This window comes from Meriones unguiculatus, chromosome 2 (genome assembly GCF_030254825.1).
Source record: "Meriones unguiculatus strain TT.TT164.6M chromosome 2, Bangor_MerUng_6.1, whole genome shotgun sequence".
NCBI lineage: Eukaryota > Metazoa > Chordata > Mammalia > Rodentia > Muridae > Meriones > Meriones unguiculatus.
In genome coordinates this window covers 90,570,051-90,642,139 of record NC_083350.1, presented here as the reverse complement: position 1 = coordinate 90,642,139, position 72,089 = coordinate 90,570,051, and the positions used below count along the sequence as shown (strand labels likewise).

Sequence of the window (72,089 nt, the reverse complement as noted above, 5' to 3'; positions counted from 1 at the left end):
AAACATCCTATTCTCTGCAAGTGCTATAATTAACTTTGGTGCTAAAATGAATGGGAAGGAATTAATGAGCAATGCAAATGGTGGAGCTAGGGTTTTACCAAGGTCATGCATGACTCAAGGTTACTGTTCAGGAGATGCTTCACTGCCATAGTTTCTGCTCTGAATCAAATCAAGAATAGATCTATCATTCTATCATTTTTTTTTAATGCGTAGCTGTTTGAGCAATGAAAGTCAGGTAATATTTTAGGAGAAATACAGAGACAATGAGTTGTTTCTTATATGTTGGTATGGATTTGTAACCAAAGAACACGGGAAGTGGGAAAGCATTGAGTTCACTGTATGGCTATTCATGAAAAGATAATAACAGATCAAATTAGACAGTGGGAGGTGCCTTGTTAGGTGAATTTATTGCTTCCATCTTTGGTAACCTGGTGAATGGTCTGAAAGCCTTCTGTTTTCAGAAATTTAAAGGATATTTATTTCTGTGAATTTTAATTTGGTGGTTAATTTTTAAATATTTTCTTATAAATAACAAGTTTTTTTACAAATAAAGTCTATAATTTTATGTTTACTAATATATATTTATAAAATATTTATAAATGAACATTTAATTTTCTTCTGATTAACAGTTTAAACATTCATTTCTGACATAGTCATATTACTATAATTAAAACATAGTGTTTTAATTATAATGTCATGAATATTTTATATATTTCTCATTTTCCAATACTTTAGATACTGTACTATATTCTGTTATAAATTTCCGTTATCACATTTGACTTTTAGAATAAGTTTTTAGGCTAGATAGAGTGATGCCTTGATACACTAACACATTTAGAGTTATGCCATTATTATCCAAGGTGTGTTTTAAAAGCATTTCATCACTGAAACAGTGTCATTGAAATTAAATATATTGTAAAATGTGATGATATAAATATATTTTCTTTTGACTGATTCACTCTTTATCTCAGTTTAAATGTGCAGATATTGTTTAAATAACATGGACCTCATTATTCACAAATTTCTTTTAAAATATTGTTTGCAGAATATGATGGTAACAATTATGAATTTGGCTGACTGTACTAGCATAAGTTTATTATAACAGGATATGGCGGTGAAGGCAGGAACATCAGGAGTTGAATGTCATCCAAGTCTATATGGTGAATTTGAGCCCAACCTGGGCAACATTAAATTTTTCCAACCCCCACTAAAATAAGAACTGACCACTTGCTTTTATAAACCAGAAGGCACGAGATATGGTAGTCAATTCAATTACAAAATCTCTATCACATAAAAGTATTTTTTACTTACTTTAAAATGTATTTATTTTACTTATTTGTTGAGAATTTCATACCTATAAACAATGTTTAATAATCACATCCACCCTTTCATCTTCTTCCACAACTCTCTCATAATAGAAAATGGACTTTGATGATGCAGCCAACCTTGATGGGACCTGATAGGCTAGGGTCAGATAGAAGGGGAGGAGGTCCTCCCTTATCAGGAGACTAGGGAAAGGGAATAAGTGAAAAGGAAGGGAGGGTATGTGGGACTGGCAGGAGGCGAGGGAGGGGCTGCAGTGATAATACAAAGTGAATAAATTGTAATAAAAAATAAGTAACATTTTGAAAAAGAAATTTTCTATTTAATATTTACTTACTTTAATTTTAGACTAAGAAAAATAAAACAGAATAGGAGGCAAGAGAAAGTCAATGACATAGATTGACTTGATATGGCCATGCAGCTTTAATGTGCATGCATTTCTCATGATAATGAAGAAAATAATGGAAACATTTGTCTCATTTACATAAAATATTTTTTCATACTTAGATTAATTTTCCAATATTGTCCTTTTGTTAAATAATTCATCTTAGGTTACAACTTATGTTTGGGTCAGATATAATCTGTATTATATAAAGTCATAACCCTTCTGATCATAAACCATGATTAGAGTGAAGTTTCCACTGTGGATATTTTAACACAAATTTTGAAATTTCCCTTACTGTAAAAATGATGGTATCATTTTGTTTGGTGCAAATAGGCATCCCAACTAGAACAGAAAAAAAATGTTAAGATTTACTTAACATCGGGTCTTGTTTTTCTTGGCGCCCCTAGGAACTCCATTAATGTTGGTTTTCTTTGTCCAACAAGGCTGTCTGAAATAGAACTCACTGTGAGTGGGTTTGAGGGCCTTAACACTAACATTGATTATTAAAAACAGTAGAAAACATATTATTCATTGAAGCAATCATGTCTTATTACACCCTATAAAAGTATTTTATTTTGTAAATAAATATAAAGTTCTTATTATCATTAGCTACATAAAGGCAGATTAAATCTAAAATTCTCTGCTCTGTGTCATTCTCTGAGACGAAATGTTCTCAATATTTGACATTTCCTTCTATGCTCTTGTTTTCCATTATAATTTTTATGTTACTTTTGACAAAAGAAACTTAAAAATCCTTCCTAGTAAATCCCTTTACACAAATGGAACCTAAGGCTTATAGAATTTTAGGAACCATAAAGTACCCAGAACTATGCCATTGAAAACTCAAAGATTTAGATCTGACTGTAAATCTCAAGACTTAGAAGTTTTCCTCTAATTTCTATTTTCAGCATTGTAAGAAATCCTGGGTTTCATTCTGATGTTTTATTCATGGACTAAGTCCTGTGATTTCCTTAATCCATTGTAATTCTTCATCCATCTTTATCTGGCCCTGCATGACAGCTGGTAAATTATGTAGGGACAATCTTAGTCTATCTTAAATGATTGCTGCCTGATCTGGTGACTTAGAGTTTATTTTATTTTATTTTTTATTTTTTTAATTGTAGCATCTTTATTTTTATTTTTATTTCATTTATTTTTTTTTCAATGCAGTTTATTCAGGAACCTTGAACAATCCTCGGACCCTGGGGAAAGCCAGCCCACAGCTTAAATAGCCTCTGGGTAGCCAACCCAGGCGTGCCACGGGGGCAATGCAGATAGGTCCACATACATGGAAGCAAGCCAGATCCTTGGCCCTAGCCAAATGTGGAGTTGTTCATGACAGAGAGCACTCACCATCGGGAAGGTGGAAGGCGGAAACCAGCTCCATCTTTAAGGCATAGCATTCCGCAGCTCTCTACAGTTCCCCCTTTTTGTTTTAGACGCATCAGGCAAGAGTAGAGGTCTGAGCTCTGATATTAGAAATAAATTGGGACTTTGTACCGATGTTCATTTAGGTGTCATCCACCCAAAGAGCATCAGACCCGTCCGATACCTTTTTCTCAGAGCGGGACCTGGGGCATCAACCCGCATGCAACCAGACATGCTCTTCTCTGGGTCCAAAGCGGCTGACCCTGAGTGCAGTGCTTAGCCTCGCATCCTGAACGTAACATTTTAGCTTTTTATGGTATCCAACCATGCTTGGGGAGAATGTCCTGCTTCAATGGCTGTAAAGGCCTGAATGATCGAGGCTGCATGACACTGTTGTGAGGCTCTAATCTTGCATATATACCACAGGCAAACCAAGGAGACCTATAGTTTATTTTTATTAATGTTTTCTTAGGTTTAGCTTCTGAGGAGATAAAGAGTTCATATTTCAGAAACCAGTGAGAAACCTTTCTTAGACCACCATGAAAATGTTTGTTTTAAATTAAATATATGCAATGCCATATCACCGATTTGTTAACAAGACAGTCTTTTATTCTTATTACATGACAAACATTAAAAAAACTCATGTTTTTTCTCTCAGTTCAAATACATTATTTTGAATTATGCATTTGTAACAATAATTATAAATAACTAATTTATAACAAAATAAAATATTATAATAACAATATAGCAATATGTGTATATATACTGTTTTATATATACATATATGTTCATATAACATAATATATATATATACATATATATGATATATACTATTACATTATATATATTCATGAATGCTAGGCAGGTACTCTACCAAATGAACTACATCGACAGAGCCAACACAGTGACTTTCATTAAGGTTGTCTACAGGAATATATAAACCTTAGTAGTGGTTCTGAAGAAAATGTCATTACTCTCCCAGCAACTATTGCACACAAATTTTTGTTTATTAAGTTGTTTCTGCTGTTAATACGAGATAACACTGATATCATTAAATTATATTTTGAAATTAAAAAGTAGCTATATGACGTTCCCTTCCCTTTTCTCCTTTCAATTCTTCCCATATAACCCTTTGTTCTTTCTTAAATTTATTGCCTCTAATTATTTAATTGTTATTTTACATACGTGCACACACACACACACTCCTAAATATATAAATACAACCTGATCAGCCAATATAATGTTACTTGTATGTATATGATTTCAGGCCTGATTATTTAGTATTAGAAAACCAATGGTGGGGGGGTCCTTTCTTGGGGGGATATTTTTTCCACTCTCAGCATTCCTTATTTGTTTATAGTTTTTGTCTAGGGTTGAAGCCCCATGAAAGATCTGTTAGTGTGTCTCTTGGTGTCATCCTTGGCCTTGTTCAGATCTTGTTTGATGGTCATGTTGATAATATTTTATGGTGTAACTTCTTTGATATTATCTAGAGATACATTCTGACAGAAAACTTCCAGTTCCATCAACTCTTACAGTCTCTCATTCTCTTAGGCCTCCTCAACCAGAGAGAAATCATGCTGATCAGATACCAACTCAAATGTTTAAGGCTAGTGAAATAGTGGATCTTGGAGGAGGATCTACAACCAGTACTTTCCTAACTACATTCCTAATATTTGTCCTTATACCCATAGATAAGTACAGGTTTCATCCCTCTTCAAAGAATGTCTTCTTGCAATAGATAAAGATCTTTGCAGAAAGCCATAAATAAACTGTGAAGTTGACATTATTTGGAATATTTAACTACATGGTTCTTGGAAACTTTCTGTGGGTAAAGCAGGTGGCATTAAAAATGAATCAGTTTTTCCAAGATTTGTCCTGGTATTCACCCTGAGTGATATTTTGATATGTTCAGTTTTAAACTTATTGAAGAATTGGCAGGTAAGCTGTTTATGAATGTTTTTTAAAGCAAGTCCATATAAATTACAAACCATACATTTCAAAGAATTATGGTTTTTTTTTCCAGAAAGGTTGTATTGTCTAAATAATTGGCAAATAATTGAGTCTCAAGGGTCTAAATTATATTTGACAAGATTTTTTTCCTAATCAGCTATGTGTTGCTCCTAGTTTTCACTGATTCTGATTCTTAATCACTTTCTCTCTAATCTTTAACAATAACCTTATTAAGACAAGAGCCAAATAAGATTCTTTAAACTTTATGGAGAGTGGAAGGTAGCAACTATTCTAAGGTTCTTACTGAGAGAAATAAATCTCCAACTTCAAACTGATGAAATTGTCTCAGGAGATATTTTGTGTGTTCAAGCCAGTTTCTCTAAAAAATTTCAAGGCTAATCATCTTTTATAGTTATGCCTAGAGTTTGACATCAACCTGTTTAGTGATAACTTTAGTATAATAAAATAAAAATAACTTTTGCTTTATGCTGGTGCCTAGGAGGATGAGTCCTAATAGTGGTTATTTTCTATTGTTCTTTTACACTACTTTCATTTAGCTATCATGAAAACAACATGATTTAAAAGATAAGACTCTCCCCAGCAGTGTATCAAAGAGTATGTTGAGGCTCATAGCCAAACTTTGGGCAGAATGCAGGGAATCTTACGAAAGAAAGGGGAGATAGTAAGACCTGGAGGGGACAGGAGCTCTACAAGGAGAGCAACAAAACCAAAATATCTGGGCACAGAGGCCTTTTCTGAGATTGATACTACAACTAAGGACCATGCATGGAGATAACCTAGAACCCCTGCCATGATGTAGCCCATGGCAGCTCAGTCTCCAAATGGGTGCCCTAGTAAGGGACTGTCTCTGACATGAACTCAGTGGCTAGCTCTTTGATCACCTCCCCCTGATGGGGGAACAGCCTTACCAGGCCACAGAGGATAACAATGCAGCCAGTCCTTATGAGACCTGATAGTGTAGGTCTCACTATCAGAAGATTGAAGGGGAGGAGGACCTCCTTTATCAGTGGACTCAGAGAGGGGCATGGGAGGAGATGAGAGAGGGAGAGTGGGATTGGGAGGGAATGAGGAAGAGGGCTACAACAGGGATAAAAAGTGAATAATCCATAATGAATGTTAAAAAAAGAAAATGATAATTTTTATAAAAGAAAAAAATTCTGCTCGCATCTTAAAATGTTGAGTTAAATGTGATTTTCAACACTTTCAACTGATGTGACATGGTAAGTGCTATGCATTTCCCACAGAATTCCCTGTTCCAGGATGAATAGATTAGTTTATTTGAAATTTTAATACATTTTGTGCATTTAAATAAACTTACCAAGTGGCCAGGATTTTCAACTGAACCCAAAGCACATTTTGCCTTTTTATTAATATTATAGACAAGGTAATGTGAAATAGAGTTATCACAAACTACTTATAATGAAGTTGGCATGCATGATAAACAAACCTGACCTTTCGCTAATATTTAGAATATGATTTCAAAATGCCTTTTGATGTTTCACTCCAAAAAAATCTATAGATTGATAAAAGCTGGCTATTCAAAAAACTATTTTTCTTATATAGACAGCGAGAGGTTTAAATAACCACCATTCAAAATGCAGCTGTTTTAAAGCACTAAGATTTTACCTCTACCATAATTCTATAGGTTAAACAACTATACTCTTCCAAAATCTCTAATATTCTGTTTTCAATTACAATGAAAAGCCTCTTTTCTCATTATTGCAGATTTTCATGAACATATTTGACATTTACCATCTCCTTGAGCATCATGCAAAACCACAGCTTTGTCAGTGAGTTCATACTGCTGGGGCTTTATCAGAACCCAAAAGTTGAGAAAATACTATTTGTTGTATTTTCATTGGTCTATATTGCAACTCTGGGGGGCAACATGATAATTGTGGTGACCATAATCTATAGCCCTGCTCCCCCATGTACTTTTTGGCATTTCTGTCCTTATTGGATGCATGTACTTCTACTGTCACAACCAAGATGATTGTAGACTTCTTCTATGAAAGGAAGACCATTTCCTTAGAATGTTGTATGACACAGTTGTTTACTAGCCACTTCTTTGCAGGAGTTGAGGTGATTGTTCTGACAGCTATGGCCCATGACCGCTATGTGGCCATTTGCAAGCCCCTTCACTACTCTTCTATCATGACCCGGAGGCTCTGTGGCACTCTTGTAGGGGTGGCCTGGACAGGATTCTTACATTCTATCACACAAGTCATCTTCACTTTGCAATTGCCCTTCTGTGGACCCAGTTTTATTGATCATTTTATATGTGACTTATTCCCATTACTGCAGCTTGCCTGCACTGACACACACATTTTTGTCATTTTGGTGTTTGCAAACAGTAGGTCTTTCTGCATCATTATCTTCTCCTGGTTGATTGTCTCCTACGGTGTCATCCTCTTCTAAGAGGACATAGTTCTGAAGGATGAAGTAAAGCTCTCTCAACCTGTTCTCATATTACTGTTATGATTTTGTTCTTTGTCCCATGCATGTTCATATATGCATGGCCATCATCTGCCTTTTCCTTTGAGAAAAACACACTCATATTTGCCTCTGTCCTGACACCGTTGCTCAATCCTATAGTTTACACATTCAGGAATAAAGAAATGAAGAATGCTATCAGAAAAATGTGTAGAAGACTGATAGTGGCTTCTGATAAATTTTAAAACAGTAGTACACTTCCTACACTGGGGAGATAGTTCCTTGGGAAAGAGAACTCTCTGTACAAATAGGAAATCCTGTATCCCAGCACACATGTCGGAAGTCATGTACAGCAGGAAACCTTTTACCCAGTGCTACTGAAGAAGAAATAGGTGTCTTTCAAAGGCCCAAAGGACTACTCATCTAGTAGAGAAACAGTGTGCTCAAGGTTCAGTGGTGACTTGTCTAAAAAAAAATTGGTATAGGACTATAAATTGATACAAGCCCTCTTCTTTATATTTATGTGCACAGGCATAAAACCTTTCACCCCACAGGCACACAAATGTTTATATTACCCACACATACACACAGAGACACAAATACAAAGAAACAGAAAAGTACACATAGAAAAGAATGTAAACAATTGAGAAGCACTATTTACTTAAATAAACTCTCAGTAATTTACTCGTTATACAGAAATGAATGACGCCATTTAATAGAGAGTGTATCAACTGATTAATAAATTTTGAAAATTAATGCCTGCACAATTTTATGTTCATCTAAATCTACTAAAATTATGCAATTTCTCCTCCCTGTCCCTTTACAATTCCACTGATTGGGGAGGACCTCTTCCCTTTTCATCTGACCCAATTTTATCAGGTATCTTCAGGAATGGCTGCAAAGGCCTTCTCTGTGGCCTAGCAGGACTGCTCATCTCTTGGGCTTTTAAAAAATTGTTGAAGACATAGAAGAGGAGGCTGGGAAGTTAAGAATACTTGCTGCTCTTCCATAAGACCTAGATTCAATTTTCAGTTCTCATGTGGTAATTTGCACCTGTTTCCATTCCAGTTTTCTCATTCTCTTCCAGCTTCCACAGGGTAGTCACCCATGTGGTACACAAACATACATGCAAGTAAAATAACCATACATATTTAGAACGTGGTTGACAATTATAAATGTGTATTTGACATTAGAAAACTACTGAAATAAATTTAAGAAAAAAAGATTTTTAAGAAACATCATAAGGCATGAAAACCTACAAATACAGAGAAAGGTTGAGAAATAAAACCCAAACTTTATTTATGCCCATATAATTTGACTTTATTTTTGAGGTGAATCTATTCATTTGCAGGAGAAATTTTTACTTCTTGACTCTCATGACAAAGTATTGCTAGAGGAGCCAGAATTTCTCTTGGGTGAAATTACTATCCCAATCTAATAAGCTTTGTGAGTCAGTTTAGTATGAAAATACTCACAAGCATCTTCTGTTCCAGCATAACTAATGACAGGTGTCAAGCATCATGTTGCTGATATTAGCAGGAATAAGATAGTAATGAAGTATGCTCACATCACCTACTCTTTACATATGGAATAGAACCAAAAGGAATGAGGTTTGAAATAAGCTTTAAAAAGAATAATACATGTCAATTTATTTTATAATCACTATATCTAAAGAAATACAAAGATCTTTTGATTTTATAAGTGCTGGGAAAATATACATGAAATTGCATGATTTCCAAATGGAAAGTTAATGAAAACTTAGGACTGGGGTTAAAACTATCTTGACAACTTGTGTGAATCACATTAGACCAAACAGGCAACTAGGGCATGTTTGGAGATTTGCCCAACTCTCTTTATCTTTCATGTGTCTGTCATGACTTTTTGATGACTCTTCTCTACACACAGAAGTATCTGAAGTTGAGTTGTTCAGTTGCCCCTAAGGATTACCCTGAAATGTGTTGATCTAACATCATTTGCTCAATAGTTTTATCAAGCTATGGATCTAATGTTTGAAGGGAAGCATGTTATTCTGACTACAATGGAGTAACCAACACAGACTAATTTTGTGCCACTACATTGTATTCAAACATTATTTTTGATACTTTAATTCTTTTTTTTTTCAGAAAATGTTTTATTTATTTTTTTTAATTTTATTTTTTTCTTATCAGTTACATTTTAATAACTCTGTATCCCAGCCATGTCCTGCTCCCTCATTCCCTCCCAATCCCACCCTCCTTCTCTCATCTCCACCGTGCCCCTTTCCAAGTCCACTGATGGGGAGGGGACCTCCTCCCCATTCATCCGATTCTGTTTTATCAGGTATCTTCAGGACTGGCTGTGAAGCCCTCCTCTGTGACCTAACAGGACTGCTCCTCCCTTGGGGGGGTGGGGAGGTCAAATAGACAGTCATTGAGTTCCTGTATGGGAAACCAATTGGTTACTGAGTTACCACAGGCTACATCTGAGCAGAGGTTCTATGTTATATCCATACATGGACCTTGGTTGAATGTCAGTCTCAGAAAAGACCTTGTGCCCAGATATATTTGGTCCTTGTGGAGCTCCTATTCTTTCCCCATCAGACGAACTCCCCTTCTTTCATATGATTCCCTGTACTCTGCCGAATGTTTGGTCATGAGCCTTTGTATCTGCTTTGAAAACACTGCTAGTTAGAGACTTTCAGATGCTCTTAGGAGACTCCTGTCATACATACAATGCACATCCCATCTGTCTTTCTAAACAAGGATTGATCATCTTACCCCATGTCTGCTCACTTGATTATCTTTTTTAGGTGTGTAGATTTCATTATGTTTATCACAGCTTATAGGTCTATAGTGAGTATATACTGTGTTTGTCTTTCTCCTTCTGGGATATTTCACTCAGAATGATCTTTTCTGGATCCCACCATTTGCCCACAAATTTCATGATTTCCTCCTTTTTGATTGTTGAGTAGTATTCCATTGAGTAAAAATACTACAATTTCTGTACCCATTCCTCAGTTGACGGACATCTGGGTTGTTTCAAGGTTCTGGCTATTACAAATAAAGCTGCTATAAACATGGTTAAGCAAGTATCCCTTTTGTGTACTTGAGCAAAGTTTGGATATATACTTAGCAGTGGTATAGCTGGGTCTTCAAGAAGCACTACTCCTAATGGTCTGAGAAAGCGCCAGATAGATTTCCAGAGTGGTTGTACCAGTTTACATTCCCACCAGCAGTGGAGGAGGGTTGCCCTTTCTCCACAACCTCTCCAGCATGTGTTGTCACTTGAGTTTTAGATCTTGGCCATTCTGATGGGTGAAATCTCAGGGTCATTTTGATTTGCATTTCCCTGATTGCTAATGAGACTGAGCATTTCTTTAAGTGTTTCTCTGCCATTCGATATTTCTCTGTTGAGAATTCTCTGTTTAGCTCTGTTCCTCATTTTTTAATTGGATTACTTGGTTTGCTGCTTTTCAGCTTCTTTAGTTTTGTATATACAGGATATTAGTCCTCTGTCAGATAAAGGGTTAGTGAAAATTCTTTCCCAATCTGTAGGCAGTTGTTTTGTTTTGATGACAATGTCCTTTGCTTTACAGAAGCTTTTCAGTTTCATGAGGTCCCATTTATTGATCGTTGCTCTTAGAGCCTGTGCTGTTGGTGTTCTGTTCAAGAAGTTGTCTCCTATGCCAATGAGTTCTAGGCTGTTCCCCAATTTTTTATCGAACAGATTTAGAGTATCTGGTTTTATGTTGAGGTCTTTGATCCACTTGGACTTTAGTTTTGTACAGGGTGAGAAATATGGCTCTATTTTCATTCTTCTGCATGTAGACATCCAGTTGGACCAGCACCATTTGTTGAAGATGCTGTCTTTTTTCTATTCAAAGGTTTTGGCTTCTTTGTCAAAAATCAAGTATTCATAGGTGTGTGGGTTTATTTCTGGGTCTTCTATGCAGTTCTATTGATCCTCCTTTCTGTTTTTATGCCAATGCCATGCAGTTTTTATTACTATTGCTCTGTAGTACAACTTGAAATCGGGGATAGAGATACCTCCAGATGATCTGTTGTTGTGCAGGATTGTTTTGGAGTTTATGGGTTTTCTGTTTCTCCATATGAAGCTAAGAATCTTTTCTTCAAGGTCTGTAACGAATTGAGTTGGTATTTTGATGGGAATTGCATTGAATCTGTAGATTGCTTTTGGCAGGATGGCCATTTTCACAATATTAATCCTACCAATCCATGAGCACGGGAGATCTTTCTATCTTCTGATATCTTCTTCACTTCCTTTCTTCAGAGACTTGACGTTTTTCTCAAACAGGTCTTTCACTTGCTTGGTTAGTGTCACCCCAAGTTACTTTATGTTATTAGTGACTATTGTGAAGGGTGTTGTTTCCCTAATTTCTTTCTCGGCCCTTTTGTCTTTGGTATACAGGAGGGCTTCTGATTTTTTTGAGTTTATACTGCCACTTTGCTGAAGGTGTTTATCAGCTGGAGGAGTTCTCTGGTTGAATTTTTGGGGACGCTTATGTATACTATCATATCATCTGCAAATAGTGACACTTTGACCTCTTCCTTTCCGATTTGTATCCCCTTGATCTCTTTAGTTGTCATATTGCTCTGGCTAGGACTTCAAGTACTATGTTGAAGAGGTATGGAGAGAGTGGGCAGCCTTGTCTTGTCCCTGATTTCAGTGGGATTGATTTAGGTTTCTCTCCATTGAGTTTGATGTTGGCTATAGGCTTGCTGTATATTGCCTTTACTATGTTTAGATATGTGCCTTGTATCCCTGATCTCTCCAAGACTTTAAACATGAATTCGTGTTGGACTTTGTCAAATTCTTTTTCAGCATCTAAGGAGAAGATCATGTGGTTTTTCTCCTTCAGTTTGTTAATGTGGTAGATTATGTTGATGGATTTCTGTATGTTGAAACACCCTTGCATGCCTGGGATAAAGCTTATTTGGTCATGGTGGATGATATCTTGGATGTGTTCTTGGATTCGGTTTGCAAGTATTTTATTGAGTATTTTTGCATCAATATTCATAAGAGACGTAGGTCTGAAGTTTTCTTTTTTGTTGGGTCTTTGTGTGGTTTAGGTATCAGGGTGACTGTCGCTTCATAGAATGAGTTTGGTAACGTACCTTCTGTTTCTATTTTGTGGAATAGTTTGAGGAGAATTGGTGTTAGCACTTCTTTGAAGGTCTGGTAGAATTCCACACTGAAACCATCTGGCCCAGGGCTTTTTATGGAGGGGAGACGGTGGATGACTGCTTCAATTTCCTTGGTAGACATATTGCTATTCAGTCTTTCTACCTGATCTTGACTTAATGTTGGAAGATGGAATCTATCAAGAAAATTGTCCATTTCATTTAGGTTTTCAAATTTTGTGGCATATAGGTTTTTGTAGTATGACCTAATGATTGTTTGAATTTCCTCAGTGTCTGTAGTTATGTCACCCTTTTCATTTCTGCTTTTGCTGATTTGGATAGATTCTCTCTGCTTTTTAGTTAGTTTGGCTAAGGGTTTGTCTATCTTGTTGATTTTCTCAAAGATTTGTTTCATTGATTCTTTGGACAGTTTTATTTTTTCTAATTGATTGATTTCAGCCCTGAGTTTGATTATTTCCAGCCTTCTGCTCCTCTTGGGTGTATCTGCTTCTTTTTTTTTCTAGGATTTTTAGTTGGGCCATTAAGTTGTTTGTATGTGATGTTATGAATTTCTTCTTACAGGCACTTAGTGCTATAAATTTTCCTCTGAGCACTGCTTTCAATGTGTCCCATAAATTTGGGTATGTTGTGCCTTCATTTTCATTGAATTCTAGGAAGTCTTTAATTTCTTTCTTTATTTCTTCCTTAACCCAGCTGTCTTTGAGTAACAAGTTGTTCAGTTTTCATGTGCATGTAGTCTTTTTGTTATTTCTATTGTTGTTGAGGTCCAGCTTTAGTCCATGGTGGTCAGATAGAATACAAGGGATTATTTCGATCTTTTTGTATCTGTTGAGGCTTGCTTTATGACCCACTATATGCTCTATTTTGGAGAAGGTTCCATGCGGTGCTGAAAAGAAGGAATACTCTTTTGAGTTTGGATGAAAAGATCTGTTGACATCTATTAGGTCCATTTGATTTAGGGACTCTGTAAGTGTTTTTATTTCCCTATTTGTTTTCTGCCTAGTTGATCTGTCCCTTGGTGAGAGTGGAGTATTGAAGTCTCCCACTATTAAGGTATTAGGATCAATGTGTGATTTAAGCTTTAATATTGTTTCATTTACGAATGTAGGTGCTCTTGTATTTGGGGTGTAGATTATCAAAATTCTGATGTCCTCTTGGTGGATTTTTCCTTTGATAAGAATATAGTTTACCTCCTTATCTTTTTTGATTAACTTGGGTTAAAAGACTACTTTATTAGATATTAGGATGGCTACTCCAGCTTGTTTTCTGGAACCATTTCCTTGAAAATCATTTTTCCAGCACTTAACTCTGAGGTAGTGTTTATCTTTGTTGCATAGGTGTGTTTCTTGGATGCAACAGAATGTTGGATCCTGTTTCCGCAACCATTATGTTAGTCTGTGTCTTTTTATTGGGGAGTTGAGTCCATTTATGTTGATAGATACTAGTGACCAACAATTGTTACTTACTTTTGATGTGGGGTTGGTGGTGTCACTGAGTTTCATTGCTTGTATTCTTTTTTTTGTGTGTGTGTGTGTGTGTGTGGTTATCTATTTCTTCAGTTTCCTTAGATGTAATTGTTTTCTTTGGTTTGGAGTTTCCCTTCTAGTAACTTCTGTAGAGCTGGGTTACTATGTAGATATTGTTTAAATTTGGTTTTGTCATGGAATATTTTGAATTCTCCATCTATGTTGATTGAAAGTTTTGCTGAGTATAGTAGTCTGGGTTGGAATCTTTGGACTATATGATTTCTTTCCAGACCCTTCTGGCTTTCATAGATTCTGTTGAGAAATCTGGTGTGATTCTGATAGGTCTACCTTCATATGTTATTTGGCCTTTTTCCCTTGCTGCTTTTAGAATTTTTTCTTTGTTCTGTAGGTTCAGTGTTTTGACTATGATGTGACATGAAGAATTTCTTTTCTGGTCTAGTCTACTTGGTGTTCTGTAGGCCTCTTGTATGTTTATGGCCATCTCCTTCTTTACATTGGGAAAGTTTTCTTCTATAATTTTCTTGAAAATATTTTCCTGACCTTTGAGCCTGATGTCTTCTTTTTCTTCTACTCCTATTTTTCTTAGATTTTGTCTTTTCATGGTGTCCTTGATTTCTTGGATGTTTTGTGTTTGGAACTTTTCTGATTTTATTTTTTCTTTGAGAGAAGTGTCAATTTCCACATGTGTATCTTTGGCTCCTGAGATTCTTTCTTCCATCTCTTGTATTCTGTTGGTGATGCTTACCTTTGTAGTTCCTGATCTTTTCTCTGTGTTTTCCAACTCCTGGTTTTTCTCTATTTGTGTTTTCTTTATTGATTCTAATTCTGTTTTCATGTCTTCCACCATTTCCTTCATCTGTTTGAATGTAGGTCCTGCTTTTCAATGACAGCTTCTATTTTTTTGTCCATTGCCTCTCTGTGTATCACTAATTGTGTCTACTTCTTTGGCTATAATTGCCTGTATTTCTATGAGAGCTTTATTTATTTCTTCTTTATTTGCCTTAATTTGTGTGGACATTTCTTTGAGAGCTTTGTTCATTTTTTCTTTGTTTGCCTCAATTTTTATGGTCATTTCTCTGAGAGCTTTATTTTTTCCTCTCTGTTCGTCTTATAACCAAACATTTCTTTGGTTATTTCTCTGAAGGCTTTGTTCATTTCATCTTTATGGGTCTCTAATAGCTGGAGAAACATAGTTTTGAGGTTGTTTTCTTGTATATCTAGTGAATTGAAGTGTCCATTGTTTTGTGGGGTTGCTGGTGAGGTCATTATGTCCTGATTTTTGTTGAGTGTGTTTTTATGTCTGCCTCTAGCCATCTGGTTATTTATAACCCTCACTGTTTGTTCCTCGAGTTTGTAGTTTGGGCTATGATCGTCTCTTTCTGTTTTCAGGACTGTTTTTTTCAGGAAGATGAGAGAGGTTCACTGGTTTGGGAGTGTGCATTGTGGTTTCAGTTTTGCGTAAGTAAGGAATGTGATGCTGGTGCTATTAGCATGTGCTTTTAGCGGGCGCAGTGAGCATGCACAGATTCTCTGACTATTGCAGTGGCTGGCAGGCCACTATTATACAGTTCTGCCTGAGTTCCTGGGATGGTTTGCTTGGATTACACTGATGGACCCATAAGACAGAGGCTTCAACGTTGGGGTTGCTATCCCAAGAATCCCTATGATGCCCACTCTAGGGGTGTGGGTGGCAGGGGTCTCGTCTGGTTGCTTCTGTGGAGAGACCCTGGGTCTGGGGCAAACTCTCCCTAGAAGGCTCACTCACTCTCTTGCAGGACCAGTTGGAATGCAAGGTTCCCCTTGCTCTCTACTCTCTGATTTGGTCCTGCTGCAGAGAGTGCACGGGTAGGCTAACAGTCAGCTATGTGGCACGGTGGCAGCAGGACTCAGTGTCCACCTTTCCTGTGTGCTGCCTCTCTGTCCTTTCCCTCTTCCAGGAGGGGTTATGTTGACTGGTCCCAGGGTAGCGCGGGAAAGAGTTAGGTTGAGTGTTTTCAATCCCAGATCCCGGGCCCAGATCTCTCTGCCAGAAGCAGCTTGGTGGTAGAACCTATGTTTGCTGATCCTGAGAGAGTACCAGGTAGGATTGAGTGTCCTCAGATCCAGAGCTTGGGTTTCCCTGCCAGGGGCGCCTGGGTGAGCTGGAGAGGGGGTGCTGTGTCCTGTGGCAGGCTGCCTCTCTGTCCTTCCCCTCTGACCTTCCTTTCCACTAGGGAAAGCTTATGGTGGTGCTCTCAGGGGAGTGCCAGAAGCGGTTGGGACTTCTCAGTCCTGATCCTGAACTGGGGTTTCTCTGCCATGGGTCGGGGGCCACCAGTGTTAGGACTTGGTGCTAGACCTTATTGTGCTGGACCTGGAAGAATCTCAGGACATGTTGAATGACCATAGTCCCAGATCCCGAGCTGAAGGTTGTTTGCTAGGAGCAGCTGTCAGCACTCGGTTCTGGGCGCTGTGAAGCTGCTGTGCACCTCTCTATCCCTCTGCTCTGGTTCTGGTTCTAGGGGGAGTGCCTGAAAGGATTGGGTTTTCTGAGCGCAGATCTTGTTTTTTTTTTTTTTTTTTTTTGGTGGGAGCTGCAGCTCTGGCTGTGGCTGGGGTACAGACAGTGTTGTCTGTGGCAGATTCTGCTGGAAGCCTCCTGCCTCCTCCGAAGAGGGAGTAGGGTTTTGGGTGCTGGGAAGTTCCTGGGGATCACCTTTCAGGGTGTCTCCTCCAGGAGGAGTCTGCTGTGACATGATTCTAGATGCATTCAGATCATGGTTAGTTTCTTTCTTCTTAGAAGTCTAGATAACTCTGTTCTGGGTTGATCAGCCCCTTCACTTACCAATTTCCGCATTGTGGGTCCTCTCTCCTTCAGCTAAGCTGCACACAAGCCACCGCCATTGGAAGACCTCGGTACTTTAATTCTTAATATCTCGTTGTGGACTCTAGAGATGATATAACAGTTAAAATATAAAATTCAGTTTTAAGCTAAGAAAAGCTACATACTTGCTTTTATTCACACTAACGTTAAGATTAGAATTTACTGAGATTCTCTTAAAAGCTGTAGCTCAGTTTCTTTTCTATTTTCTTTGTTGATTTTGTTTTGGCATGGTAAAATTCATTAAAATAGTTTACTTTTGAGGCACTATAAATTACATTACTACTTTATGGGTTTATTTTAGCAATTATAGTAACTTTTTAATTTATTTTTGATATGTAATTTATTTTTATTAAGTTATGCTTAAACAGTTTCATACATGTAAATAATGTATTGTAGTGATGTCTTCACCCAGCAGCTCTAGTCTCCCTCCTACCCTTATCACTCCTCTAAATATAGTCCCTTTCCCAGATCCTTAATTTTAGTTTTTCATTTTTTAATTAAATTTTTACTTTTTATTATTAGTTACAGTTTATTAACTTGGTATCCCAGCTGTAGCCTGCTCCCTCAATCCCACCCTCCTTCCCTCATCTTCTCCCTGCTGATTTCCAAGTCCATTGATAGGGGAGGTCCACCTCCCCTTCCATTTTACCCTAGCTTATCAGATTTCTTCAGGGCTGGCTGCAATGTCTTCCTCTGTGGCCTAGCAAGGCTGCTCCTCCCTCAGGGGGAGGGGTCAAAGAGCCAGCCATTGAGTTCATGTCATAAATAGTCTCTGTTCTCCTTACTAGGGTACCACATAGATACTGAGACTCATAACCAAACCTTCCATAGAGTGCAGGGAATCATATGAAAGAAGGGGGAGTTCGTATGACCAGGAGAGGACAGGAGCTCCACAAGGACCAAATATATCAGGACACAGGGGTCTTTTCTGAGACTGTTTCTCCAACCAAGGACCGTGTATGGATATAACCTAGAACCCCTGCTCAGATATAGCCCATGGTAGCTCAGAAACTTTTTAAAGATTTAGGTTTTTGTTTCTGTTTGTTTTGAAACAGGGTCTTACTATGTAATTCTAATGGGCCTCGAATTCATATGTATCTGCAAGCCTTTGCAGCTGCAGTGCAGAGAGTTAAAGTGTGACTCAACATAACTGGCCATATTTGAATATTTTTTTGTAAATATATTGTTAGTAGTAAAAGAGAGAAAAATGGAGTCCAAGATGATGGTGACCAGCGTGCACTGTATCTGAGGAGCACAGCATCTGAAACTCTGAAATTGATGAATGGAGGGACAGCTGAAGCAGAACACCAATATTGAGGCTTCCTGGGTGAGCGGGGACACCCTTGAACTGGGCCAATTTGGATCCACGTCACCCACAGACATCTCTGGGGCCTGACAGTGGCCAATATTTGACACCCTTGCACTTCCCCTCACTTCAAGCTGTCTCCTTCTGCACAGAGGAGACATCAGTGGTTTCCCCAAGCATGAGCCTCCTTGCTGGGTGACTGAGAAAGCAGAGGCAGCTGCCACAAGTATGGCTTTCCACGCCCAGTGGTAAAATAGTAGGCCCAAATCTGAGAATAGAGAACAGGAGGAATCCCTGAGCCTGACAATTAGCCTGTGAGCAAGTGAGTGCACCTTCAAGTGAGTGCATGCAGAGTTCCAGGTCCGGGGTCACACTACACTAGCAGACAGACATCAGATCCCTCCTACCCACATCCCTACTGTGAGTAACACAGAGATATTTGGGACAGCTTTCTCAACATTGAAGCCCCTGTTCTGTGGGTCTCCCAGTGGAGTCCAGGCAAACAATTCCTGAAGCCCAGACAGATCTGAATACCAGGAGGATATTATAACAGGCCTGTAGGCCACTGAGATATTCAGGGCACCAGTGCATGCACATTGTGCTCTCAAACAGCACCAGCACCACATCCTGGTCTTAAGCTCCACCCTCCTAGGTATCTATATGCTCTGTCTGTCAAGGCACATTTCCACACACACTCCCATGCTTTCACACATGCACCTGTGACCTTCCTCCCTTAGCTGTAGCTAAAATACCAACATCCACTCTCGAACCCGTGCATATTTCTCATCTTCCTGAAGAATACTCCAGACACCAGAGACAGAAGTAACCAGTCTGATGTACAGACATCAAGAACAAACAGCCAAGTTTATGGATAAGCAGATGGCTCCTCCTCCTCCTCTCCCTCCCCATCCTCCTCCTCCTCTTCCTCCTCCTCCTCTGCTTCATCCTGATGGGGCAACCCAGCCAGCCCACAGAGGAAGAAGATCCAGGCAGTCCTGATGGGACCTAATGGGTTTGGATCAAACAACAGAGGTGGTCTTCCTTTATCAGTGGACTAGGGGAGAGGAATAGAGGAGGAAGAAAGAAGAAAGGTGGGGCTGGAGAAAATGAGGTAGAGAGCTACAATCATGTCACAAATTGAATAAATTGTAAATAATAATAATGTAAATTTTTTTAAAAAGAGAGATCATTTCCTTCAGATGAATAATCAGAAGAAAGTTTCTGGTTTCCACTAACTATTTAGAAATTTAACTTGTGGTTGAAGTATCATAAACACTCAGGCAATTACAAAAGTGCACAAACAAATGTCTCTGAAACTCCTGGGGCCTGAAATTGTCCAAACCTTTGGAAAACTAAGAATCAGCCTCACAGATCAATAGCCTAACCTATTTTAAATTCCACTGCCAATTACAAAAGAATTTTAGTTTCTTGTTTTTTCTTTATGTTTAAACCACATTGAAGATAGCACAAGAGAACATTTTTTTTCATACTTCATGTATTTTATTTGCACAATTAAGTTATTTTAGCATATATATATATATGTTTTTATCTATAACCTAGACATTTTTTTCTCTCTTTTTTTTTTTAATGCAGTTTATTCAGGAACCTTGAACAATCCTCGGACCCTGGGGAAAGCCAGCCCACAGCTTAAATAGCCTCTGGGTAGCCAACCCAGGCGTGACACTTATTATTTTAAAATCCTCTAGCTTCACAGACAGGGGTTCTTCTGTTTTAAATGTGAGAGAAAGAATTGGCTATGATCATAGCAGTTTGGACAACATTGTAAGGACTGCTCTCTAAAGAATAGAAAGGTGCTTTTTTTTCACATTTTCACATGGTGAGACTTCTAAGTCATATATGCATTTTCAGAGATGATTTTAAGTTGTGATTCTGAAACACTTTAAGTTTTGGGTTTGTAGTCAATTTATTGCATTTTATGCAAATACTCACTTAAGTTTACTAATGTGTTCTTGAGAAAGTTATTTAAACTCTAGTGCTTTTAATGGGGATTTTATGGCCAAAATCAGGGCATAAAGCAGTGAATAAAATGTTACTCAAGAAGTCAAGAAAATAACACCTGAAAGTAAGAACTGTTCAAGTGTCCAATGAATAACAGTTGTTGCAATATAAATCTCTTCCTTCTCTAATTCCTCCCTTCTCCCTTTCCTCCCTTTCTCCCTCTTTCCCTCCTTTCCTTCTTTCACTTCTTTCTTCATTGAGCTTCCCTGATAGTTAATTCCCTTTCTTCCCTCTGAGCATGTGTTTTCTTTTGTTTAAACAAATTAAACATATTTTTAACTTCATTTTTAAAACAGTTAAGAAAGGCATCAAGGTTTTTTTCTAATATCTCTCAAATGATACTTTACTTGTTTTTTGCTTTTTGTCTAATATATCTTCATTTACATATTAGTACACACACTATTCTGATTTTTACACAACTTTGAGGTTGTTCAAAGGATGATGATATAAGGTCAGAGTAGATTAAAATGCTGCCAAACTATGCAATATTAATAACTATAAAAATCCTACTTCCATACTAACTCTTGAACAGAGAGGAAGAACTTTTACTTTCTAAGTGACTTAATTCACAAAGTGAATTGTTATGATTTATACCTATCTACATAGGTATAAACTAAGCATTAAGTTTCTGTCTCTGAACTATGAAAAACTAAATTGAGGCATTGAAGTGCTTCAGTTATAACAGACTTGGCTTATCTCTTCTTAAAATGAGCTGAATCACAAAGACATGAAAAGAGAAGTTTTGAGAATATTTTAAGTAGTAGACAAGAGGAAACAGAAAAGCTCATTTCCATGCATTTTAAAAATAGTAAAATAAGTAAATCTGAACTGTTAAGGTGACTCAACAGAACAACAAAGAGAGAAAAGAGGGATCAGTAATCTGAAGAGAATACATTTCCTAGAGAGTGATGGAAAAAATTTTCATAGCTACACAATAATATTTCATTTGTAGTTAATAACCATAAATGAAATATGATAGACTTATACAATTTAATGTAAAGAGAGTTTCAAATAAGATTTTAATTTATGATTCTCATTGTAATAATATTTACATACTCATATGAAATAAATTTAAAAGCAGTTACTTAGAATGACAACCTCTCTTCATCCTGATGGTTTTAAATGATATACACCATTTATATAACAAAGCAATTCTTTTATCTTCAGATAGAATAGTGTTACAATCAGTTTGCTGCTAAGATTAATGAAAAAAAAATGGTGGGACATATGGACAGTGGGCACATTGACACATACTTCCTAAGATCAGCCTCAAGCAGATGCCACAGTGACCATGATTCCTGCTGTGAGGGATTCTTGGTCAAGATGAGGAAAAGTTCTTGAATATTTAACTACATAGCTATTAGGGGTAAGACCATAGAATACTCCAGGAGAAATAGAGACAGGACAAGTTAATCTTTATGTGAAAATATGGATTTAAATCTAAGAGTACATGATTTTGGATGAGGTGGAATCAGAAATGTAGTCTTTTACAGAAAGATTATAATAGTGTAAAAATGTTAACCTGAGATGTTACAGTGTTGACATCAGAATTTACTGTTCTGATGAATGATCTGCAGCTGCACAACCTTTTTCGAACTTTAAAGTAAATCTGATTTTGTGGGTTTTTATTTTGATGTTTAATTTGAAATAATTTTATAATAGTTACAACATTCATTGCAATAATATCTTACTTTTTTTAGACAGGGTCTCACTATGTAGCTCTTTATGTAGCTCTGGATGTCCTGGAATGTATTTTATAGACCAGGCTGGCCCCAAATTCACAAAGATTCACCTGCCTCTGCTTCCTGATTGCTAGGATTAAAGACGTGTGCCTCTACACCCAGCTAATTCTATTATTTTTGTGTGTTCTCTTCTATCTTATATAATGCTGTAGATTCAGTGTAAATAAAGGAATTTAGTATTCATACCTTTTGCTCATTTAGTACACTAAAAAACTGCATCATAGATAGATCAAATAGTCCTATTAATGCTTAACTTAGAGTGTTGTGTGATTTTAATTTGTAATAGTCTTATTTACATACCATACATATTGTAAATATCTTAATATTTGTTCAATGCTTTGCACTATATCACATTTTAATGTAAAATTTTATTTTTAGAATAAAATCTGAAGACTGAGTTTTTTAGTACAAGAATTTAAACATGCTTATGGTTTGGAGTTATTTTCTAGTATGATTTTTAAAAGTATTACTTGAACAAACCAATATTCTAATTTGTATAATTTTTCAAATGTGATAACACATTTTCCTTTTAACTGATTCGGTATTTAAATCACCCTTTACAAAACAAAACTGACTCCAATATTTATATCCTTCTTTTATGTAGTCTGGAGAATACCTTGACATAAATTATAGATTTGGCTGGACATAGTGCAAAATATTGGAGTGGAAGAGAAAAGATCTGTTCTTTAAAGTTTTCCTAGCATAAACGGTGAGCATGAGTCTCACCTGGACTACCTTAGAACTGGCCAAGCCTCCTTCAAAATGAGAAACTGGTAGTTTGTCATTCATGGACCAAGTCCTTGAAGTCTGCTAGTTCGATGTGTTTCTAGTTCCTATTATATGCAAACCTATTCTCACTATTTTTCTGTTTAGGAGTGTGTGTGTGTGTGTGTATGTGTGTGTTGTCAAGGGAATTGACAAACATATATCATGTACTTTTTATCATTTTAGATTAACATAAATAATATAGAACAAAACACACCAGGAAGTCATAATATGAATTTACTTGATGTTTTATTACGCATCCATGGAGAAAACATGAATGCATTTGCCTTATCTACATATTTAAATTTCACTTTTGCTCTTTCTATGTTATTCAATTTAAATTATACCCTGTGTTTGGACCAATCATCTTTTAAATAATATAAAATCATCACCCTTTAATCATAAGCTACAATTATACTGTATTTCCTTTGCGAATATCTAAACAAAAAATTAGAAATTATTATAATGGAGATATTGACAGTACCAGTTTGTTTGGCAGTAATGAACATCTAAAGCAGAATGTAAAAGATGAAGCTAAGCTTTAATTAATTTTAAAATTAACATTGGGCTTTGTTTCCCTTGGGACTTCCCTCTCAGTTTCCTTTTCTTTGTAAAAGAAGGGTACCTAAGTCAAGAATCCCTTTGATCACGTTCAATTTACAAGTTACCCCAGAGTTGGAAGTTTATCTTAACACTAGTAACATTTTAATATTTCCAATTAGAATCTCTCAAAATTTTTGTAGATGAGCAGGCAAGCTGTTTACAAACATTTTCTTAGATTTACAAATTCATGTAAATTTCAAATAATATATTTTGTAGAGTTTTTCAGCATTACATAAGTTAACATTGTATAAATAAGTAGAAAAGAATTAAACTTTATTTGCAACTTTATTCAGAGAGTAGTTTCACTTCTTCAGCTTCCCATTTCCATCAAACATGTAGCTGATTGGTCCATAGCCTATGAATCATCATCATTTTACTTTATAGCCTTTTTAACGATGTTTTAGTCACACAGTAGCGATGTAAAATGTTTTGATGTTGAAAGCAGGACACAGGAAAAAATAGTCCACGCACTGAAATTATTAATATAAAAACTTCCTACACTTTCTGCTGCTTATACCTTGGAGAACTCAATTTTTTGAGCTAAACTCTTAGCAGTCTCCCCAGCTTTTGTTAATTTTTCACAAATAAAATGTCAGTAATAACCCTTGTAATGTAAAGTCTTGAAAGCCGAGAAGTAGCTTTTTTAGGAATCATTTCATTTGATCACATGATTAAGCATAATTTTAGTAAGGTTCTTCTCATGCTTCCAGTTAATAACTTAAAAGTGAAAACTTAGCACTTAACAAATTTAAAATGTAGTTGTGGTTTTTACATATTCCATACAGGACATTTGCGCCTTCTTGTTAGTGGCAGATGAGGCAGTGCCACAGTGAGTCATCCACTGCAGGCTGCTCAGCCCTGTCCATCCCATGATGATGGTAGGCATGATTCATGAATTCTGCTGTTTTGCTCATATCTAGGTTTAATCCCAGAAGACATGCTAGTACTATACCTCAAAAATACTGTAGAGGTTGATAAAAGCTAACCGTTCAAAGGTAAACTTTTTCTGCTCTACCAAACATAACTGTTTTAATTCAGTATTTAAAATGTGACTATTTTAAAAATATACCATAATTTGCCTCAATTTCCATTCTATATGCTATACAACTAAACCAATCAAAACATTTCTCATATATTATATTCAGTAGTAAGAAAGTAAAATATTATAATTTTGCATAAAGATGAACCAACTTGATGGTAATGAGTTATATGAAGTACTTTTTCCTCATAATTGCAGATTTACATGAACATATTTTGCTTCCATCTTCTTAAGAATCATACAAAACCAGAGCTTTGTCAATGAATTCATACTCCTTGGTCTTTCTCAGAACACAAAAGTTCAGAAAATATTGTTTGTTGTATTTTTGCTGATCTACCTTGCAACTATTGGTGGGAATATGATAATTGTGGCAACTATCATCTACAGCCCTTCCCTCCTGAGCTCTCCCACGTACTTCTTTTTTATATTCCTGTCTTTTCTGGATGCATGCACTTCTACTGTTGTGACACCCAAGACGATCTTAGGTTTCTTCTATGAGAGGAAGACCATCTCTTTTGAAGAATGAATGACACAACTGTTTGCCATACACTTCTTTACTGCTATAGAGGTGATTGTCCTGTCAGCTATGGCTTATGACCGTTATGTGGCCATTTGCAAGCCCTTACACTACTCTTCCATCATGAGCAGGAAGGTCTGTGGAGCTTTGGTAGGTATAGCATGAGCTGGGGGATTTCTGCATTCTATCATACAAATTGTCTTTACTTTGCAGTTACCTTTTTGTGGACCCAATGTCATTGATCATTATATGTGTGACTTGTTCCCATTGTTGAAGCTTGCCTGCACTGACACACACATTTTTGTTATTTTGGTGTTTGCCAACAGTGGTTCTATCTGCATCATTATCTTCTCTTTGTTGCTTGTCTCATATGGTGTCATCTTGTTCTCTCTAAAAGCCCACAGTACCGAAGGTCGACTTAAAGCTCTCTTCAACTGTGGATTCCATATTACAGTTGTTGTTTTGTTCTTTATCCCATGCATACTAATATATGCACGACCTTCATTCCCATTCTCCTTTGAGAAAAATACACTTATATTTGCCAATGTTCTGACACCATTGCTCAATCCTATGGTTTACACATTCAGGAATAAGGAAATGAAGAATGCCATCAGAAAAATGTGGAAGAGATTGAGTAGTTTCCGATAAATATTAAATATTAAAGAATACTTTTAAAGTGATAAAGAGACAAATAAGTGAATATGAGCATTTGGTGTACACTCAAGAGGACCCAAGTTCTCAATGTGAAAAGTTGGAGATGGTAGCACACCTTTATATCAACAGTATTGAAGTAGAGATAAGTGAATCCAATTGCTCGATGAATGGGTATTTTATTTGACAAACAGAAAGTTAAAACCAGTTCAATTTTACATTTTCGAGGCAAGTGGCCTCAAACCACTCAGGGGACTCGAACCCCTTCTACAGATGCTCTCAAGCCAGACCATCTCCCTGTCAAAAGAGTCAGAGAGGCAACAACAACAGAAACACAAAGAATCAGGCAAGTAATCAAACAAGGACACCCTTGTGAGTGGTACCACAGTGCTCTGATAGAACGGCTGCCTGGTGGCAGTCATTCTCTACAAAAATCAGACGGGAGGAGGACTGTCTCAGATCCAACCTCCCAAACGGGAACTTGGGCATCCCCCAGTTCCCAGCCAAGCGATATTTTGACACATCTGTCAATCGCAATGACTGATCAGATGACCAAAAAGGTCCAGATAGGCGCCTAAACTGAAACAGATTGGTACCACAGAAATCTAATTGAGAGGCTGCCTCATGGCAGCCATCTCTGACAAGAAACAGATTGGTAAGACAGAAACAGACTAACCTGTTCCAAGCTCGACCTCCGAGTTCAGTCTGATGAGGGTTGGGGGAAGGGGCACGCCCTTTCCCGGCCAACGCACCAAAAATGTAAGACCTGGGGTCTCACAGCTCAGGAGTTCAATCACGCCCTTCTCAGAAACTCCCCCAGACCAAGACTCGTTGCAAAAGCAAGAGGTTTATTAACCATTGTACAACGGGGTCACCCCTGCTGGTCAGCAAAGAGTGGCACCGGGAGACAAAGGCCTTTAGGTTTTTAAAAGAAAAATTGCGGGAGATTTGAAGTTCTAGTTTTGGCAATTTAGGATTGGATGAGGAAGCTATAAAGTAAGATAATTGGTTAGTCTTAGGTGCTCAAGCTTGGCCAGTCCTGCCAAGTGTGGATGCAGCTGCAATTGAAGGTGGGGGTGGTTAGCTCATCCTTGAAGATTAAGGCTGTGGGCTCTTGGCTGGAGGTCAAAAGCTACTCAGAAGAAGTCTAGGTTTGTTGCTAAGAAGCACTATCTCAAAGACAAGGGTCTGGTCGTTCTTTTGCTGAGTGAAGGTCATTGCTTGCTTGCCCCTTTTTTTATATCTGTCCTCACAGATAGGGTCACATTCCTTCACTCTCTGGAAAGGTACTAAGAGGCTTTAGCTTAACCTGGACCTAAAACTCAAAACTATAGGCTTTAGAGGACATATAGGTTACAAAGTTAGCCTAACCCTTTCCTATCAATATTTGTTTTTCTGCAGCCTGCTGGAAGGCTTGCTGCTCTGCAGGGGGTCTGTCTACTCAGGAAATTTTGAACTCCTAGTTTAGGAACTGACTTTGCTTTGTTTTAAAGGACAGAACTAAAAAACAAACAAACAAAAACAATAACAACAACAACAAGGAGAGAGAGAGTATTCAGGCATCCAGTGCAAAGAAACAAAAGGGAAAAGCTAAGTTCATTCTTTTACATTTCATAACTTGAGTAAAGTTGAGATATTTAGAATATCAGTAGATCAACACTAATGAGAGTTGGGAAAGGTTGGTAATCTAAAGAGAAACTATTTCCCAGAAGGTCATGGAAAGAGATCTGCGATAGGTAAAATCCTACACAAAAATACAGTAGGTTTAAAAAGTTAAACATAAAAGTAATTTCTAATAAGACTTTAATTTATTATTTTATGTGTCATGACAATATCAGTTTCAAATACCTGGTAGTTTATTTATTGATATAAGCACTGGTTTGTTTAAATTATTTTTTCTTTGTAAAACAGTCTCATATGCACCAGGTTACTCTTGCATTCCTTGTATAACCAAGAATGGCTTTAAAGCTCTGCTCTTCAATTTTTCATCTCCAGAGTGCTGATTTTAGAGGTGTGAGGTATATGCAACTAAACCTAGCTTATGTGGTGCTGAGGATCACTGATGGTAGGTGAGCCTTCCAAGAGAGCTATATCTCCACTCCCTAAAACCTACTACTTCTAAGGACAAACTTTGAAACAGAAATTTTGCTATTTTCCGAATGATTAGTGCAAGAGATAGCTGTGTTGCTAAGAGAAATTGGAGGAAAATAGTGGGTAATATGCATAGCAAGGCATGGGTAGACACACTTCCTAAAGTTACTGCTTCTTGAGCTGGCTCAGTGACCACAGTCCCTGCTGTACAAGGGTACCAACCCCTGGGCAAGGGTAGATAGAGCCTTAAAATTTCTGTGGTATTTTAATAATAGTACCAAAATATATATTTCTACTAAAATTGTTATTTTGTATGTTTCTGTCTCGATTATAAATTTAGAATATCTATAAATGAAAATTTGTTATTATTTTTTCACTGCTTTATTCATTTATCATGGTATTAAAATGCTATATCTTTGATGACCTCAGATTTTTAGTGTTTCATTTACAAGAATGTGATAGAAATTTATAATATTCTTATTTACAAAAATTTTATGTTTTGGAAATTTTAGATATTTTACAGCTCTTAATATTTTTGCTACTATATCATGTTATGGCCAAATTTCCTCATCTCATTATTTCAGAATAAAATTTTAGGATTAGGAATACTAATACAAAAAAAGAATACTAATACAAATAATATAAGCATGGTTATAACTGTAGAATCATTTATTATATGTCTTCTCAAACTATTACTTGGATGAACCAATTTCATTGTAATTGGTATAATTTCTAAAGTGTTGTTTTAAAAACACATTTATTCTTATTATTTCAAGTTTATCTTAGTCTCTGTGTGTACACACTGTCATGTAATTCTGACATAAGTCTTCATATGTTTCATTTTTATCTTAGTTTATATGTCAATAGGAACTATGTTTTTTTTTTTTGTCTGGGTGTTATGGCACAAGCTTGTAATTCCAACACTTGAGGGGAGGAACAACAAAATCAAGAGTCCATGGTCATCTTTGCAACATGATGAGCTCAAACTCATGGCCTGAACCACAAGAGACATCTAAGTATTCTCTGAAAAAGAAAATGAACTATCAGTGTTTTATTTGTGGCCCCAAATCATTGATGTGAGGTAGTTTGTTCAATGGCAAATGGGTATTACATATAAATATTTTCCTGTCCTTTTGATAGCAGACTTAATAATTGATTTTTAACAATATTTGTTCAATTTAAGATTAACAGAAGTAGTAGAAAATAAGTTCCAGTATATTAGCCATTTAATTTCACTGGTACTCTCATACTACAGTTAAATAAGAACAATATATTTTTTTTTAGAGTGATGACAAAGCATTATAGGGTTTTTATTCTGCTATTTCCTGGTCTATATTATACGAGTAAATTCTGAATGATATCATAATACTGGTGAGGAAAAGACATAAGGAAACATGGGAATGATTATTTTAAAGTATTAGACAACACCTTTCTTGGTACTTTCATAAGCATCTAAAACTGTGTCTATATTCTCTAAATGCCAGTCATTAAAATCAACTTATTTTTATTTTTAATATAAATGTATTACTGTTTTATGAACAAACTTTAAGAATAAATATATCTATGCACATATACTCTTCCTATACCAAATTTGTACTTTTTAGATGCATGCATTATAGATGCAGGAAAAGACATGGACAGTTTGCAAGCTGTACATTCTTGAAAGAAATTAGTTCAAGGGCTCGACTATTTATTGGATGATTCCTAGGATAATTTCTGCAGGTAAGGAAGTTGGGCTTTCAAGAGAATAAATTATAACTTGAATTGTAAAGACATGTCATCAAGAGCAGTATTTTAACGTTTTCTAATTTGACCCCCCCATCATAAGCTTAAACAGGTAAGCTGTTTACAAACATCAGCGTAGGTTGAATTCATACAGATTTCAAATCATATAAGTCACAGAATTATACTTCCTAATCAAGGTTATCCTGCTGCATTGTAGATGATTAAGAAGTGTTGGACTCCATATCATAGTACACCTACTATTTTTTTCCATTTCAGGTTTAATTAGATGTAGCTTATTTACACATAAGTGCTTGGCCATTACCTTGTAAGTCTTTAAGTTAAATTTTACACACTTACAGAATGTATCATATCCACCCTCAGATACCTTCAGACTCCGACAGAGGACCCCATTCCATCATCCGTCCAACTTTAGGACCTCCTTTTAAAATTTTAAATAAGTTATTTATATAGTAACAGCTTTCATTGAATTATTTCAACTATCATGAAAACAGACATTATTTTCATTAAGATATGGTCTTTTTTTTATGGAAACAAAGTTCTTTTATTTGTTTGTTTGTTTTTTACACTTTAGTCACTTTGTATCCCAACTGTAGTCCCCTCCCTCATCACTTCCCAGTCCCACCCTCCTCTTCTCCTATGCCCCTTCCCTAGTCCACTGATAGCAGAGGATCTCCTCCCCTTCTGGCTGACCCTAGCCTATCATGTCTCATCAGGGCTAGCTGCATCATCTTCCTCTATGGCCTGAAGGGGCTGCAACCCCCAGAGGGAGGTGATCAAATATCTGGCCACTGAGTTGATGTCAGAGACACCTCCTGTACCCCTTACTAGGGAGCTCACTTGAAAACAGAGCAGCCTATGGGTTTCCTCTGAGCAGAGAGTCTAGGTCATCTTCATACATGGTCCTTGGTTAGACTATTGGTCTCTGCAGGCGCCTCCTGGAAGCATGTTTTTTGGCTTTGTTGGTCTTCTTTTGGAGTTGCTGTCTCCTCCAGGCAGGCCTTCTCTCCCCCCCCCCCCCGCATAGTTTTTTTCTTTTATTACTTTTTAAATATAATTTTATATTTATTACAATTTATTCACTTTATTTCCCAACTGTAGCCCCACCCTCATTCCCTCCTAATCCCTCCTCCTTCCCACCTTCATCTCTTTCCATGCCCCTTCCCCAGTTCACTGATAGTGGAGGACCTCCTACCCTTCCATCTGACCCTAGCCTATCAGGTCTCATCAGGACCGTCTTTCATAGTTTTCCTCTGTGGCCTGATCAGGCTGCTCCCCCCTCAAGGAGCGGTGATCAAAGAGCTAGCCATTGAGTTAATGTCAGAGACAGCCTATCCCTTATGAGGGTACGTAATTGGATATTGAGCTGCCATCGACTACCTCTGTGCAGGGGGTCCAGGTTATCTCCATGAATGGTCCTTGGTTGGAGTACCAGTCTCAAAAAAGACCCCTAGGCCCATATTTTTTGGTTCTTTTGTTCTCCTTGTGGATCTCCAGACCCTTCCAGGTTTTTCTACCTCCCCCTTCTTTCGTAATATTCCCTGCATTATGCCCAAAGTTTGGCAATGATCTCAGCATCCACTTTAATACCATGAGAGGCCCTCTGTGGTAGGCTCCTGTCTTGTTCCTTATTTTTATCTTCTTCTGATGTTTATCCTATTTGCCTTTCTAAATGAAGATTAAACATCATACCCAGGGTCCTCCTTCTTGCTCAGCTTCTTTAAGTGCACAGATTTTAGTATGATTATTCTATATTATATATCTAATATCCATTTATTTGAAGTGACTATATAGCATGTATGTCTTTCTGCTTCTGGGATAGCACATTCAGCGTGATCTTTTCATTCCATTGTGTAAATGTACTAGAATTTCTGCATCCATTCCTCAATTGAGGGACATATGTGTTGTTTCCAGATTCTGGCTATATGAACAGAGCTGTTACAAACATGGTTGAGCAAATGTCCTTGCTGTATACTTGAGCATCTTTTGGATATATGCCTAGGACTGGAATAGCAGGATCTTCAGGTAGCACTATTCCTAATTGTCTGAGAAAGTGGCAAATTGATTTCCAAAGTGGCTGTACAAGTTTGTATTCCCACCAGCAACGGAGGAGGGTTCCCTTTTCTCCACATCCTCTCTAGCATGTCACTTGAGTTCTTGATCTTTGCCATTCTGATAGGTGTAAGGTGTAATCTCAGGGTCATTTTGATTTGCATTTCCCTAATAGGTAAGGATATTGAGCATTTCTTTATCTGCCATTCAATATTCCTCTATAGAGAATTCTCTGTTTAGCTATGTACCCCATATTCAAAATTGATTACTTGAATTGTTGAGTTCTTTATATATTCTGGGTATTTGCCCTCCATCATATATGTGGTTGGTGAAGATCCTTCTCAGTCTGTAGGCTGTCATTTTGTTCTGATGACAGTGTTCTTTGCTTTACAGAATCTTTTCAGTTTCATGAGGTCCCTTTTATTGATTGTTGATCTTAGAGCCTGTGCTGTTGGTATTTTATTCAGGATGTTAGCTCCTATGCCAAGGAGCTCCAGGTTCTTTGCCATTTTTTCTTCTAACACGTTTAGTGTGTCTGGTTTTATATTGAATTCTTTGATCCACTAGGACTTTAGTTTTGTGCAGAGTGATAAGTATGGATCTATTTGCATTTTTCTACTTGTAGATATCTAGTTAGACCAGCACCATTTCTTAAAGAGGCCATTTTTTTCCATTATATGGTTTTGGCATCTTTGTCAAAGATCAGCATCTGTAAGTGTGTGGGTTTATTTCTCAGTCTTCTGTTCTATATCATTGATCCACCATTCTGTTTCTATGGCAGTACCATGATGTTTTTATTATTGTTGCTTTATAGTACAGCTTGAGATCAGGGATGGAGATCCCTCCAAAAGATCTTTTATTGTAGAGGACTGTTTTAGCAATTCTGGGTTTCTTGTTATTCTATATAAAGTTGAGAATTTTTCTTTCAAGGTTTGTAAAGAATTGTGTGGGTAACTTGATGGGAATTACATTAAATATGTAGACTGCTTTTGGTAAGATGGCCATTTTTACTATGTTAATCCTGCCTACCCATGAGCATGGGAGATCTTTCCATCTTCTGATATCTTCTTCTATTCCATTCTTCAAAGACTTGAAGTTTTTTTCATACAAGTCTTTAACTTGCTTGGTTAAAGTTACACCAAGGTACTTTTTGTCCTCTGTGGCTATTGTGAAGGGTGTTGTTTCCCAAATTTCTTTCTCAGCCCATTTGTCATCTGTATACAGGAGGTCCACTGATTATTTTGAGTTAATTTTTTTATCCAGCCTCTCTGCTGAAGGTTTTTATCAGCTCTAGGAGTTCCCTAGAATAATTTTTGGTGTCATTCATGCATACTATCATATAATCTGCAAATAGTGATACTTTGACTTCTTTCTTTCCAATCAGAATCCCCTTGATCTCCATTAGTTGTCTTATTGTTCTATCAAGGAGTTCAAGAACTATGTTGAAGAGATATGGAGAGACTGGGTAGCCTTGCCTTGTCATGGATTTCAGTGGGATTGTTTCAAGTTTCTCTCCATTTAGTTTAATGTTGGTTATAGTCTTGGTGTATATTGCCTTTACCTAAATACAGTATGTTTATCCCTGATCTCTCTAGGACTTTAAACCTGAATGGATGTTGGATTTTGTCAAATGCTTTTTCAGCATCTAAGGAGATTATCATGTGTGTTTTTTTTTTCTTTCAGTTGTTTATATGGTGGATTACATTGATGGATTTCAGGATGTTCATTTTTAAAATGATGAATTAAAATTGATATCAAACTCTTTTTAGTATAGAACTAAAAACTCCCCAGAAACATTTCTGTATTATAAAGAATGAATTAATCCAATTTAAGTTTTAATTTATTCCAGACATCAAAGAAAATTTAAAATATGTCCTGAATTTCCATGTGCATTCTGAATTACAATCTAACACTTCCTCAGTTGGTACAGCATAGTATTTGGATATGTCCTGCCAGACATGATTAATCAATTGAATATAAGTTGTTCTTTTCATTTTCAAATATTTTATTCACAAAGAAAAAGTTTCATTTCTTAACATTTACAATTCACCTTGCAGAAATGTTCTTCATTTATATATAGACTAGCTGATGTTTTCTAACACTTCATACCAGAAGACTACTGGAGAATGAGAAAAGCTGACACATCAAAGATGAGCTGTTTCTTTCTTTACACCAAGCAGGTGATTTTCATCCCTTATAATAAAAATAAGGCTATTTTGAATGTTCAGTAATGTATCTCCACCACATTTATACCTGATTATCAACTGCTCCTTTGCATGATTTTCCATTTTTTAATCTAAACATCAATAGAATTAAGCAATATATGTTTGTATATCAGTGCACAGTCATATTAAAAGTAATGTAAAATTATTTGTATCATAAACATTTTTTCCATAATTACAGATTTAAATGACAACAGTTTTGACTGTTTGTATTATTTGACAGAAGGCTGTGTGGTAAAGTTACTGCTGTCAAGACTGACTCCTTAAGCCCAGTTCAAAACCCAGAGCCCACAGAGTAGAGAAAGAAATTACTTCTGCTAGTAGTTCTGTGAGCTCTACACAAAGACTGCAGCACCTGCATATGCCCATATACACACACCACAAAGTACAGAAGCATATACATATAAATGAATAAATACATATGTGAATAAAAATTATGTTAAATCTTTCTTGATAATCATGCCAAACCAAACTATTGTAACTGAGTTCATCCTCCTGGGACTTTCACAGAATGCAAAAATTCAGATAATGATATTTGTTGTATTCTTATTTTTCTATATTGCAACCATTGGAGGCAACATAATAATTGCAGTAACCATCCTCTGCACGCCTGCACTGCTTGGATCACCCATGTACTTCTTCTTGACATTTCTGTCTTTCTTGGATGCATGCATTACTTCAGTCATCACACCAAAGATGATCACTGACTCCCTCGCTGAGAGTAAAACCATCTCCTTTGAGGGCTGCATGACACAGATCTTTGCTGAACACTTCTTTGCTGCAGTGGAAGTAATTGTACTAATAGCCATGGCCTATGACTGATATGTAGCTATTTGCAAACCTTTACACTACTCTTCCATAATGAACTGGAGGCTCTGTGGCACTCTGGTGGAGGTAGCATGGACAGGGGGATTCTTGCACTCTATCATACAAATTATCTTCACTTTACAGCTGCCCTTTTGTGGACCCAATGTTATTGATCACTTCATGTGTGATTTCTTCCCATTACTGGAGTTGGCATGCACTAACACTTAGGTTTTTATGGACTCCTTGTGTTTGCCAATAGTGGGTCTATTTGCACCATAATTTTTTCTATGTTGCTTATCTCCTATCGTGTTATTTTGTTCTCTCTAAGAAGTCATAGTTCTGAAGGACTATGAAAAGCTCTCTCCACTTGTGGATCCCACATTGCTGTTGTTGTTTCATTCTTTGTTCCATGCATATTTATATATGCAAGATCTACGTCTGCATCTTCTTTTGAGAAAAAGGTAGCTGAGTTTGATGCCATCATGACTCCATTGCTCAATCCTATAATTTACACTTTTAGAAATAAAGAAATAAAAAGTGCCATTAGAAAAATATGGAAAAGATTTAGGGTGGTCTCTGATAAAATTTAAAATTTTACACTTACAAATTTCAATGGTCAAAACAAAGAAGTCAAGATTTACTTCAAGCACTTAATGATTCGTTCATTATACAGAAAAAGAAGACACCATTCTATAGAGAAAGCATCAATATTGCGGGCTAAAACTCTGACTTTAACTGGAGATTAATACTTGCAGTATGAGTTGTGGTAGTTTGAATATGATATTAGCTATAAGTGCTTGGAATTTGAATACTTGGTATTTAGCGGTGGCTGTTTGCAGAGAATTGGATGTGGACTTGATGTATGTCACTGGGGTTTCAGAAGAATTTCAATTCCAAATTAGCTCTCTCTGCTTCACATTTGATCTCTAACGTGAAGATCATATCTTCAAGATATGATCTCTAAGTTGCAGCAGCTGTCTGCTGCTTGCTTCATCTGTTTCTTCATCATGGACTCTTACCCTCTGGTCACATACCCCAAATAACTTCTTTCTTCTAGAAGTTGCTTTGGTCATGATGTTTTATCATAGGAATAGAAAGTAACTAATACATCAGTATTGTCATACAAAAATCTGTATGAATTAATTTTATAATTCTCTAACACAAATGAAATACAATATATAAGTTACCTATTAGAAAGTTTTAATGTAGTACTATGTTTTTTAAAACTCTTATTATATTTAGAATGTGTTGAAATTAAGAAAAAATATTCTGAAATCATGCTAAGTAAAAAGTATATTTATGTGACAATGTCATTGTAAAAGGCCAGAACCCAGAAATGTAGAGAGAAGAGAGAGATCAAGACACAAAAATAGGTGCTCTTGTATTATTTGCCTTAATTTATGAAGTCAGTCCAAAAATGCCTAGTACAAAATATGGTCAGCACTTCTTGGCTATTTCGCCAGATAAAATATGATTAGCCCTACCTGCTTATGGATGAGTATCTGTTGAGTCATATAACTACTGCATTTCAATCAGATATGAACGCAAATTCTCTAAAAAAACATTCATGAGCATCTCTCAGCCTCGACTAAGCACAAGCAGCTTCAAAAATAACTTGACTAGCAACACCAAGCAGAAGATGTTACTGTACTAAAGCACAATTTTTCACCTCCACAGAAAAGCAATAAAAAATATAGTAGCCAGTTAAAAAATACCTTGCTATTATATTGTATTTAATTAATGGTTGTTTTTTTTTTAATTTTATTAGTTACACTTTATTCACTTTGTATCCCCCCATAAGTCCTTCCCTCCTCCCCTCCTGGTCCCACCATCCACCCCCTTCTTCACGCATGCCCTTCCCCAAGTCCACTGATAGGGGAGGTCCTCCTCTCCTTCCTTCTGATCTTAGTCTATCAGATCACATTAGAAGTGGTTGCATTGTCATCTTCTGTGGCCTGGTAAGGCTGTTTCCCCCCTCAGGGGGAGGTGATCAAAGAGCAGGCCAATCAGATTATGTCAGAGGCAGTCCCTCTTCCCTTTACTATGTAACCCACTTGGACACTGAAATGCCACAGGCAGTTGTAGGCATAGTGTCTGTGCAGGGGTTGTAGGTTATCTCCATGCCTGGTACTTGGTTGATTTTTATGGTTGATTTACTCAACTCTAATATGACCATTTTTGATACTTCATATATAAAAAATAATTTTTGTATAAAATTTAACACTTTAATTCTCATTTAAAATATTTGCACATTTCATTTTTACAAAAATATCTTACTTTACATTCTCACTATAAGAATTTTTGACCATGCAGTCTAACACCTGAGGCTAAGATGTCATAAATTCCAGTATAACCAATGGTTAACAATAGACTTCTAAAAACAGGCCCTCATAGGCCTTTACTTAAGTCCCATCTGCTTCACTATAAAAAGAGAATGGATGTAAAGTTGTTTCCTATTATCCTCAATTTTTAAATCCACTACTTTTTCTCTCCTTCTATCATTTGAAAGGAAAATTTGACTACGTGAAGTTACAGTGATTCAAAAAATAAGAAAATAATACCTATGGTCCCCAAGTACAGTGGCTGAAAACTTCAACAAGACTTACTGAGTCACTAACATGAGCCACATCTGGCTTCCATATAATTCACCTATTGGTTCTGCTCAGCCATGTTCCAACCATGATGATCAAGCACATTATACCTGGACATTTTCACTCCTTTATTGTTCCATATCTCATAAGGTGGCCATTCATGTACTCTAGCCTCTACTAACAATATATACTGTGGTAAGAGAAAGTAATTCAAATTCCATCTTCCCAGAAAGCCTTCCCACATTTTCACAGTCAAATCACATTTTTGCCACTATTTTTCCACTGTTAACATGTTTGTGTTTTTAAAATCATGTAATTTCTAAATATATCTTCATTTTTTGCTTCAACATCTTCCATTAATTTACTATTATTTTATTATTGCGATCAATTTTTTAAGTCTTAAAAAATTATGTTCATTTATTTAGCACATTGGAGCCATAACAGTTAAGATGGTTGTTAGAAGGCAATCTGTGGAATTAAATATTTCCTTTGAGCCCTGAAGATCAAACTCGGATCATTGGGCTTGGTGGTAAGTGCCTTTACTCTCTGGGGCAGCGCCCTAAGAGTGCTTAGTTTTTTGAGACAGATATCTCTGTAGTAAAAAGTTGGTCTTGAGCTCTCAGGCTGATGTACTAGCAATGGTCCTTCTGTTTCAGCCTGCTACGAGTTAGGAGAGTAGATGTGAGCCACAATGGCCACTTTTACAAAATCATAAAAAATAATTTAGTATAATTCTGCTTTGTGCATTTCAAGCTAAACTGGGAAAATGGTAGAGGGAAATCAAAGAACCCTTGGAAGAAGAACCCAGTCTATTAAACTTTGTAGTGTTCCACCCCAGGTAGCAAATTACAAGGTGTGGCCAGGATAAACTCCAGAAGCCAGAGTCAGATAAAAGAGAAAGCCATTTTATCCTCAGATGTGATAGTTCTCAAGACTCAGGCAATAGATGTAGAGGAAAGTAAAATAGCAAAAAAAAAAAAAATCTTAATAATTGGAGATAGAAAAATGATCGAGGGAGAGGGCAGTGAAATACCTAGGATATGAAAAATAAGTCAAGATTCATGGTAAAAATTTTAATAGTTTGGAATGAAGAGCCGTGGTAAGATTTTGAGCAAAGTTAATGACCTTATATGATTTAAATGTCATTTTTATTCTTTTAATTCTGTATTATGGAAGATTCTCTCACTATAGCCTTCTTTCAACTATGTAGACATAGTTCAATTTCCTTTTTCTACTTTGATAAAATGTGTTTTTATAAAAACAATACAGTAACTATAATAAGCCAACTTAATATTACCATGGCTGATCTAATGCCAGAGAGCTAATAAGCTTTAATTAATTTCTTCATGCCCAAGCAAAATCAACATAGAAGATGACATGTAAATGAGAGTCATTAAATTTTCTTGAAAGAATATTGCAATATTCTATTCATTAAGCTGGTAAAAACTGGGTATCAGTTTTTATTATCCTTTTGCTGAATATCATGATTTCATTTCATTACATTCATTTCATGTAATGGTCAGAGTCTTCACTGAAAATAAGTGCTAAAATAATAATAATGGTTGAGCAAATGTCCTTGTTGTATACTTGAGCATATTTTGGATATTTGCCTAGGAGTGTTATAGCTGGATCTTGAGGTAGCACTGTTATGCCTAGGTCACAAGATCCACAAGAGACCACCAGGAGTCGAGTCCTATGCAAAACACATGAGAACCTTTATATTATAAGCTGTAGCTTGGGTTCAGACCCTCACAGATGCTGTGGTTGAGACCAGAGAGCCCCCAGTTCAGGGTAGGTGGTGATTTAAAGTTTCCAGTCCCTCCCTGCATGCCCAAAGCAAGGGAATTCCTGCCTGGCAAGACTATATTGGTTGAAACACAAATGGGGATATTGCATTTTAAACTGATTGGCTATAGGAAGGCTCCAAGGGAATTGATGGTCTAGCTTCCCTTGTTTGGCTGTCCTAGGGCAAAAATCTGGACCTATTTCCTACCTATCTCTAGTGCGCAGGAAAAGAATGCAATAAGACTGGTTCCTACCAGCAGGTGACTGGACATGTCTCCACCTGTCTGGCCTTTGTTCAGGCTTGTGCTTTAAACTTTAAACCAATAACTCAAAACACTAATTTTTAATTCTTTGGTCTCTCAGCACTATTCCTAATTTTCTGAGAAAGCAACAGATTGTTTTCCAAAGTGGTTGTACGAGTTTGCATTCCCACCAGCATTGGAGGAGGGTTCCTCTTGTTCAACCATGTTTGTAGAAGCTTTATTCTTTTTTAATTAAATTTTTAATTTTTAATATTATTTACAGCTTATTAACTTTTTATCCCAGCTGTGCCCCTCTCCCTCATTTCCTCCTAATCCTACCCACCCTCCCTTGTCTTCTCTCTACCTCTTTCCAAGACCACTGATAGGGGAGGACCTCCTCCTCTTTCATCTGACCCTCACTTATCAGGTTAATAGCCATAATCTGGAAACAACCAGATGTCCCTCAATGGAGGAATGGATATAGAAATTATGGTACATTTGCACAACAGAATACTACTCAGCAGTTAAAAACAAGAAAAATCATGAAATTTGTAGGCAAATGGATGGAACTAAAAAAGATCATCCTGATTGAGGTATCCAAGAGGCAAAAAGACACATATGGTATATACTCACTTATAAGTGGATAATAGACATATAATATAGGATAAACACACTAAAATCTGTACGGCTAAAGAAGGTAAGCAAGAAGGAGGACCCTGGATATGATGCTCAATCTAAAGGAATTAAGGAATGGCAGGGTGGTTCCATTTTGTTTCTCAGACTCTATCTTAAGTTGACTGTCCTTGGAGTGACTTGGCCCCTACCTCACCCCCTGTTCTGACAAGGGCCACCTGGCTCTCCACCGTGCAGGTTGTCACAGGTTGTCATGGATACCACAGAATGTGTTAATAGATAACTATAATCAGGCCTCCACTCCACAAGTTGTCTTAAATACCACAGAATGTGTTAAATACCATAGAAATGTGTTAATGAATCTTCCACCCAGCAGACTATCATATAGATATCTTAGATATCTTGTGGTTTGACCAGGTGGCTTGGAACAATTAGCCTAAAGGTCACCTTGCTTGCTGAACCAACCTACCCAATGTTACCCTTCTATGTAATGCCAATGCTTAGAATTCCCTGCTTGTGGTTTTTCCCTTTAAAAACTCACTTTCTAACCTGTTACTTCAGGGAAGATTGGCAGCTGAGCTTAAGATTGAATAAAGATCCTCTTTTGCTTTTCAATGGACTGGACTCTTAGTGGTCTTTTGGGATCTCTGGAATAGGGCACAAATCCTTATTTAGAAAGGCAAAGAGGATAGACATTGGAAGAGGGAGAAAACAGGGAAACAGGGAACAGGACAGAAGCCTACCACAAAGGGCCTTTGAAAGAATACCTAGCCTGGTATCAAAGCACATGCTGACACTCATAGCCAAACTTTGGGCAGAGTACAGGGAATCTTACCAAAGAAGGGGGAGATAGAAAGACCTGGAGAGGAAGGGAGCTCCACGAGAAGAGCAACAGAACAACAACAACAAAAAATGTGGGGCCCAGGGGTCTGAGACTGATACTCCACCCAAGGACAATGCATGGAGATAACTTACAACACCTGCACAGATGTAGTCCATGGCAGCTCAGTCTCTATGTTTGCCTACTAAGGGGAACAGGGGATGTCTCTGACATGAACTCAATGGCTGGCTCTTTGATCACCTCCCCTTGAGGTGGGTGCCACCTTACCAGGGCACAGAGGAAGACAATGCTGCCAGTCCTGATGAGACCTGATAGGCTAGGGTCTGATGGAAAGAGAGGAGTGTTAAGATTTTGGAACTAAACCTGCTTCTGGGTTGCCTAGCAACTTGTGATGTCATCATGTGTTGCCTGCCAGGTGGCCACACCTGGAAGGCATGGTTACCTTGCCCCTAAAAGGGACAACCTGACACATGGTCCCTCTCTTGGTCCTTTCTCTCTTGGTCCCTCTTGCTCCTGGCCTCTTGGCCTTCTCCCCTTTCTCTATTGGGGCACCTCCTTGTCTCTCTTTTTCCTTCTCTCTTTCCCCTCTATCTCTCTCTTTTCCCCCATATTATCCTGCTTCCCCCTTCTCTACTTCTCTTCATATCCACCTAATACACCACTTTCATATAAGATCTGTTGTATGCCTAATCATCATTATGTAATCTGTCCCATAATATTACAAGGAGGACCTCCCCAATTAGTGGACTTGGGGAAAGGCATGGGAGGAGAGGGAAGGAGGGTGGAATTGGGAAGGGTGAGGGAATAGGCTACAGCTGGAATACACAATGAAAAAATTATAACAAATAAAAATAAATAAATAAAAAGGGAAAAATTATAATGTGCTTAAGTTAGATGTATGACAGAACAGAATTAACCTGTGTTGTTTGGAACATTAAAATCAGAATGAGGTTTTATTTTGGAGTTGTTGTTTTTTTTGTTTTTTGTTTTTTAAATATTGGATGCATAGTTCCATTAAGTAACTGGGTAAGCAGCCCCAGATATCCATTCCTCAAACTAATTCTCAGGAACAAATGAGATATCACATTAAGAACCACTATGTGAAGAGAGAAGGATTAGGTCCTTCTAATTGGCAGACAGATAGACAAGCAAGGAGATGTCAGAAGAGCATCTATCACTTCCCTACCTTTGTTATACACTTGTTCCAATAAAATGCACATACTTTGATGAGATGTTTTGAAGCCAGATCTTAATTCCTCACATTCTTTCCATTGAAAAGCTAAAAAATCATTTATGTGTCTTTGACATGCTTGTCTACATGAAATATTAAGAAGGACAAAAAATATCACACACACAAACAATCACACACACACACACACACACACACACACACACACACACCAATAACAACAAAAATGGGGAAATGCAGCTAAGTTTGAAAAGTTACCACTGTTCTAGGGTCACAGTCCCTAGAGGGGAACTGGCTACTATTGTTTTCCTAAGTGGTCTCTTTTTCAAACTGCTTTCTAAACACTTACAAGATCTGCATAACATTGAGCCTCAAGTAATCCATTTTGGGGACCTTACTCTTCTCTAAGAAACTATTGATAGTTAATAGTTGTTGGAGGGGTATGTCTTATTTTAGGGTTGCAAGCACTGAGGAATTGCCCTTGCTCTTGTAAAAAAACTTCCTTTTTATACTCTGAAGGGAAACTCTGATTATACTTGTTGAGCCTCAGATAAAAAGATGTGAGAATAATAGAGAGATTTGTCGGGAAGAAGAATTAAGCTGGGAGAGAAAGGGAGAAGAAAGTGGAGAATAGTGTGAAAAATTGACTAAAATTCGTAATATAAACACGACATTTCCAAACATTAAAAAATTATAGTGAAATAAAGTTCAATGATCTCTGTTGATAATTGTTTGAGTTCAATTATATTCAGCTGTATTACAAAGTTTAGGAATATTAAAATCCTCTCCAGCATGTGTTGTCAACTTGAGTTTTTGATCTTAGCCATTTTGATGGGGTTAAGGTGAAATCTCAGGGTTGTTTTGATTTGCATCTCCCAGGCTTACTGCATTCTTTTCCTGCCCACTAGAGATACAATTGCTAGGAAATGGGCCCAGATTGCCAGGTCAGAACTGTTTGTGGTCTTGTCTCCTAAAGTAAACCAATCATTTCAAAAGTCAATTTCCCTTACCTAATCATGTAACACCAAGGCATGTAATTTCCTGCTTCCGTTTTTTTCCCCCTTTAAAAAAAGAGGGTGGGATGGTGAGATGGGAGGGGATGGGGAAGGGGGCTATAAAGGGGATACAAAGTTATTAAACTGTAATTTATGTAAGAAGTGGGAAATAGTAGGTTATGGAGAGGACAGGAACCTCACAAGGAGAGCAACACAACCAGAAAATTTGAACACAGGGGTCTTTAAACTTTAAAATAATAGCCACTGATTTTTAATCCTTTGGTCTCTCATCAGAAATGTAGGTCCGGTGCTGCAATATTGGCTCTTGTATCTTAGGGGTAACTGACAGCTGTCTAATTGTACTTAAAGCTCATTCAATATGAAACAAAAATTCAATCTTGGTACTCTAAACCTAGCCAATGACCCTTGTCTATTGAGGGCATAGACCCTAAAAGAATACTATTGCTGTTTCCTTAAATTAACAGAGTTTTCAGCAATATTTGAAATATTTTATGTATTTATTTATTATCCATGAATAGGTGTAGCTCTCACCCCTCCACAAAGAAGCCATACACAATGGAGAGTGGAGAGAACAACTCACTGTGGAGTGCCTATCTCCAGTTGATACATTATTTACAACAGTGTCCTACACTTATGTGTTAGTAAAATTGGCAAGAAGGGTGGGAAAGTTAAAAGAACCAGAGGATTGGACATCTGCTGAACAAGTATCTCTTAGACATGACAGGGATGGAGCATCCATGGAATCACAACAAAACAGTTCCCTAAACAAGAACTGTGTAGGAATTGAGCACTTTAGCAAGAGTCCTCCCTCTTGATTAGTTTCTTTAGGTATACAGATTTTAGTAGGTTTATCTATATTATATGTATATGTGAGTGAGTATATGTGCATCTTTCTGCTTCTAGGATAGCTCACACAGGATGATCTTTTCCATATCCCACCATTTACCTGCAAATTTCATGATTTCCTTGCTTTTTATTGCTGAGTAATATTCCATTATGTAGATGTACCACAATTAATGCTCAATTCCTACCCATAAAGGCAAAGAGGCTGAACATCAGAAAAGAGGGAACAAGTCAGGAGCCTGACACAGAGGACCTCTGAAAGGCTCTGCCCTGAAGACTATCAATGCCAATGCTGAGACTTATGGGCAACCTTTGGGCAGAGTGCAGGAAATCTTAGGAAAGAAGTGGGAAACAGTAAGTTCTGGAGAGGACAGGAACTCCACAAGGAGAGCAACAGAATCCAAATATCTGCGCACAGGGGTCTTTCCTGAGACTGATACTCCAACCAAGGACTATGCATGGAGATAACTAAGACCCCTACACAGATGTAGCCCATGGTAGTTCAGTATCCAAGCGGGTTCCATTTTAATAGGAACAGGGACTTTCTCTGACATGAACTGATTGGCCTGCTCTGTAATTACCTCCCCCTGAGGGAGAAGCAGCATTACCAGGCCACAGAAGAAGACAATGCAGCCACTCCTGATAAGACCTAATTGACTAGGATCAGAAGGAAGGAAAAGAAGACCTCACCTATCAGTGAACTTGGGGAGGAGCATGCATGCAGAGGAGGAAGAGGGAAGGAACCATAGAGGGGATACAAAGTGAATGAAGTGTAATTAATAAAGAAAAAAAAGAACTGTGTAATGACAATAGTGGTGCATGTGTCAATGTGGATGGGGAAACTCTCTTAAGGTCGTAGCCCTAGAGAAAGAGCTATAGAAAATCAATGGCTGCTGAGACAGATAAATAATATTTTCCAGGGATAAGCTTCCTGATTGGTTATCTAACCTTAAATAGTCAACCTTAAATACATATACATATGAACCACTGTTTGTATATGTAATGTATAAGGTATTTGTTTAAAAATCTTCACAATTACAGAAGAGGTCATGAATTTGAAAGGGAATGGGGGCATAGGGGGGTCTTAGAGAAGTGAGAAGGACTCTTGAAAATGATGTAAATATAGTACATGTGTAACCATGCTCTTTAGAAGATGAAATCAGAAGTAGCGCCTGCTGTGAAACAGACAGATGGTAAGCAATGATATTTTGTAAGGATATTTTTCTGGCATGTTTGAAAGCTTTTGTTACACATCGGTCTGATGTGACCTGTACACTTGGTTCAGACCCAATGTTTTAGACTCAAATTGCAATCCTTCATAAACTTTCCAGTTGAAGATCTATATGTGTGTTTTGGCTCTGGAATAAATAAAAACTTTAAAATTTTTATTTTATTTATTATTATTAAATTCTATACATGCATACAATGTTCATTGATCATATCCATCCCCCATTTCCTCTTGAACTTTCTCCAGACTCCCTCATACCTTCCTCAAAAGTTTATGTTCTCTTTTATAACTCTGTATTTGTTTATCCCTCTTAGCCTAATTAGTGCTACCTATAAACACATAACCATGTGGTCATTAACTGTGGCCTAAGAAAAACACCATTGTCACGATTCTAAAGAAAATAACTCTACCTGATATACCATCAACAGTCAATAGCCCCTCAACTAAGTGTGAAGTTTCAGGAGCCCTTTCCTCTACTCCTCAATGGAGTCTTCCATTGATTTAATCTCATGTAAGTCTTGTATAAGTGACCACAGCTACTGTGAGTTCATATGTGCAATAGGCATGTCATTTCCAGAAGAGAGCTTTTCACCACATCCCCATTTGTTGATTTTATATTTTCCTATTCAATGTTATCTTTATAAAAATCTGAATGTATTTTCACTTGAGTGCACAAAATTATGAATATTAAAGTACCAAACAAATTAAAAGGTTTTACTCTTCTTTTTGGAGCATTTATTTTAGGTTTTTTGTTTGTTTGTGGGTTTTTTTTGTTTTGTTTTTTTGACAGGGTTTCTCTATGTAGCCTTGGCTGTCCTGGACTCACTTAGTAGACCAGGCTAGCCTCGAACGTACAGCAATCTGCCTGCCTCTGTCTCTCTGACTTCTGTGATTACAAGCATGTGCCACCATTTCTTGCTGTCTTACTCTTTTGAAAATTACCATTGACTATGGTTTCTCTGAGATCTTTTCCCTGTATAAAAGGTGAGAAATATGTGCTCACTTTGTTAGCATCTTAGCCCCATCACGTCCAGTAAAGTATTATTTAACACTTAGGTTATGCTTCAATAAGATAAATCTATGGACAAGATCACAGAATCCATTGGAATGGTATAATCACAGGAGAAACTCACACATGATCAGGATGGTCAATCATATTTTATATGTTAAGAAATTCAAGAATTAACTTAAATTGTATACAAATATAATGGAGCAACCTTAATACTGAATTCACATGAGACAGAACACCTATATTTCAGATTCTGTTTATTCCTCCTTTGTTTTTCTAGATTCTCATGATCACAGTTACTTACAGAAAGATATTTTAGTATAGTTTATTTCTAATTTAAACCACATGTTTACCAACAAATATTTTCCTAAAACATAGAATGAATGGCAAGCAATTTTTATAGCTAAATCTTTTCTGTTTTGTCTCTTTTTTTATATATTTATGAGAGTTCAAGTTGAGCTGGCTTCATTTTTCATTGACAATACTAAGTAGTCAATTCTTCATGAAAGTTTGATCAGTTTTTACCTTCATGTTATTGCATTCTCTGTGGAATTATGCTATCTCTTTCAAAAGAATGAATAAGTCATAAATTATTTAACATAGTAAATATGTTGACTTCTTTGTTACTTATAAATGTAATTGCTCCTTCTCATGTATATGTGTGTGTGCGTGTGTATGCATGCACATTACATGCATGCACAGTGGTGCAGGAGCATGTATGTATCACCTGAAAATTTGTGTAAAGCTCAAAGGAGAAAATTAAACATCTACATATAACCCCTACTACATTATTTCTTTGACATCAAGTCTCTACCTGAACCTTTAAATTCTTTTGATAAAATATCTCTCCAGTGATCCTCTGGAACCTGTCTCCACTTCACCAGCCCTGAGTTTAAGTTGGGTTAACATGCCTGGCTTCTGCATAGTGCTGGGAATCTGAACTAAGTTCCTCATGCTTACACAAGAAGTACTCTTACCCACTGAGCCATCTACCAAGTGAATAAATACAATATCTTAAGATATACCATAAGCCATTATTAATCTCTTCCACAATTTCCTGATGGCATTTTTCATTTCCTTGTTCCTGAAAGTGTAAATCATAGGATATAGCAATGGCGTGAGGATGGTAGCAAACAGAAACACATTTTTTTCAGAGAAGAAGGCAGATGTAGGCCTTGCATATATTATTATGCAAGGGACAAAGAACAAAACCACCACACTAATGTGGGATCCACAGGTAGAGAGAGCCTTACACCTTCTATCAGAACTATGGGCTCTCAGAGAGAACAAGATGACACCATAGAAAACAAGCAACAAGGAGAAGATAATAATGCAAAAAGATCCACTGTTTGTAACCACCAAAATGACAAAAATATGTGTATCAGTGCAGGCAATCTTCATTAATGAGAACAAGTCACACAAGAAGTGATCAGTTACATTGGGATCACAAAGGGGCAGATGCAAAATGAAGATAATTTGTATGATAGAATGCAAGAAGCCCCCTGTCCAGGCCACCCCCACAGGAACTCCACAGAGTTTTCTGTTCATGATGGAAGAGTAGTACAAGGCCTTGCAAATGGCCACATAGTGATCACAGGCCATGGATATCAAGATAATCTACACCAGTAAAGAAGTGCACAGCAAATACCTGATGGGGACAGAAGCTCCACAAGGAGAGCAACAGAACCAAAAGTCTGGGTTAAGGAGTCTTTTTTGAGACTGATACTCCAATCATGCATGGAGATAACCTAGAGCCCCTTCACAGATATAACCCATAATAGCTCAGTCTCCAAGTGGGTTCTGTAGTAATGGAAACAGGGACTGTCTCTGACATGAACTCAGTGGGTGGCACTTTGATCACCTTTCCCCTGAAAGGGGAGCAGCCTTACCAGCCCACATAGGAAGACAATGCTGCCAGTCCTGATGAGACCTGATAGGCTAGATTAAAATCTAAGGGGAGGAGGACTTCCCCTTTTAGTGCCTGATTCGAGAGACCCGGAAAGACCACTAAAAGTCGAGTCCAATTCAAATCACAGGAGGATCGTTTTTCCAAGCTTAAGCTTGGGCCGCCACTCTTCCTTGAAGTAACATGTTAGAAAGTGAGGCCCTCTGCCAAATGTTTGGTTATGTCAGGGAATCATATGAAAGAAGGGGGAATTAATATGACCTGGAGAGGAAAGGAGCTCCACAAGGACCAAATATATCTGGGCACAGGGGTCTTTTAGGAGACGGTTTCTCCAACCAAGGACCATGTATGGATATAATCTAGAACCTATGCTTTGATGTAGTCCATGGTAACTCAGTATCCAAGTGGGTACCCTAGTAAGGGAAACAGGGACTATTTCTGATATGAACTCAATGGTAGGCTCTTGGACCTCCCCACCCCCCAAGGGAGGGGCAGCCCTGGTAGGCCACAGAGGAGGACTTTGCAGCCAGTCCTGAAGATAACCAGTAAGCAAGGGTCAGATGAAAGGGGAGGAAGTCCCTTTCCAAGTCCCTATCAGTGGACTTGGAAAGAGGCAGGAAGTGTGGGATTGGGTGGGTATGAGGGAGCAGGATACAGCTGGGATACAAAGTTAAAAAAATGTAACAAATAATAAAAATAAATAAATAAAAAAGAAAGTGAGGCCCTGATTCTTGAGGTAGCCGGAGTTTTTAAAGGAAAAGGGCAAGTGGGGAATTCCAACCCTTGGCATTACAAAGAAGGGTAAGTTTTGCATGAGGGGTTCAGCTTTCAAGATGACCTTTAGGCTAATTGTTTCAAGCCACCTGGCCAAACCAACAGATATCTAAGATACCTGTATGATGGCCTGCTGGGTGGAGTGGAGGACCCACTAACACATTCTGTGGCATTGATAACAACCTGACAACCTGTAGGGTTGAGACCTGATTATAGTTATCTATTTACACATCCTGTGGTATTCATGACAACCTTCAGGGTGGAGGGCAATGTGGCCCTTCTCAGAACCCAAAAGTGGGGGTCAAGTCACTCCAAGGTCAGTCAATTTAAGAAAGAATCTAAGAAACAAAATGGAGCCACCCCTGCCATCCTCAGTTCCTTTACCCTATCAGTGGACTTGGGAAAGCACAAGAGAGGAATGAGGGAGGGTGGGATTGGGATGGGATGGAGGAGGTAGCTTCAGATGAAATACAAAGTGAATAAGCTGTAATTAATAAAAAAAATACATCTAAAACAAAAGAAATACAATCCCATCTGTGGTGGGCATGTTTGTGCACAACTTTAATCCTGTAACTTCATAAACAGAGGCAAACATGTTCCTGAGAGTTTGAATCCAGCTGAGTGTACATAGTCAGTCAAGGATGTAGAGTGAGACTCTGTGGGAAATCCCATGGACACATATTAAGTTTGAAAAATAATATAAGGTTTCTAATAATATACGGTTTCTATTATGTTCATCTCTCTATATTTCTAGTTGGTGTAATCTCAATGTCACTAAAACCTTGAAATATTTTTAGTTTATTTCTTTTCCCAATTTCAAGACAAAATTTTATATGAATGGAGTCTAGGTTCAGCCTGGACAGGTTCTTGTTTGTTTGTTTGTTTGTTTGTTTGTTTTTTGGTTCAGTCTTTGTGAGCACCTATGGTCCCAAATTAGTTTACTCTAATAGGTAAATAGTTTACGCTAATAGTTTACTCTAGTAGGTCTTCTTGTGGTGTCTTTGACACCTCTGGCTCCATTTCCTTCCTCCAATACTTCTAAAAAATTCCCAAACCTCTCTCTTTTCTTTGGCTCTGGGTCTCTGCATCTGTTTCCATCAGCTGCTGGATGAAGCCGCTCAGAAGATATTTATACTAAGCTCCTGTCTGAAAGCATAGTTGAGTATCATTAGTAGAACCAGGGTTTGGCTCTTTCCTATGGGGTGTTTCTCAAATTTGGCCAGTCATTGGATTGGCATTCCCACAGTCTCTGCTCCAACCTTTGTACTTTTTGTAGGTGAGACATATTTTGGGTAGATTTTATGGGTGGGTTGGTGTTCCCCTCCCTCCACTGGAAGTCCCACCTTGCTATATGAAGTAGCTACTTCAAGCTTCATATCTCCTGCTGCTTCTAGTAGTCTCACCTAGGGTCACCTCCATAGACCCCAGGGAGTCTTTCCTGTCCAAGAGATAACCCCACACACACTGACTGCTGTTCTCTTTCCCAGTCTTCCCTCTCCACCCCACCAACCCCTGATATCTCTACACCTGAACCCCACCTAAGTTCTCCTTTCTATTCCTTTTCCCACTCACTTCCCTCCTTCCATCTACTCAGATATCAACCAAAACACATTCGTTCCATCAACTAATTTTAAGAGATATTCAAATAGTTAAATTTCTTTTAATATTGCCTTAGATTTATGACATATAGTTCAATTATTTTAAAATCTTTACTGTTTAGAATATTTGTGAATAAATAAAAGTATTCCACTCTAAAACTAATCAGATCTCTGATATATATAACTCATGAGTTATGAAAAAGGATAAAATGCTATATTATTTTACTCCCAATTCAGTCAATGACTTATTTGTTTTTATTGATGGTTAAGTATATCAATTCTGAAACTATAAAATTTAAAGGGAAGCTTCGCAGCATCTTTCTGAATGTCAATTTCAACTCTATATATGATCATTTAATGTTTATATTCAATTAATAGTGAAAATTTTATCTCATAAACGAATTTCTCATATATATCTTAATACATTATTGATAGAATAGTTTCATGTGCTTCTCTATAAGGAGTAATCATGAAGGGCTTTTATGAGTAAATATGGTTTTACTTTGTGGTTTACCTTAAGTTTACTAAGTATAATTGTTTTATTTGTTGTATTTGTTATGTGTATGAATGTGTGTATGTGTGTGTGTGTATTTGTGTGTGTGTAATGTATGTGAACATGAAGAAAATGCTGGTAGCCATGCACATTCCTGCAGAACATTCAGGAGTAATGAATATCTATCTCTATATCTATATCTATCTCTATGAGATAGAGATATTTTTTCTATCTCATTTCCTTGAGAAAAATATTCCTGGTTGACTGAGTTTTGAACTAGCTATGTTATTCACAGATTAGTTGTCCAGTTCATTCTTGGGGTCTGCCTGGTTCTGATTTACCCACAGTGCATTAACGATGACCTACCATAATTGGCTTTGGACATCAGTGGTAAGTATCCTCATTCTTACACAGCAAAGACTTTTGTCCACTCAGCCATTTCCTCAGTACTAGAAATACAATGTTTTAATACTAATCATGAACCTCTATCAGTTTCTTCCAGATTTTCCTGATGGCATTTATCATTTCCTTATTTCTGAAAGTGTAAACCACAGGATTGAGCAATGGTGTCAGGACATCTGTAAACACAAATACATGTTTCTAGAAAGAGAATGCAGATGTAGGTTGTGCATATATTAATATACAAGGAACAAAGAAAAAAACTACAACAGTAATATGGGATCCACAAGTGGACAGAGCTTTATACCGCCCTTCAGAGCTGTGGGCTCTCAGAGAGAACAAGATGACACCATAAGAAACAAGCAAATAGGAGAAAATAATTATGCAGATTGAGCCACTGTTAGCAAACACCAAAATGAAAAAAAATGTGTGTGTCAGTGCAGGCAAGCTTCAGCAATGGGAACAAGTCACATATGAAATGATCAATGATATTGGGTCCACAAAAGGGCAGCTGCAAAGTGAAGGCAATTTGTATGATAGAATGCAAGAATCCTCCAGCCCAGGCCACGCACACCAGAATGCCACAGAGCCTCCTGTTCATGATGAAAGAGTAGTGCAAGGGTTTGCAAATGGCCACATAGCGATCATAGGCCATGGCTGCCAGGATAATCACCTCCACTGAAGAAAGACAGTGCACAGCAAAAATCTGGGTCATACAGCATTCAAAAGAGATGGTCTTCTTCTCATAAACCAAGTCTATGATCATCTTCGGTGTGACAACAGAAGAGACACAGGCATCTACAAAGGATAGGAATGCCAAGAAGAAGTACATGGGGGAGCCGAGCAGCACAGGACTATAGAATATGGTCACCACAACTATCATGTTGCCCACAGGAGTTGCAAGATAGACCAATAAAAATATAACAAATGATATTTTCTCAATTTGGGGGTTTTGTGAAAGCCCCAGGAGTATGAACTCATTGACGAAGCTCTGGTTTTGCATGTTCTCCAGAGGAAAGAATGGTGTATTTATGAGACTCTGTAATTATAAGAAAAACACACATCATATAAATTTATAGTATTAGCATCGACAATGTAGCATATCTTTTTTCAAAAATTATCTTTATTGATTTTATTACTCTTCAAATCAATACATAAAAGAAAATATAATCAGATACCATGCAGAACTGATGTAGAAAATTTTGAATAATTTTAAATAGCCACAATTTTAATATTTGGGATAAAACCATCTATTTGAGCTTTCAGTTTTTATCAATCTCTAAATTTTTTTTTTTTTAGTAAAATATTGGAAGGCTCCCTGATTCTGCCCAAAGTTTGGCCATAAGTCTCAACATCTGCTTTGATAGTCTGCAGGGCAGAGCCTTTCAGAGGAATCTTATGAAAGAAGTGGGAAATAATAGTAAGATCTGGAGAGGACAGGAGGACAAAAAGAAGAGCAACAGAGCCAAAAAAAATTGAACACAGGGGTCTTTTCTGAGACTCATACTCCAACCAAGTACCATGCAGGGAGATAACCTAGAACCCCTGAACAGATGTAGCCCATGGCAGTTCAGTGTCCATGTGAGTTCCATAGTAATGGGAACAGAGACTGCTTCTGACATGAACTGATTGGCCTGCTCTTTGATCACCTCCCCCTGAGTGGGGAGCAGCCTTACCAGGCCACGGAGGAAGACAATGCAGCCACTCCTGATGAAACCTAAGAGACTAGAATCAGAGGACAGAAAAAGAAACCCTCTCCTACCAGTGGATTTGGGGAGGGGAGTGTGTGGAGAAGGGGGGAGGGAGAAATTGGGAGGGGAAGAGGGAGGGAACTAGAGGGGGGGATACAAAGTAAATAAAGTGTTAAAAAAAAGAGTCTCACAGTGCTGTGATCAAGGTGTTGGACAGGATTAAAAGCTACCTGTATCACCGTGAGTCTAAAGCACTCCCAACCTGAGCAATGTCAATTTGATCATCCTTTAGTACCATGTGAGTTTTCAATAAAATTTAATGTTATGATCATGCTTTCTTTACTACCCATAAAAAGAAAATATTGAAAGGCATTTAGAAACTCTACCTTAATAATGAACCAAAAACTACACTTTATTAATCATGTCTACCATTTGCATGAAACAAGTCAGGGCTGTGTTATCTACAATATTGGAATGAAACTTCATCTACTAATAAACAAAGATATAAAATGTACCTTGAAAATCCTGACAACATTTAAATTTTTGTTTGAAAGCGTGAAGTGCTTTAGAGTTCAAATCAAGTAATTTGCTCTTTATAACACAAAACGTCCAGTACAACAGTAATTACCATTAACATGATGCTAATGAAAAAAATTGTTGAAAATTCACTGTGGTTCATCAATTTACAATGTTGCCAGTGCTTTCTAAAAATCATGCTGTTGTCAGGATGACTAAATGAGGTGGAAAAACACACCTATACCAGACTCAGCCTCCTTGTCAATAATACCTGGCATGTGCAAACCTTTTAACTAAAATTTTAAGTTTAAAGGAACAAGGTGTTCGAACTTGGATTTCAAGAGCTTTTAGCTGAACTATGCCTGACCTGCTCCACATTCTTGAGATTTTTTTTTCTCCCTCAGATCTAGACCTTTACCTTTTTCTATAGGATGGGTCTGGTTGTTTGATGTTCCTAAATTCAATAAGCCTGGGAACATTGAAGTTTCTTTTGTGAAAATCACATCAAAATAATAATGGAAGCAGAAATATTGGAGGAGATATTGAGTATTAAGGGAAAAAAACTCAGACAATGATACAAACTAGGGAAGATTGTTTTATATTAAGTTCTTGCCTTTTCATAGCCAAAGCTGATAAATATTTTTCTTCATATTTATTCACAAGGTAAAATACTTGGTTTAATAGGTTTTGGTAAAATATAATTTCAATGTATATCATGGTCTGATGCTCGTAGTTAATGGTGAGATGTCAAAGCTCTTGTCCTGACTCACAGATACTCATGTTTAACACCCATTCTTAACAACAAAACAAAATACACAAACACCAAAACAAGCAAAGTGAAACAACAAGAGTGAGTGAAAATTTTGAAGGGAAACAAAAGGCAAGGTTGACTTAAAAACTGTGTTAATATTAGCTTAAACTTTTAAATTTGCTTAAGATGCCTGTTTGTTATAATTGAACTGACAATGGCATTTTCCAGAAAATAATTTTCTATTTCAATTATGGACAGTACAGCATAATCACTATGGTTTATGATTACAAGTTATCCTGTTAAATAAAATGACTAGTAGTTAAAAATTAAACTAAATACATATTTAAATCTCTTTCTTTAGTTGACTAACATATTCTTGTATATTTTATAGTCTTGCCAAGTAAACTCTTATTAAAGCACTGTGGCAATAATAAGTGAAACTAAATAAGTGATAATCTGAAGCCTTCTGTTCTACCTTATTTGTGTTAATCTAAAACGAGAATAAATACAATGTTAAGTAGAAATTTAAACTTTTTTTTTTTTTTTTTTTTTTACTAAGCAACGGGATGACCTAGGAGGAATAGGATGGAAGTGTATATGAACACAATACAGACATAAAATTTTCAAATAATAAATATATTTTAAAATAGCAACAAACAGCTTTATTTGTAAATAGTCTTGTCACTGAACAAACTACCAGATCTCAGGCTCATGGTCCATGAAAATAAATGGGGGTTGACAAGGTCTGCTGCAGTCCAGTTGGACATAACATCAGCCTAGCCTGGAAGGACTTTTAACTCCTGAGCCTCCAGCCTCCATATCGAGGTCATATTGCAGTCTTGTGCCACCATACCCAGCCAAATTAATTTTTTAAAAATCATTTCTAAAATTCATAATTCAAGAATAACACATGACTATTGAGTCAACATTATTTTAAGCAGTGCCTACATAACACACTGAGATGAAATATTGAATCAATCAAAAGAAAATGTTTTTATAATCACATTATAAAGTATTCTGATTAAAATGAAAAGGATTTACACATTCAATACATTTAAAAATATATTAGAAAATTTTCCAGTATCCTATTTATAATTCGGAAGTATTACTTCAGTTTCCAAATTGCACTCTGAAAACAAAATAAACTGAAGAAATTTTATGATCAAATACCATGCTGTATAAAGTATCAAAAAGTATTGAATGTGGACTGGAGAGATAGTTCAGTGGTTAAGATCACTGGCTGCTCTTCTACAAAACCAGAGTTCACTTCCTAGCATCCACATAGCAGCTCACAATCAAGCACCCTCACACAGACATACATGCAGCCAGAACACCAATGCACATGAAATAAAAACAAATAAAAAATTTAAAAACTAAGGAATATGGAAAACATTTGTAAGAGGTATAATGTAAATATAAGAATCTAACCAAATCACTATCGTATGCTAGTGTAAATAAAATATGAAAGATGAAACATTTTAATAAATTGGTAAGTGATAACAGCAGAATAATTTAAATGTCCATTCTTAAGAGTTAAAAATACAATATCCAGTCCAGAAGTGAACAGTAAATATGAGATACTTCATTTATAACAGATACTTTATTATCAAATTACATAAAATTAAACATAAGTTGATCCCCCCAAACACCTAGCTTCTCTTTAAATGTAAATATTAAATCAATATCACAACTTAAACTCATTTTTGAAAATACAAAGGTGTGCCTTGTGTCTCACCATATATCCATTCTGTAGGAACTCTGAAGATATATGTATCCTGTTCTCTATGGTACAGTGATCATCAGTCTTAACCAAGATTCTCCACTTGTTTCCATTTCTTCCCTCCACATCTTAGGGGCAGCAGAGGAGCAGCTCTGGCAGTGAGGGTGGAGGATGTCACCACTGCTTTCCAAGTGCTCTGTACATGTGCTTGTTTTAGCAAAACAGACTAAGTTCTAAATTTCCTCCTTTGCTGGAGCCAGAATTTAAAGGCGTTTCCTTGAAAAATCATGATTTTTTTTAGAGTGACTCTTTATCCCAATGGGTTTTAGAACATGCCTGTCCTCATGAGATTCTAAGAGTGATTCTTTGTTCCAGTGGGTTTTAGAAAATGCCTGTCCTCATGAGATTCTAAGACATATTTTTCTTCATGTTTATACTTATAGCAGTAATAATAGTGCTTTTGTTTTATCTAAACTTAATGTTGTGTATTTTAAACTACATTAAAATTGTTTGCTAATCCTCTTTTATACCATCTTTTTCAGATAAAGAACAAAATTTTTAATGAATGGAGTACAATGTCTCTATGAAGTATTTAACCAAATTTTTTTCTGTCACAAGGGATTTTTTTAAATCAGCCTATCAAGAAAAAAAATCATTGTTTTGAAAAACACTATCAAAGACTTTTCTTTAAAGAAAAATATCACATATATGTATAAAATGAAATAATACTAATAAGGTATTTTTCTCTAAGAATTTTGCTTTATTTTTACTAATTTTGACTGTTTCATATATGTACACAATTTATTATAATCATCTTGACCACATAACTGTCTCTTTTTGTCCTGCAGGTCTTCTTTTAAAATACCTCCTCATATATTTATATCCTTTTATTGACTAATGAGCTTAATTATGAACATGCATAGAAAGTTATGACTGAACCACTGGAAACTTATTGGTGACAAAACACATGTAATTATCTTTACCAACAAATGTTAAATTCAGGATTGGTAGAACTCATGAGTCCTTCTATTTATAATGGAATTTTGAAGAACAAATCTTGTGCCAGTGTTGTGCAGGTATCCACAACCTGATACATGTTTATGATTAAAATTGCCATATCACATCCAGCAGACACAGTATCACAGCACATCTACCCATCTCCTAGCTCTTATATTCTATATTGTCCTCCATTTTGAGCTATTTCCTGTTCTACGAAAGGTTGATATAGCTTTCCCATTTAGGTATGTGCATTAGATGTTTACTCATTCTCCGTACTTAATAAAAAATCTCTACATAAATCGCTAACCACTGCAAAAAGAAACTTATCTTGTCAAACCTTGAAAATAGCCAAGAAAAATAAATATGAATTTTTTTAAATTTTTATTATTTATATTTACCACAGGTTATTTACTTTGTATCCCAGCTGTAGCCCCCTCCCTCATTCCTTCCCAATTCCACCCTTCTTCATCTCCTCCCTGCCCCTTTCCAAGTACAATGCTAGGGGAGCTACTCCTTCCCTTCCATCTGACCATAGCTTATCAGATATCTTCAGTACTGGCTGCCATGTCCTCCTCTGTGGCCTAGCAAGGCTGTTCCTCCCTTGGAGGTGGGGGGAGGTAAAGAAGCCAGTCACTGATTTTATGTCAGAAATAGTTCCTGTTCCCCTTACTAGGGTACCCACTTGGATACTGAACTACTATGGGCTACATCTGAGCAGGGGTTATATGTAATATCCATACATGGTCCTTGGTTATAAAAACAGTCTCATAGAGGAACCCTGTGCCCTGATATATTTTGTCCTTGTGGAACTCCTGTCCACTCCAGGTCATACTGACTCTCCCTTCTTTCATATGATTCCCTGCACTCTGCCCAAGGTTTGGTATAAGTTTCTGTATCTACTTTGATAAACTACTAGGTAGAGACTTGCAGAGGCCCTCTGTGATAGGCTCCTGTCCTGTTACTTGTTTTCTCCTACTTCCCATATCCATCCCATTTATCTTTCTAAGGGAGGATTGATCATCGTACTCCAGGTCCTCTTTCTTATTTATCTTCTTTAGGTACATATATTTTAGTATGTTTATCTGAACTTACAGGTCTATATGAGTGAGTATATACCATGTCTGTCTTTCTGCTCCTTGGATGCCTCACTCACGATGATCTTTCCTAGATGCCACCATTTGCCTGCAAATTTCATGATTTCCTTGTTTTTCTATTGCTGAGTAGTATTCCATTGTGTAAAATTACCACAATTTCTACATCCATTCCTCTGTTGATAGACATCTGGGTTGTTTCCAGGTTCTGGCTATTACAAATAAAGCTGCTACAAACATGGTTGAGTAAAGGTCCTTGTTGTGTACTTGAGCTTCTTTTGGAAATATGCCTAGGAGTGGTATAGCTGAATCTTGAGGAAGTACTATTCCTAATTGTCTGAGAAAGCGCCAGATTGATTTTCAAAGTAGTTGTACAAGTTTACATTCCCCCTAGCAATGAAGGAGGGTTCCCAATTCTCCACAAAATTTCCAGCATGTGTTGTCATTTGAATTGTTAACCTTTGCCATTCTGATGAGTAGAAGGTGAAATTTCAGGGTCGCTTTGATTTGCATCCCTCTGATGGCTAAAGACACTGGGCATCTCTTTAGGTGTTTCTCTGCCATTCTATATTCCTTCACAGAGAATTCTCTGTTTAGATCCTTACCCCATTTTTTAATTGGATTACTTGATTTATTGCTTTTTAACTTCTTTAGTTCTTTACATATTCTGGATATCAACCCTCTGTCAGATACAGGGTTGGTGAAGATCCTTTCTCAGTTTTTTTTCATTCTGATGACAATGTCTTTTTTTTTTTGTTTTTGCTTCATTCTGTTCATTCATTTTTGTTTTTGCTTCATTCATTTTTGTTTTTGCTTCATTCTGATGACAATGTCTTTTGCTTTACAGAAGCTTTTCAGTTTCATGAGGTCTCATTTATCGATTGCTGCTCTTAAAGCTTGGACTGTTGGTGTTCTGTTGAGGAAGTTGTCTCCTGTGCCAATGAGTTAAGGCTCTTCTCCACTTTCTCTTCTAACATATTTAGTGTGTCTGGTTTTATATTGAGGTCTGGTATTATGTTGAGGTCTTTGATTCACTTGGACTTTAGTTTTTTGCAGGGTGCTAAATACAGATCAATTTTCATTTTTCTGCATGTAGACATCCAGTTGGACCAGCACCATTTGTTGAAGATGCTTTATTTCTCCATTGAATGGTTTGGCTTCTTTTTAAAAAATCAAGTATTCATAGGTGTGTGGGTTTATTTCTGGGTTTTCTATTCCATTCTATTTATCCAACTTTTGGCTTCTATGCCAATACCATGTCATTTTTATTACTATTGCTCTGTAATACAGCTTGAGATCAAGGATGGAGATATCTCTAGATGTTCTGTTGTACAGGATTGTTTTGGAAATTCTGTATTTTTTGTTTCTCCACATGAAGTTAAGAAATTTTTTTCATGGTCTGTAAAGGATTGTATTAGTATTTTGATCGGAATTGCATTGAATCTGTAGATTACTTTTGAAAGGTTGGCCATTTTTACTATGTTAATTGTACTGATCCATGAGAACAGGAGATCTTTCCATCTTCTGATATCTTCTTCAATTTCTTTCTTCAGAGACTTGAAGTTTTGTTCAAACAGGTCTTTAACCTGTTGGTTAAAGTCACCCCAAGGTACTTTATGTTATTAGTGGCTATTGTGAAGGGTGTTGTTTCACTGATTTCTTTCTTGGCCCTTTTGTCTCGGGTATACAGAAGGGCTTCTGATTTCTTTGAGTTAATTTCATACCCAGCCACTTTGCTGAAGGTGTTTATCAGCTTAAGGAGTTCTCTTGTTGAATTATTGGGGTCACTCATGTATTCTATCATATCATCTGCAAATAGTGAAACTCTGAGCTCTTCCTTTTTTGATTTGTATCCCCTTGATCTCCTTTACTTGTCTTATTTCTCTAGATAAGACTACAAGTACTATGTTGAAGAGATATGGAGAGAGTGGGCAGCCTTTCTTGTCCATTATTTCAGTGGTATTGATTTAAGTTTCTCTCCATTGAGTCTGATGTTGGCTATGGGTTTGCTGTATATTGCCTTTACTATGTTTAGGTATGTGCCTTGTATCCCTGATCTCTCCAAGACTTTAAACATGAATGGGTGTTGGACTTTGTCAAATGCTGTTTTGGCATCTAAGGAGATGATCATGTGGTTTTTCAGTTTGTTTATATGGTGGATTACATTGATGGATTTCCATATATTGAACCATCCTTCCATACCTGGGATGAAGCCTACTTGGTCATTGCTAATGACATCATTTATGTGTTCTTGGATTTGGATTGCAAGTATTTTATTGAGTATTTTTGCATCAATGTTCATAAAAGAGATTGGTCAGAAGTTTTCTTTTTTTGTTAGGTCTTTGTGTGCTTTAGGTATCAAGGTGACTGTGGCTTCATAGAATGAGTTTGGCAAAGTTCCTTCTGTTTTTATTTTGTGGAATAGTTTGAAGACAATTTGAATTAGCACTTCTTTGAAGGTTGGTAGAATTCTGCTCTGAAACCATCTGGACCAGGGCTTTTTTTGGAAGGAAGAATGTTCATGACTGCTTCAATTTCTTGGGGGTTATAGGGCTATTTTATCACCGACCAGCAGTGATACCTGGACACCTCCTGAGTAAGGGCTGGAAAAAAGGGGGGCAAGGTGACAAGAAGAGGGACACCAAATCTATGCTTTGATCAAGGTGTCGGTTTAATGGACGTCAGGTTCACACTTAAGTAGGCAGAAAAGTACAAGCAGTTTCTCATGTAGGAGCTTTACTTGGTCAAAACATAGGAGAGCTCATTCAAAGTTACACAGAGTCTGCTCTCTGGTTACCATGGTAGCAAGGAATTTACTCTCTGGTTCTCACAGTCAGAACCTTCTTGTTATGAAATTGCCAGGGTCAATTTCTTAGCCTCCAAGCTTAGATAATAACTGGGGCCAAAAGGCCGAGTTCCGCTGCACAGATGTGCATCCCAATTTGCCAATAACTCCAAATGGGCTGCCACACTAGTCAATCTTTCTACCTGAGCATGACATAATTTTTGTAGATGGAATCTTTCAAAAAAATTGACCGTTTATTTTAGATTTTCAAATTTTGTGACATATAGGCTTTGTAGTATGACCTAATGATTGGCTTTTCTCAGTGTCTATAGTTATGTCCCCCTTTTCATTTCTGATATTGCTGATTTGAATAGTTTTCTTTGCCTTTTTGTTAGTTTGGCTAAGGGTTTGTCTATTTTGTTGATTTTCTCAAAGAACCAGCTATAGGTTTTATTGAGTCTTTGAATTGTTTTATTTGTTTCTAATGATTGATTTCAGCCCTAATTTTGATCATTTCCAGCCATCTGTTCCTCTTGGGTGTATCTCCTTCTATTTTGTTGTAGGGCTTTCAGTTGGGCCATTGAGTTGATTGTATGAGATGTTACAAATTTCTTCTTCTTCTTTTTTTTTTTTTTTTTTTCAATGCAGTTTATTCAGGAACATTGAACAATCCTCGGACCCCGGGGAAAACCAGCCCACAGCTTAAATAGCCTCTGGGTAGCCAACCCAGGCGTGCCACGGGGGCAATGCAGATAGGTCCACATACATGGAAGCAAGCCAGATCCTCGGCCTTAGCCAAATGTGGAGTTGTTCGTGACAGAGAGCACTCACCATCGGGAAGGTGGAAGGCGGAAACCAGCTCCATCTTTAAGGCATAGCATTCCGCAGCTCTCTACAGTTCCCCCTTTTTGTTTTAGACGCATCAGGCAAGAGTAGAGGTCTGATCTCTGATATTAGAAATAAATTGGGACTTTGTACAGATGTTCATTTAGGTGTCATCCACCCAAAGAGCATCAGACCCGTCCGATACCTTTTTCTCAGAGGCGGGACCTGGGGCATCAACCCGCATGCAATCAGACATGCTCTTCTCTGGGTCCAAAGCGGCTGACCCTGAGTGCAGTGCTTAGCTTCGCATCCTGAGCGTATCATTTTAGCTTTTTATGGTATCCAACCATGCTTGGGGAGAATGTCCTGCTTCAATGGCTATAAAGGCCTGAATGATCATGGCTGCATCACACTGTTGTGAGACTCTAATCTTGCATATATACCACAGGCAAACCAAGGAGACCAACACCAGAAGGCCTGCTAACACTCCCATGCCCGCCCATTCCTTCAGATGATTCATGGCTGCAGCAATCCATGTTGATAATCCTGTGGCTAGTCCTGCGTCCACTCTGGTAGAATTTACTGTGACAATGGCCACTCTCAGCTGCTCCATCGTAGTATCGAATTCTCCAGTCCAATTACCTAAAATATAGCTCGACAATTGTTTAGACAGATTTGCAGCACAGGAAAAATTCTCATGTTGTATGCTAGTGACACAAAGTCCAGCATACTTTCATTGACAGCCAGGTTGAGCGATTTGCCATAGGGTATCAATTTGCTCCTGCAAGAGGTCAATCCTCTGATTGAACACCATCAAGCTTCCTTTTAGTTGAGCATTAATTCCTTTATGTACAACTAAGGCATGAGCTACATTGGCTAAATGATTATTCAGGGTCTGAGAAGTCTGCCCAGTATGACTCATGGCTAATGCCCCAGTGGTAGCTCCAACAGCCGCCAATGAGATGGTAGTAACAATGGTGGCTTATGGGGGGATGCAGAATGAATAAAGTGTAATTGATGAAAAATTTAAGAAAAAAGGGAAAAATAATTTAAGAACCTTAAATGACTTTCAAAATTGGAGGAAAACATGGAGTTAGTCAATTGGCATGGAGCACGTCTCGCCCCTGGGGGCAATGGTCTCCTGAACCTACTCAGACCTCAGACACCACCACTGCTAGTTCTAGAACTGACGCAGGATGTTCCAACGAGGGGTTAAGGCTTCTCATAATATTTCCTATAATCCCACACCTGTTTGTCTATATCCCCCATTTTTATTCATTATTAGCCAGATAGAGCCAAGTAATTGTGGTAATGATACTTGCTTTTTTGCCCAATGCTGGAATGCTAGTAAATTTAGGTATGCCCTGGTTACTCGCATGCCTCACTGGGTGCCTGTGCCCATTGATGCCCCTCACGCTATGACTCTCTTCAGACAGAAAATGGATCTTGGAACTACAGCCACCATTGTTACTACCATCTCACTGACGGCTGTTGGAGCTACCACCAGGGCATTAGCCATGAGTCATACTGGGCAGACTGCTCAGACCCTACAAATTTCTTCTTGAAGGCACTTAGTGCTATGAATTTTCCTCTGAGCACTGCTTTCATTGTGTCCCATAAATTTGGGTATGTTTTACCTTCATTTTCATTTTATTCTAGGACGTCTTTAATTTCTTTATTTCATCCCTGAACCAGCTGTCATTGAGTAGCAAGTTGATAAGTTTCCATGTGTGTGTAGGCTTTATGTTATTTCTATTGTTTTTGAGGTCCAGCTTTAGTTCATTGTGGTCAGATAGAATACAGGGGATTATTTCAATTTTCTTGTATCTGTTGAGGTTTGATTTGTGACCAATTATATGGTCTATGTTAGAGAAGGTTCCATGAGGTGCTGAAAAGAAGGTATATTCTTGAGTTTGGGAGAAAAGTTCTGTAGACATCTATTAGGTCCATTTAAATTAGGGCATCTGTAATTGCCTTTATTTCCCTATTTGACTTCTGTCTAGATGATCTGTCCCTTGGTGAAAGTGGGGTGTTGAAGTCTTCTACTATTAAGGCATTGGGATTGATGTGTGATTTAGCTTTAATAATGTTTTCTTTATGAATGCAGGCGCTCTTGTATTTGGGGCATAGATGTTTAGAATTGTGATGTCCTCTTGGTGGATTTTTCCTTTGATGAGAATGTAGTGCCCCTCCTCATCTTTTTTCATTAGAGACCCTTATTTGGGGTAACCACTTTTGTTGTCTCAGTCATGGAGCATGGAGGCTCCTATAAGGGTTAGCCGCCACCCTGCTACCATTGCTTCAGACCTGGGATGCTGGTATAGCTGCTGCCTCAGAGGTCCTTGCAGGCCTATACAGCTGCCCTCTGCTGCTGCAGATCTGGCACGCTGGTACATTCATCAGCTGGGAGGCCCTGGAAAGCCTGTACAGTGTCCTGCAGACCTGGGTGGCCCTGGGAAGCCTGTACAGCCACCTTCATACCTGGAAGTCCCATACAGCATTCTGCTGAAAGGCCCTTACAGTGTAGCAGTTACAGAACTGGAAGGCCTGCCTCTACTATCTCATTTATGTGGCAGGGAGTTCTGTGTTTAGAGCACCGGGTTCTGTGGGCTGAAGTAGGCGGGTGTTCTGCTCAAGGGTTGTCCTTTCTCCCCCAGCAACCTTCAATGTCAATGTTCTGGCATTAGCTGTCCCTCCATTCATCAATTTCAGAGTTTTGTATCCTGTGCCCCTCAGATATGGTGTGCAGTAGTCGCAGACATCTTGGATCTCCCCTGCTCTCCAGAATTTAAGGTAAAAGCCCACTGAAATTCCAAATATAAATGCATGGCTTGGCACATGTATTTCATTTCTCCAGACTCTGTAAAAGGGAGCATAACAGCCATTGTATGACCTTATTCTAAGACAACACTAAACAGAATCAGCATTTCTACTTTAGCAAATATACCTTCATCTAGTAATTGAACCTTGACAATACACACACAATATCCAGTTTGACCAAGTTGGCCTATAACTGAAAACTTTCTCTCTAGCATTTCAGTGGGCTGCCATTTTGCAATATCTCAAGGCTCTGTGGACTTTTATCATCTGGGACCACCCCTTTCTGTGTTATTGTAAGTTCTAGATTGGCTTGCTCTGAAAGCTCTCTATTATAATTCAAAGAGTCTTCCAACCTCTATTCTATGGCCTTTAATTTAGCATTTTTTTTTCAGGCTCTTCTTTCTCCAAGTCTATCTTATCTTGATCTCTCCCAAAGAGGATATATAAAACAAATTATCACTGAAAAAATTATTTATATGCTAAGTGAAACAAACTCAAATGGTACTCAGAAGCACTGTGTCATTGTGTCTTCCTCCATCTCAAAACCTTTCCCTAAGGATTTTACATTTTGAGATACAGGTTCCCTTTCAGACCTTAGCAGTTCAGATGCTTGAAGCTTCTCTGTGTGTCTCTGGCTCCTGCTTCCAGGGAGAGGTATTTTTTTTGACTCCTTCATTGATCCTGACACATTCCTCACGCTGGGGAATTATTTGGTCTACAAATGTTTGCTCCTCAAACCAGGAAGAATTCTAAAAGGGATTTAACTTTCTGCCTTGGCTAGCAAAGTCTGGTTTTGAGAAGCTTCCCTGTTAAAGAGCCATTTTTTTCTTTACCTAAATAAACTGCCTCCCTTGGGTTTGTATGTATCTGTAAGACCTGGGGTCTCACAGCTCAGGAGTTCAATCACGCCCTTCCCAGAAACTCCCCCAGACCAAGACTCGTTGCAAAAGCAAGAGGTTTATTAACCATTGTACAACGGGGTCACCCCTGCTGGTCAGCAAAGAGTGGCACTGGGAGACAAAGGCCTTTAGGTTTTTAAAAAGAAAAATTGCGGGAGATTTGAAGTTCTAGTTTTGGCAATTTAGGATTGGATGAGGAAGCTATAAAGTAAGATAATTGGTTAGTCTTAGGTGCTCAAGCTTGGCCAGTCCTGCCAAGTGTGGATGCAGCTGCAATTGAAGGTGGGGGTGGTTAGCTCATCCTTGAAGATTAAGGCTGTGGGCTCTTGGCTGGAGGTCAAAAGCTACTCAGAAGAAGTCTAGGTTTGTTGCTAAGAAACACTATCTCAAAGACAAGGGTCTGGTCGTTCTTTTGCTGAGTGAAGGTCATTGCTTGCTTGCCCCTTTTTTTATATCTGTCCTCACAGATAGGGTCACATTCCTTCACTCTCTGGAAAGGTACTAAGAGGCTTTAGCTTAACCTGGACCTAAAACTCAAAACAATAGGCTTTAGAGGACATATAGGTTACAAAGTTAGCCTAACCCTTTCATTTCCCCCTTCTCCTTGTAACTGCTTCAATCATGAAGCAGCTGCAGAGTGAGAATTTTATTTTAAAAAAATTTTTTCTTTTTTTCTTTTGACTCAACATTTCAGCCTGTAGAATGGGACAATGGGCCGATGATCTGTCTTCTGGAATTTCTTCATGCTGATGATTGGATCATTGAAATCTCAGTTTAAAAGAGGCTGAAATGCTGGTCAAAAGTTGGGGAGAGTACATGGTTAAAGATTACTAGGAGCCAGTCAAAGGCTGGTCAATGAGACAGTCCTTAACAGTCTCTGGTTAGTTGATCCAATTGAAGAGACAGGGAGCAGTCATGTCAGCTTCTAACAAGTCCAGATTTTAGTTTGCAGCCCAGAGTCAACCAGGTGAAAATCTGCTGAGACAAATTCAGACTAGAGACAGAAGTTAAGATTTGTCTGTTAAATGGAAAAAGTGAGGAAACCCAACAGCAGGGAAAAACTTTTCTGTGATCCATTTGAGCTATGCCAGATCTAGGTCTCATGACCTTTTGATTTTTATAAACTGATATGAATTTTTGGTACACAAAAGGAAATATATATATATATATATATACACATATATGTATGTATGTATATATATATACACATATATATATATACATAAAAACTCAGAAAAGTAACATATCAGCAAATCTAATACAGCAACATTTTGAGAGTAACAGATAAAAACTATATCCAACAGAATTGGTACCAGTCAGCTGTTTGTTTTATATCTTTTATAAACAACTTAAGTGTGTCCATGTGGCAGCCTTTTTGGAGTTAACGGCATCTGAGCAGCGGAACTCAGCCTCTTGGCTATTTTTCAAAGTCCAGTCTCTCACAGACTGACCTTGGTGGTCTTACAGCGGACTGCTCTGACCCTGAGAAACTCCATGCAACCATAGTAACCAGACAGCCGGCTCTGTGCAACCTTGAGTAAACCTTCCTATATTTTGGCTAAGTAAAATTGTCTGTGTGAGAAACTGTGTGTACTTTTTTTTTTACTTAAGTGTTAACCTGATGTCCATTAAATTGACACTTTGATCAGTATGTAAACCAACATTTTTTAGATTTTTATAACCTGAACTCCTATATCCTCAGACCCTATATAAACTTTATATTTTTTATTTAACTATTATTATAAGACATTGGCAACTGATGTAAAGCCTGTGAGCAGGGCAAACCTTTTTTTTTCTTTTATATAAAAGATAAAGTACCCAGTAGTTTTAACTAACTAATGAACTGTCCAATGAGCTGATAGTGAACCTAACTGTCTGCTCTTTAGCTGCCAAGTTACTGTTAACTAAGCCTAGCCTTTCAGTCTAGCTGTCAATGTGATCAGAGACCTGAGAAGGATAAATTATGAGCTAAGTAAATGTACCAATCAAAATGACAAAGATGACTAGTTAGTCCATCACCTAGGCAGTGTCCCTGGCTCATGTGGTCTCCTGGCTTTCTGAGCAGAGGTAGTCTAGCCATCAGGCATAGAGGATGAGAAACTGCTGCTGTGGAAAGAGGAACAGGAGAGATTGACCTCACCTTGCCTCTCACAATGTGAGACAATGGCTCTTCAGGTATCCCCGGCTTTGTCCACAGTTTAGGCTGGGCCCTAGCAGTGGGCCAGTTGGGGCAGTATTGCCCAGTGGTTAGCATACCACAATCCAGAGTTGCAGTCATCTGTCATTGTCCAAATCTTCTCGGAGAGGGAGCTACTGCCAGGATTTTGGGACTTTCTGCCACAATAAAGTTACATATGTTAAAATGCCATATTCATCAGATCTCTGATAAGCTTGAGGGCCAGCATATCTGAGTTACTCTTTGTTTTTATCATCTGTTTTAAACTGTGTCCTATAAAACAGGATGCTATTTAATCTAGTTCCAGCATATTTTTGACATGTATGTTTTAGAACTATATATTTTTAAGACAAATAGGCAAACTTTATAGTTACCCATCCTAGGCTTAACCTTAAAAAAAACCTATACAAAGACACTAGGTAAAGCCCAACACCTTAACCAACTGCAGTCGTTAGCGTAGCTTTAAGTCTGCTCTTTCTGAACTAAAATCAAAGCAAACATTTTAATCAGATACAGTTTATAGAGGGGCTAGCAAATCTTGCTGATCCTACCACTTTGTATTAAAATTGAACAGTAAAAAGCTTTGCACTTAACACTAATCAGAGGACTGAACATAACTGAGAGACCTAAACAAAATGGTGGTAAACTCATGTCTCCACCCTCTTTATCTCCGGAACAGCATGGTGGCTGGCCACGTGTAACTGAACTCAGTTGGAAGTCCTAAAAAAATATGGCAGCAAAACTACAGCTTCACGTGCTCTCTATCCCTGAACCATCATGGCAGCTAGCCATGTGTTAGCACAGGCTGTGACTGACAATACCAAACATAGCCATTAGGTGCTGTTGATGACACAGCAAACACTGTGGAGCATCCATAATCCCCCACAACCAAAAGTTATAACATAGTGATCAAATAAGTTTTAGAACCAACAGTACAGAACACTTTAAACTGTATGAATTATTTTAGCTATACCAAACCTATCAGCCAGAATTAATTTTCCTTAAAAGAGCATAAAAAAACATTTTGCAATGAAGAATCACCAGCCTTTTAAATGAATTATAACATATTTAAAAACAGTTTTTTTTTTTCAAATCATATTAACTCTCTGGCTTTTTATAATACATCCACGAACCTTCTGCAACATCCTATATATCTTCAGGCTTTTAGCTTTCTTTTTCTGGCTTAACCGACATTTTTGCTTTAGACAAGCTTTTTTTTTTTTTTTTTTTAATATCTCTTGCTCACTCTCTCTTTTCAGACAACAGGAAAACTCTCATTAATTTTTTTTTCCCCAAGGGTTGGGAAACTGTTTTAAGTTCATTGTTAGACTGCCCAAGAGTTATTGCTTAAAAAATCTGATAAACTGTAAATGTTTTATCCTCTTAAACATCTAAACAATTTTTAAAACTCGTCCCTGCAATATCAAAGCAAAGTATCTTTTTTAGGAGTGAATTTACAAAGCATAACCATAATTTTAAAAGTCGAAACCAGATTTTAAGACCAAAATTTATCAGTGAAAACAACCCAATCTTCAGAACCAATATCAACTTAGAATAAGACTTTCTTCTTATCCAAAAAGGAAATAAAATCATTTTGACTCAGAGATTTTGCAACCTTTGTTTTTTTTTTTTCCTGAGCCACACCATGTGGCAATTTACATTGTTGTTATTTAAACATATGTATTTATAGACCCTACAAACACATAGGCACATATACGTGTTTCAAATAAGAATTTGAATTTAACCTTAAAACATACCCAATTATTTTTTTATCATATCAACCATTTAAGACAAGTTGAAAACAATCATATAATGGCCATATATTTAAACAGACAAACTCAGCTGCAATTCTAAACATTACAGCAAGTGCAGTTTTTTTCCTAAATTACTGTTTGATCTGTAAGTTGCAAGCCCCCTAGGTGGGAGGAGGGAAGAGAGGAGCAAGAGGATGTGGTGAGCTCTTGCTGCTCACTTCCTTGCTAAGCTGGCATGAAGGCAAGGGGGAGGAGTTTTTCCTAACTCTCGGCAGCCAGAGCAGCTCCTGTCGTGGAGCAGCTACGGTGCCAATCCCCGCCTAGCCATGTCTAAGGACTTCCACCCAGCAAGCCCATGAGCCTTGCCTACTCCCTTGGCTCCCTTGTGAGCTCTACTGTAGCTTACCTCCCACGCAGGTCCTGAATCTGCTTCCTGGCTGGGCTTCTCCCCTCCCCCGTGCTCTTTGGCTGTCCATCGCAACAAGGGGATGGCGCATCAAGCCCATGCCCTGCTGGGTGTGCATTGTTATTCCACAGACACTCAAGTGCCTGAGCACCGCCTGCCCAAGCTCCAGCCCCAGCTCCACACGTCTCCCCAGCCACCTGAAAGCATTCCCTCCTTGGTTCCCTCCGGAGGGAGAGCACACTGCTTGGTGTCCTGCCATGCAGCCATGTGCACTCCCGGGCCGAGAACTAGTTCTAATTTTAACTATCCTCTGTCCGAATTTTCATCAGTCCAAGTCTACAAAGAAACAGACACAGGAAAATACATACATACATGAGAAACACAGGATTTAAACTACTGGGGGAGCAGAATCTTTCCTCCCTTTTCACAGAAAGGGGCAAGCTGAGTGTCCTACAGGATGTCCCATGGACTTGGCATTAATGACATGTCTGTCTGCCTTAATGAAACTGTTCCAGGCAAGTGGCCTCGAACCACTCAGGGGACTCGAACCCCTTCTACAGATGCTCTCAAGCCAGACCATCTCCCTGTCAAAAGAGTCAGAGAGGCAACAACAACAGAAACACAAAGAATCAGGCAAGTAATCAAACAAGGACACCCTTGTGAGTGGTACCACAGTGCTCTGATAGAACGGCTGCCTGGTGGCGGTCGTTCTCTACGAAAATCAGATGGGAGGAGGACTGTCTCAGATCCAACCTCCCAAACGGGAACTTGGGGCGTCCCCCAGTTCCCAGCCAAGCGATATTTTGACACGTCTGTCAATCGCAATGACTGATCAGATGACCAAAAAGGTCCAGATAGGCGCCTAAACTGAAACAGATTGGTACCACAGAAATCTAATTGAGAGGCTGCCTCATGGCAGCCATCTCTGACAAGAAACAGATTGGTAAGACAGAAACAGACTAACCTGTTCCAAGCTCGACCTCCGAGTTCAGTCTGATGAGGGTTGGGGGAAGGGGCACGTCCTTTCCCGGCCAACGCACCAAAAATGTAAGACCTGGGGTCTCACAGCTCAGGAGTTCAATCACGCCCTTCTCAGAAACTCCCCCAGACCAAGACTCGTTGCAAAAGCAAGAGGTTTATTAACCATTGTACAACGGGGTCACCCCTGCTGGTCAGCAAAGAGTGGCACCGGGAGACAAAGGCCTTTAGGTTTTTAAAAGAAAAATTGCGGGAGATTTGAAGTTCTAGTTTTGGCAATTTAGGATTGGATGAGGAAGCTATAAAGTAAGATAATTGGTTAGTCTTAGGTGCTCAAGCTTGGCCAGTCCTGCCAAGTGTGGATGCAGCTGCAATTGAAGGTGGGGGTGGTTAGCTCATCCTTGAAGATTAAGGCTGTGGGCTCTTGGCTGGAGGTCAAAAGCTACTCAGAAGAAGTCTAGGTTTGTTGCTAAGAAGCACTATCTCAAAGACAAGGGTCTGGTCGTTCTTTTGCTGAGTGAAGGTCATTGCTTGCTTGCCCCTTTTTTTATATCTGTCCTCACAGACAGGGTCACATTCCTTCACTCTCTGGAAAGGTACTAAGAGGCTTTAGCTTAATCTGGACCTAAAACTCAAAACTATAGGCTTTAGAGGACATATAGGTTACAAAGTTAGCCTAACCCTTTCCTATCAATATTTGTTTTTCTGCAGCCTGCTGGAAGGCTTGCTGTTCTGCAGGGGGTCTGTCTACTCAGGAAATTTTGAACTCCTAGTTTAGGAACTGACTTTGCTTTGTTTTAAAGGACAGAACTAAAAAACAAACAAACAAAAACAATAACAACAACAACAAATAAAAACACCCAAAACCAAAAAAAAACAATAAAAAAAAAACAACTGCTCTATGGTTTTACTTTCTATGTAAGTTCTTGCTAGATAACAGTAAATTCTACCCCACGTTGGGAGCCATGTGTTGTAGATTATCAATATTTATTATTGATTTATCTTTTACCTAATCAACCCCACCAGAGACTTGGAATTATTTAATTCATCAAGAGCACAAGGCAGGGCAATAGTTACTGCATCCTAAACCTCCAAGCTTCCTCCCAATCAGATTTTCCACATTACACTTACTTTTAGTCATATCTTAGGTCTGGTTCATCTCTCAGGTTCATCTAAGTCCTTTCCTGACACCCTCTGTTCTCCTACTCCCACTTGTTTCTTTCTCTTCTCCTCCAGACCAAGATGTCCCACCCTATTCTCTCCATTGCTCAGCATTGTGGCTGGTTGTTTTATTGACAATGAAGAGAACAGATTAGTGGCATGTTTACACAAACTTGAGACAGGTGATGCTTAGAATAGACATCATCATGCAATGTCTGGCTTGAAACCATATAGTGGGGTAGAGAAATCAGCATTTGAATGAACAAGGGTAAACTGTGTACATTCTACAAGAACATTATACCAACAGTCACCATTTAGTAATTGTGTCTATCATCTACCTTGAATAAGGCAGTGTCGCAGAGTCTGCAGAAACTCACCAGAGCAGAATTTTATCTACCAAAGGAAGAAATAAAAGCACTTCAGGGTGCACCACAAAACC

General features: G+C 37.7%; 1 protein-coding gene and 3 pseudogenes across 1 annotated transcript; 3 read left to right on the top strand and 1 right to left on the bottom strand.

Moving 5' to 3' along the window:
- The first annotated feature begins 6,809 nt into the window (after positions 1-6,809).
- LOC110541319 (olfactory receptor 4C15-like) lies at positions 6,810-7,728 on the top strand (annotated as a pseudogene).
- Positions 7,729-24,662: 16,934 nt separating this feature from the next.
- LOC110566341 (olfactory receptor 4C15-like) lies at positions 24,663-25,620 on the top strand (annotated as a pseudogene).
- An 8,563-nt stretch (positions 25,621-34,183) lies between these two features.
- On the top strand, positions 34,184-35,121 carry LOC132652162 (olfactory receptor 4C15-like; annotated as a pseudogene).
- An 11,801-nt stretch (positions 35,122-46,922) lies between these two features.
- On the bottom strand, positions 46,923-52,081 carry LOC110539907 (olfactory receptor 4C15-like). Its single transcript, XM_060376916.1, has 2 exons — positions 51,524-52,081; positions 46,923-47,303 (listed from the first exon to the last, which is right to left on the bottom strand). Exons 1-2 carry the CDS (start codon positions 52,079-52,081, stop codon positions 46,923-46,925), a joined length of 939 nt encoding a protein of 312 aa, XP_060232899.1.
- Between the last annotated feature and the right edge of the window lie 20,008 nt (positions 52,082-72,089).

What these genes read in the sequence shown, in the direction of transcription:
- LOC110539907 (XM_060376916.1), bottom strand. Translation starts at nt 52,081, where the DNA reads ATGCAAAACCAGAGCTTCGTCAATGAGTTCATACTCCTGGGGCTTTCA. An exon ending in TGTTCCCATTGCTGAAGCTT is followed by an intron (nt 47,304 to 51,523) that starts GCCTGCACTGAC and finishes TCATTAATGAAG; the next exon opens with ATTGCCTGCACTGATACACA.